Raw genomic sequence first — 60,948 nt, forward strand, 5'->3', positions numbered from 1 at the left:
AAATGTATTTAAAGAAGAAAAAACAAAACACAATAAAAAAAAAACCAATAAAATGCATCCTGCTTTTGTTGAAGTAACTGTCTACTGTCCATGGAAGTCATTCCAATAGATTTTGGAGCATTACTGTGAGGATTTGATTGCACTCGGCGGTAAGAGTTTTTTGAGGTCAGGTGGTCAAGTGATTAGATTATCACCACCCATCTCACCCCCAACTCCATCTATCATTCCACAGAACACAGTCCCACTGCGCCACAACTCAAAGCTGGGGGTCTTTATACACTTTTAGTCTGCACCTGGAATTAGACATGGTGCCACACACAGGCCCATGTTTATTTGCGTCTGAGAACCCTATTCTAATGGCAATATTTCTCTACAGGGACTAGACAAACTGTGTGTGTGAGTGCATTTGCACATCTGGGTCAGAAATGGATGCAACATAAAAGTAGTTGAATGCATTCATTAGGCTGTCCACAAATATTTGGACTTATAATGTAGTTCATTTAAAAGCCCAACATTGAGTATGAATGGTGGAGCAGTTTAGCAGTCAATCAACACTCTGTGGTTCATGTAAGCAGCACCTGCCCATTAACATTACAATGCTGTTAAATCACATGGTGCATTAATAGAGAATTTGGCTGTTGAGTCAGTGATAGGCGTCGAGGTATAGAGTATTTTACAATAGCTTATGTCACTACTCAGCCAATCAGATTTTAAAACTTTTTCCTTTTTATAAATAGCAATTGAACCTCTCCTCATCACTGGTGTCAGTATTAAGGCATCTAAATCTCAGAGTTAATCTTGATAATGACGTTGATGACTAACTGTGGATTGCTACAACTACACAACTCGACAGCACAAGATCAACTGTGGTTGGTGTTCGGATGCTAACATAAGCGTGATACAAAAAAGTGAAAATATTTATGACAATGTTTGACACTCTTAGCTAGAAGTCTAGCTCAATGACCCTTACTGGAGCTTGCCCATCTGGGGAATCGAACCCTAGTCTTTTACTGGTTAAAAAAAGTTAGTTGCAGAAGGGGAAGAATTTTACTTACCAGATTTTCATTCAAATGTATCAAAAAGTACGAAATGCAGAAAAAACTCCACTACAGTTATGCTAAGTAACATCAGACGATGTAGACTACAGTGATTAGGAGACAAATCATCATTTAGCAGAATCATCTTTACAGCCAACTGCAATCTTTTTAACAATTCTGGGAGAGCAGCGCAGAGTCATTTTCAGACCAGCTCTGAATTCAGGATTTCACAATGTGGAAAGTAGAGCTAGGCAATATGATGATATTGTAAAATATTGTGCTACACAATATGCTTTTCGACGCATACTCAGGATATTGTTACTAATAAATATTGTGTACTTTAAAGTATATAAACGTATCATGAAAAATGTATTCAAATATCATGATATGTTTTTTGAAAACCATATCACCCAGCCCTAGTGGAAAGCTGCCTTTGAAAAGCTGCATGTCATGATCAGACCATCCACTGGCCACCCATGCCAACTGATAAGAGAATCATGCCACTTACGCCTTACATTATTGTTTTTGTTTTAAAAACGTTTCCTTCTCTCTTTTTTTTCCGCATTTCGACTTTAGAGATATTCTAACCTTTCCACCTCATGCTTGAATAAAACATTTTCTGCAATATATTGTTTTTAATTTTAGGCTTTCTATTCAAGCTTTTCTTTTGCTCATTTTGAAAATTCCCTAAAACTTGGTGGATGGTAAACCTGCTATTGTACTGTACAAGTAGAAATGACTAAAATGTACATTATTATTATTATTATCATTAATATTATTATTGAACAGAAATGTCACCTTATACTCTCAGATTCTCAGCTATATCATACATGCCTGAATGAAAACATTTTAAAACTCTGGGGAAATACATGATGCAACACACAGCAAACACACAGGCCTCTGAAAGATCAACACCAGCAACATCCTAAATCATACTTAAAGTTCTTTTCAAGAGCACCTTTATCTGGACTTTGGTGTAAAAAATAAATTATAAATAAATAAATAAATAAATAAATAGACAAACAGAGGAACTGCCTTACTTGAATTATTGATTTAAACTCATGTTGTTCCTCTACATTTTCATGCTTGGTTTGTTTAAACTGACACAAACACACACCATGCTCATATGATCACCACAACGGTCAATGCATAGTTTCTTGCTGTAGTTTAACTATGACGCCTTGGTGCCTTCACCTCGTTCACACATTTGTCTCTAAATAATTGCGTTAACAGAATATTCAAATCAAAACCGCTAAACGAACTCCCCTGTTCTCATCTCGCCAAGTGCAATAGGTTGTCTTAGTCACTTCCGCTTTCAGTTTTCAGTGCCCTCATGGTTGTGCATGCAGTCAGCTCATGAGTTGTTGTTTTTTTCCCTCTCTCTTTAGCTTTCTTCCTCATCCTGGGCATATCTGTTAATTACAGCCCTCAGCAGCATGTCTGCACAAACACTGAGTCAATCCAAAGACATCTACAAAATGAACAAATGGAGATTACTGAGCTACCTTGCCACTGATTCACAAATTTTGGCACTGCTTCAAAAGAACCAGCTCCGTCAGGGCCACCCTGGCCTACAGTGTCACAAGAGAGAGAGAGAGAGAGCTTACAGAGTGGTGCACAAGTGACCAAGCTAGGCTGCCTGTGGCCAACATGCCTGCCAGAGCTGCTCTCTGACCACATGGTTCTGTGCAGCATAACTGTGACTACAGGGTTTCGAGAACTCTCAACAGCGTAGGGAGACACAGCTACACAACGTCTCAGCCAATAACGATAACACCATCAGTAACACCAAGCACCTTGGTGTTACTGATACTGACCTTGATCCCAGATAAAACCGATCAAATTTAATAAATTCCAGTCTGACGGTACGAGCAACTGACATTAGCATTATTAATGCTAACGAGTCTGCGCTTCTACGCTGTGCTAACAGAACACCTTCCACACCTAACAAAATCCTCACAGTCAGAGGCTAAGGTTTAGACATTGCTGGTATAAGTAAAAACACATCTGCACATTTAAAGGCACAGTTTCTGCACAGCTGCTTAATAAAACCTCAACAGTCCTATTAAAAAAGTTCAACTCATTCTGTACATTCGATTCAACACATTATATATTACAAATAGCAAAAACTAAAATATTTAAGCTCATTTTCAGTAGAAAATCTACTTGCCAACAACAGCTTTCTAAGTCTTTGCATAGAACTGCACTGTTGTGCAACATAATATCTTTACAAATGCTACTGAATTTTGCATTAATAGCAATAAGGAGCCTGTAGTACTCTATTTGCAGTTCTACCATAATACTTTTGAAATGTTTGTCCATTCCTGGTCCTACAACATGTTTTAATGACCATCAAAAGCCAAAACAAATAGGGACACATTTCTACACATTTAAGCCACAATTGCAGTTCATTTCTGCTCATTTAATGCAGCACATAAAAAGGTCATCATGTTCTCTGGCCGATACGTTACAATTAAGCAAATCTATTAAAAATGTGCATTGAAACGAGCAAAATATCATATTTAAGTTTGATTCCAGTAGAGATTTGTAGTTAGTTTCATTTAAGAAAATAAACAAAACCTGTTCATTTGAGAACAGACATTCATATCTATACATTTAGCTGCATTGCTATGCGCCAACAACACACTTTTAACTGATACAACAGCCAAAATGGGCAATTTTAGGTGTGCAGTCCAGGAAGTGTGCACTAGACAGGTTAAAACTCTGAAGATGCCTTTTACACCATTAGCTAGAACCCTATAACTGATGAGTTTTCAAATGACTACTTAGATCAGCAGTGCGAAAAGTCCTAAGTGTGTTTCCTCCTCAGCTAAACGCTTCTTCTTGCAAACAGCTGAAACTGTGAAAAACGTCCACATCACACAATCCTTAATGAGCCGGTTGTATTTCCAACATCGGATTGATGATGAGGTGATAACGTTTCCATTTACTGGGCAAAAACATCTCAGCTGCCGATACACTGTGCATCGCTTACAATATGTAAATGGTCCCACTACAACAGCCAGAGGAGCGTGCCCTCTGGATAAGCATGGCAAACACACTCACACACACACCCCTGAAACCCAAGATAGGCGGAGATGGGAAACAGACTTACCTGTCCACAGCCAGGAGCGTTGCACACAAAAGGTTTGTCATCCCCCATTTTTGCAAATAGCTTGCAATGTAACTGTGGAAGAGGAGAAGAGGAGAACATTGTTGAAGATGATGTAGCTCTTTCACAACACCTCAAAAAGCCTCTGGTAGCCCTCCAGTTGTTCCCAATAAAGCAGAGACGCTTCTCTGGTTGTAGGCTTAGTCAGTGCAGGAAGGGTGTTTAAAAATATCACAAGCGGAGAAGAAAACATACACACATGCGCGGGCACACACACATTTCGCACAAACACACACACACACACACACAGACAGCAAGTAGAAGTTTCCCCAGTGATACTTCCTTCACACTGGGGGCATCCGGCTAGCCAATGAGGGAGAGTTTACAAATGAGTTGGTAACCAGGATTTGCAAAGCATACCATCCCTCTTTCCCTTTTCTCTGTCTGTGTGTCTCTCCGCCCCTTTCTGCTTTGGCCCCGCCTCGGATTATGAGTGTGTTTTACTCTTCTTCCACCAGCACAAACATCCCACGTGTTACGAACCACAAGCCAGTCCCACATCAATCTAGAACTGATAATACAAGATCACAGAAATCATGGAAGGGACTTTTGGAAGGCCTTTCTTTATCCAGATGTGTAATAACACACTTAGGCAAGCAAATCAAGAGTATACGGTCCAAACACAGCAGATCAGACTACAGAGAGTGCAAGAGTGGCCAGCTTCTATTATCTAAGGACTTTCTTTAAAAGCTATGTTGGACAGAAAGCTGACAAATGAGTCAAAATATTAATTTCATGCTTAGACTAAACTACCAAGCTGGACTACTCGGTTGCAGATAAGAGCGTTTTCACACCTGCACGTTTTAGTCTGGTTAAATCAGACTAGGGTTCATTTTCACTCGTGGTGCGATTCGTTTGGGCAGGTGTGAATACAGTATTTGCAATCCGATGCAGACCAAAACAACCACATAAAGACCCTTGAAATGAGGTGGTCTCGGACCGGTCCCAAACTTAACTATGGGGAGAATATGCTCTGACCCCGATCTAACCCAACTCTCAAGTGTACTCCACAAATTTGAGCTAAACAGTAGTTAAACCTGGTATGGCTCCCGGATAAACACTACAGCTATGAACAGATGCCACCTCTGCCGTTGCTCCACACTAAACTGCACAGAAATCTGCACTAGTCCAGAACACAGGACCTTCATCGGGTGTTTACTTCCTTGCTCTCGCCCCAGACTGGTCTGACCAAGAAGCGGAGAGATCGTTCTCACGTGGTTTGCTGTGATGTGCTTGGATTTTTCCCTGTGTGAAAACGAACCAAACCAAACCAAGGGGAGAACGCTCCCAAGTGTACAAACTCCTTAAATGATTCACACCAGAGCAAACCACTTATAACGCCCCGAGGGCCCCAAGAAAAAACCACAATAGGAGAAAATATCAATAAAAACAAATAAATCAATGGGGACAAAAACATGCTAATAATCGTATATTAAACTGGTTATATTTGAGCTATATTATCAGCAATACTGCATGAAAACTGCAGTCTAATCTCCCTTTCTCTTTATAGGCTTCCTCTCATCCACATGCAAATGAATAAGTGGATGATACTGATTCTCCTTACTAGATAAAACCACCTAAAGTTTAAAGTCTACTTTTTGTTGTGTTGCAGTATTGCCAAATAGCCTAACTACCTTTTGGTAACAGTAAACAAAAATAATTTAAGAGCATTTCCAACCAAAACCACTTGAACATTAAGGCTGTTGTTCTCGAAGGCTATGACTACAGTTACCTAGATTATATCCAACTCATTTTTTACTGCATAATCTTAAACACACACACAAAAGAAGTATCATTTTTAAACTAAAAACCCATTAAATGTAGGTATTTGACCATTGCTGGAGCTTCTCATCCTGCTGAATGGAAACCCAGCCAACATTCTGTGAAGCCTGTATTTGTGGGTTTGGATAGGTCCACTTCAAGGTAATAAGACCCTCATATTTGTTTTAAGCTTGCTCACGTTCAGATTGTCTTTTTCAAATATAAGTTAAAGTAAGTAAAACTAAGGCTAAACTGAGCCCACAAATAAATCCATCATCGATAAGTGAACTCAACAAGCAATGAGCACAACGTAATGAGAGTATGTGATACAGTGTAAGCTGGGCGGCATAATAACGCTAATCTTGGAGAGACATTTCTGCAATGAGCCGCTCTGATCCAGAAGAATGACTTGCATGTGCATCGGCTGCCCGTTCCCAAAACCCCTCCTTCTCCTTTTAGTCTAACGAGGAACATGAGCTACTCGCCCACAATTTCCACTCAGACAAAACAAGTTTCCAGGCGCTCTTACGGAGCTGTCAGACTGCAGACCAATACAGGAACAAATCTTGTGCAATGCTGTAGCTATCAATTCTATTAGTAATTGAGTAATCTAGAGCAAACTATAACAAAAGCCTGAACAATAACAAACTATGCAAAGCCTTCCACAGATCCCAAAAACAGTTTACTGGGAAAATATAAACAAGGAAATACTGAAATGTGGCATAAAAGGAATGGAAATGGAAATGTCCACCAGGCCCTGTTTGTACTGTAAGGGAGAGCAGTATGGCAATAAGCATGCTCACCATACAACTGACCCACTAATTATCAAGAAGGTCAATTTGAGTTTTCTTTGACAGCCACACATTCCTAAAAATAGGGGTTCTTTAAGCAATGCCAAAAAATGTCCACTTTTTAACCTTTCAATATATGTAAAAGAGATGTGCGAGTGTGAATCTCACTTACAAACATGCTACTTTCTGGAACCAAAAGTGGTTCTTCTATTATATCGCGCCAAGTATCTTTATTTACAGTACAGCATGTAAAGCAGAGCTGCTAATCAACGCCATTACATGTTGGACGTTCACGTTTAGGTGCATTTGCCTCTCTGTCAGTTACCCTCCTCCTCAGTTTACCTCAGTCTACCTCACACTCTCTAAACATGCATGGAGAAGTTGGGAATTCCAGAAAAATAACATGTTCATTAAATTTAAATAGAGGCAAGGTGGGGAAGAGAACATCAATGTTTCATGATGCCCCACAAAGCTCGGAATGACGTCTGGAGTGTGTTACACAACAGCCACTACGAGCAAAGTACAGTCCCCAAACTACGCTATAATGGCTACAGCAACCACCAGTGTACTGTATAATAAGAAGCTCAATTTGCAGTTATTACATCTTATTAATTGCTTAGTTTTTGCCCGTTCTCTTCTCAAGCAACTTGTTTTTTTTTTGTTCTTTTTTTTACAAATGCTGATTAGAACGATAACTGTACTGACCGTTGTCTACATTTGACACTCTGTAACACTTACATTTCTGTTTCTAAAAGATCTAGATCAGATCTAGAGACTCAGCACACAGCAAGAGGCAGAAACTAGTAGCTGCTTGGATCTCAGAGCACTTTACCATGATCTCGCTTTATGAATTAGTTCTCCTAATCGTGTGATTTTTCCTTCAGTTCCTTCTGAAATACTTTATTTTTGCACCACTGGTGATCATCCTCATCAACAATGGCATCTGTCGAGGGGTGGATGTATTAGGCAGCAAGTGAACAGTCAGTTCTTGAAGGTGACGGTGTTAAAAGCAGGACAAATGGGCCAGCATTAGAATCTAAGACACTTTTTGATGGCTAGAAAATTTTGGTTTGGAGCATCTTTAAAACATCAGGCAGGTCAGTACCTAGCAAAAGTGGTCCAAGATAAAACAGCTGGTGTACAAGTGACCATGGTGGTCATGAGCATCTAAGGCTCCCTGATGCGATCCATGAAGGGCCCAACGTACAGGACTTAAAGGATCTGCTGCTAACGTCTTGGTGCCAGATACCACAGGACCTTCAGAGCGTCTTGTGGAGTCCATGCCTCAAATGGTCAGACCTGCTGTGGCGGATGGGGCAGAACTCAATACTGTGCAGGTGGTACTAATGTTATGGCTGACTGATGTATTTGGAGGATTATTAGTCCGACAGGTAAATGTTTTTTTCCCCTCCACCTCTAAGCCATAGGCCACTGCATGCACCATAGGGGTGTAAGCATCACAAGGGCTAAAGAACAGTCATTGTCCAAGTGTCCAAACTTTCACAACTTTCTCTAAACACTTTCCCCCACCATAATGACCATAGCTCACAATTCCCTATGGCAAGTGACAGCTTCTGCTGTGGAGTGGTGAGCAGTCCAAGTCAAAATTAGCCGCCACGGCACAGATGCCAGGTTCTGTTTTCCATAAAGAAAATAACAGCATCTTGTTTGCCCCTGAAAGGCCCTTTCCTTCCAGCTGAGATCAAAGTGACAACACAAGCCAAGCAGCTTGATTCCTAGCAGACCTCACAAGCTCAGCAAGCAAGCCAACAGCCGGGTGCCAAGGCTTTTCAAGATGGACGCTATCCACACAACCAATTTGGACAGAGACGTGCAAGAAGTTCATTTACAAATGAGTGCCACCACCCACTCGTTACGTCCTGGGTGAGGCCTCATCCAAGAAAGCTTCAAGCTGGGAACAAAAAACTGACAGTACTCACCATGCATGTACCAACAAATTACTGTAGTGCAACAGATCTGAGTACAGTCCACAATAACTGTACTACACCATCTATTCATTAAAAACTGCTACAGTCCTGTGCAAAAGCCAACATTCATTTATTCAGTCCAGTCTAAAATGCTCATTAGAATCGGGTTCTTCATTTTTAAGGAGATATTTTCTAAGAAGATCAGATAGAAGATATACACTTGCACAGGGAAGGTAAATGTCAAGGAGGAAGGCAGAAAAGGAGTTGCCAAAACTGAAGTTGGGACACCAAACAAATGTCCAATATCTGGTAAACCAGCAAAACTGTGCCCATAAAAGAAATAGCACTTAGTGTTTAGCTAGGGCTGCATAATTTATTGTTTTAGCATCAACATCACAATGTATGAACGTCCAAAAGTCACATCAAGCTAACTAAATCAAGCATCATCTTCATGGATACTAAAGGAACATGACAGATTGACCTGGGGCAGACTATATCCGGCCAAAACCACGTATTTTACTCCAATCTTAAACACAGCATGCCTTTTTTAAATATCAGGACATGCTGGGTCACTGATTTCTGGTGAAAAGTCCTGTATTTTTTTAATATTGCAACATATATCGCAGCTCAAAAAATATTGCACCGTCAGTTCTTTAGCCTAATAATGTGCAGCCCTACTTCTATTAATAAGAGAAATCAAGCTCTAATTTCTTTTCAGATCTGAAATAACTGTGAAGAGTCAACTCAACACCAAATGATGATGATCAAGAAGCTCCTACTTAGAAAAGCAAACAGACATTTGATCAAATTAAACTGCTAAAGCTGCTGGTGCTCTCAAACAACTAACCAACCACACCAGACTCCAACCCTTAATGACACTGAATGTGTTTGGGATGACTTGACTCGACAGACTTCTGAACTCGGTCTTAGAAGGGGATTGAATCTTCTTGAATGAGACAAAAGAACTGAAAGGGAGTGTCCTGAAGAGACTGGAATTATATATATATATATATATATATATATATATATATAGACTCTGTAGAATAGTACAACAGTACTGTACATCAGAGCAATCTGCCATAAGGTTCCACTGTTCGTAGAGGTGGGCAATAAGACAATGTTATTGTTATCATGAAAAATTGTGTTATGCTTGCTATGAAAATTATAGGCATCACCAATACTACAATTCTTAGCACTGCGTCGGAGTCTGTAAACAGCAGAAGTCCACGAGAGTAACAAGTACCTGATTGGTTGTCTGCTTGTCATTTTATAAATTTATTCATGCTGTTAAGTAGATTATTTCTGTAAATACTGAGTAAAACATGTTTATACTTCTTCTGTTATACACTCCAATCACATTTGGCCCATTTAAAGGCATCTTTGAACTATTAGTCTATTCTAACTAGCTTTTTCAAGGTTTTTCTTGGGTAAATAGCAAAGCATTTTTGTAAGTGGCTCTGGATAAGAGCGTCTGCTAAATGCCTTAAATGTAAATGTAAATTTCAACTTGTTGCCAAATCCCAGAAACACTGTACTGCTGTACCACCCTCTCTTAGTTGTCCTTATATAAGAAGGTTTGCTACAGACCAGCCAACAAATCCACATTTACAATCCTCAACAATCAAACAACATCCACTTGCTGATGGAGAGTAGCTTAATAGACTACTAAACAAGTTTGAAATGCAGACATTCAAGTCAAAACTGTTAGGACTGGAACTCAATTTACACCTCAAAAGATGACACGTCCATTTGAGCTGTGCTACTGAAGGAAAATTGAACAGCTGTGTTTGTGTCCGTCATTAACATTTTGACACTGGGCATTAGTAACGACTATTTGGCTTTAAGCTTTGGAAGTCTGGTGTTATACAGCACAACCATTTTAACAGCACAGGCACTGAGTTGCGCTTCTTGATAAATTCCTAATTTGTTTGTGGGGAATTAGCTCACAGCCGCCACGACTGCTTGACAACGTTTCTTTAAAGAATAATATGCAAAAAATAAATAAATAAATAAATCTATTGGAACATCTACTCCATTGGGACACCATTGTTTCTTCTAAAATACTGTCTCTACTGTCCAGGAAAGACTTTCTACTAGACCATGAAGCATTTCTGTTAGGATTTGATTGCATTCTGTGACAAGAGTTTTAGTGAGATCAGGATGTTGAATGATCGTCGCCCCACCTCATCCCCAACTCCACCACTCATCCCAAAAGTATTGGATGGAGCACCAACCATCATTCCAGAGAACACAGTTCCACTGCTCTACAGCTCAATGCTTGGGGGGGGGGTTTATACCCCTCTAGTGCACGGCCCCAATAGGTTCAGGTTTATCTGTTCCAGAAAGTCCTATTCCACTGGCAATAGTTCTCTAGCTGTGTATCTGTGTCAGCAATCTGTGCAACTTAACTAATTAGAAGGGGTGTCCACAAACATCTGGACATAATGTAATGAAATGCACCTACAAACACAGCCAAAGAATAAAAAGGTCCTAAAACCAACCGTTTGGCTTCAATCCTCCCCTAAAAGTATTAAGAGCAGAGGTCTTACGCTTTGGTCCTGGAGGGCTGGTGTCCAGCACCTACTCAAACAGGGAAATCACCAGTGTGAATTGTGGCCCTAGTCCTGGATTTACAGTCTTCCATTTAAAACATACAGAGTGGGCAACGAAACATCTGGAAAATAACTGCGGCACTGAGTCTGTCTTGGGTCAAACTGCTTGGTGCTGCATACAGGTTTGCATAGTCACCGACCTGGTCCACTAGGTTTGGTCTGGTCAACCACAGGCAGGCAGCATCTTGTTGTTAACTAGGATTTCTCCTACTCAGCAGGTGGACAGCAGAGCGGCCCAGCTATAATCAGCCCCGGGCGTGCACTGTTTGATGCCGCCTGCTAGGAAACTGACTAAACAAACTGTATTAATAGCTCCTACTGCAGCCAAGAATGAGGAATCTGGAGCTTGAGTTGCCAGAGGGTAGGGGAGACCCCACAAAAAGTGAGACAGAAAGTGGAGCGGGGAGAGCATGTGGAGCGTGTGCGGGTGGAATGAATGGTTGTGGAAGGCATTTAGTAAGAACAAGGCTGTAATGATTGCTTGACTAAACTCAAGAAGTTAAAAGCATTATTGATTCACGTCGTCAAAAACAGGTATTGATTAGTATACTGTAGCTCCTATGGTATCATATGGTAACACACTTTCATATTGTTGAGCTCATGCAAAAACCTTGTATCTCTCTTGCCAGTTTTCATACTTCTGTCAGTCTTTACATTGAATCATTGGGACAAAAAGAAATGCTCCAAAATAAAATATTTTTTCAATGCTGAAAAAATAACTGAATAACTGATGACGATACCAGAATTACGATCCCAGCAAGTCTGTTCTTTCTGCGACCATCTTTGCAGGTATTTCCAGTCACACAAGACTAGGCTTCCATCTCTATAAATAAGGAGAGACCAACATATTCGAATCTGAAGGTCAAATTACCGTTTCAAACACAGATTTGAAATATAATCTGTGAATAAAATCTGACAAACACCTCATCAGTAGTTTGCCTGGTTCTGGTTACTGCACTTGCACAGATCTACACATCGAGAGGGCTTTCCTACAAGCATGTCAACCTGCCTCTGCTCAAGGCTTTACCACAGTACCATAGTAGTCTGCTGCTTTTTTTTTTTTTTTTGGAGGGCGGGACTTTATTCGTAAACAGGCGCCATGTTGAGCATTACGAGGACTCCTATTCATATTTCAACCAGTGGCCGGTCTCCTCATTTATAACGTCTCTAGTGTACCATCACAGTGTCCAATACCTAATGATACTAAGCGGCTATCATCATTTGTCTAAACACAAAGGGATGATTTTTCTGGACATGTTTTAAGCCTAGTCTTGGACTAAAACTAAAGTGAATCTGGGTTTATTCAACTCATTATTTAATAAAGTAGTAAAGTACATTGAAATAAAGTAGTAAATGTATTGAAAGTTAAAGTACTGAACTGAACTGCCAACAGGACCAACAGATAACAGAGGCTGAGCGCAGTGGACTGAACTTACCAACATCAAGAGCTCTAGTCTGCATGGTCGGTATGGATTTATGTAACCTCAGTGAACCTGAGCTTTGGTATAGGGAACAAATGAAACTTTATATGCATGTCTGCATAGCTGCAGCGTGCCCAACGTTAAACCCATCCCAAAGCAGTAGACAATGCAGCCCGATGCCAGAGTCGCATTCTGCTATGAAATCGGAAACAATCCGGTCCTGAACTATTTATAAAATGGATCACTGGCTTGAGATGTTTTCTAGCCAGTGTAACTACAATGCTATACCAATGCTCTGCCTTACACTGCTATAAGCCAAATCAGACAATCTTCAGTAGGAGCCCCCCAAAGAACATGGCTGTTTCCAGCACATTCACACAATTAAAAAATTCAATGAAGAAAATAAACAATAACGATGAAGTCAGATTCTCGAGCGCTGCACTGAGAAACAACAGTAATACAGTAGAAACACAACACTGTCCATAAACAGAAGGTGTCATAGGCAACACATGAGTCTGTAACATGTGAAAGACCACAAAATGCCCATCGACTTCCTTCCTTCAACACTTCATTTCACATGCTGTAAACCAGCGTAGTCCGCAGGTTTAATGCAAGAGCAGAAAAAAACGACAAGCAGGCCTTCGCAGCTAATCGTGGCACTTTCTGTAACAGCTGCAAAAGTGTTCACAAAGGTGCCTGAGCATGTATTTCCTCTGAGAAGGAAATGTATTGTGCATGGATAATTGATTTTCTTTCTTTTCCTTTTTTTAAATGAGTGCAAGAATTAGACAAATTCCACTGCTGACCTATATTTGCACTTTAGAATCTGTTCCTCAGACATATGGGTTAAAAGGTGGTGACAGGAGAGAAGATACATGGGAGGACTTTCACAGCTCAAATGACAAGATGTGTTTCACTTGCATTTACCCTATTTTATCAGACTCTCTTCTTACACTGAAGTGCAGCGACTTGAAAACTTCTGACCATTACAAGAACCGACCGCAGAGCCAGAAACTCCCAACAGCTGGAGTTACAGAGAACATACCAATGGGAAAGTGTGTTTAAAACATAAATATTGGTCCTCTTGTTATTGTAAACACAAGAACCACCAGGTTAAAAAAAACAAAGATAGTGTGACTGGTGGCCTGTCTTATGGTCACTGCTGCTTAAGCAGTGCATACATAAACATACATTAGTAATTTTTTTTTTATAAAACACTTATATACATGTGTGTGTATGTATATATATATATATATATATATATATATATATATATATATATATATATATATATATATATATATATATATATATATAGATATTGTATGGGTCAATATGGGCCCAAAGGGGTTTTGTAAGAGCTGACGGGACTCAAATAGCACATGGGGAAGCCATTTCTGATCTGTTAGCTGCCATTCAATTGCCTGCAAAACTGGCTATTGTCAAGTGTGCAGGCCACAAGACAGACCATTCCATAGTCACTATTTGTGTGTAAGAACACATTATGTACTCATAAACAATCCATCAATATATATACACACACACACACACACACACATTACAACACATTTATATTAGTGTCCATATGTAAATGTTGTAAACACGTATCTGTGTGTGTACTTGGCTACAATTACAGTATATAAAGTGTATATAAAGAGTGTGTGTATATATCATTCCAGCATCATCAGACAAGACAATATAGAGTAAAGGTTAACCTCAGTTTAACTCAGTTTCAATGACTTATCTTTCAGTGGCAGATTCTATCAGTCCATTAGTATGTATTTTACTCCAACCTGGGATACACAGTATTATTAATTACACAGTATTATTAATATGGTGACTTTTGGTGAAAATTCCTGTATTTTTGTGAAATATTGCAAAATATAAGGTGTTATTTAAAAAAAATAACACCTTATTTTTTTATATAAAAAAATGTTATTTATATATAAAGTTTTTCTACCATATATTTTGCAGACCTGTGTGCAGCTCTCTTACTTTCAAAGTAGTTTTATTTTGATGTCATTTCCCTCAAGCAAACCTGACAGCTGACTTTTTACTTAAGAAAATACCCATTAAAGAGTAAATTATGGTATTTATTTTGTGACTATGGCAACAAAAGTGCAGGAAGTACGCTGGTGTGTTTCACATTTAGATTCAGCAAACACACGGCAAGTTTATGAGTAAAACTCTGAAACCTGGATCCTCTGGCCTATCCTATCAAGACCCATGAACATTGAGTAGTCCTAATACAGTAATTAAGGTCTGAGACCTTGGTTAAAGTTATCCCAGAGGTCAAATATCTTCGGGTGCCCAAACGCACGTGCAAGATGTTCCTTTCTATTTTTCCACACTTGTAAAAATGTCAAATCAAAATAATCGACTGATCCATCTTGCTTTACAACTATGACAGATTTTCATCTTTAACTTTGGAGATCTTTTGGAGATCATGCTTTACTCATTTAACTATTCACAGTACCGCATTTTGACCAGGGGTGCCCATAAATTTGCATGCCACTTCATATCAGGCATCATGACAATATCAAACATATATGAAGTGTTATATGTTATATTAGCAAAGTAAGGACTTTAAGAGGTCGATTACATAAAGCAGGGACTACCTCTGTTAAAACTTAGCTCTGTTTAATTATGTGAAATTGTGTGAGAAACACATGACACTGTCGCTGGTTCACCGGTTGTCCTTCCTTGGCCCACTTTTGGTCGAAAGCTACTAACCATGGCATACCAGGAACACGCCACAAGACCTGCCATTTTGGAGATGCTCTGACCCAGTCGTCTAGCCATCATCATCATCATCATCAGATCCTTACACATGCCCATTTCTCCCATTTCTGGGCTGCACTTAGTCCAGCTAAATTATGTGAAACACTAAATAAAAGTCATTTTACGTTACTTTTTATCAAATAAAATAAAAAAAGGTGTCAGTGCCAACTTATTTAACTGCAGAAAAGTACATAAGAGGAGTATTTTACCCAAACACACACACACACACACACACACACACATATATATATATATAGCAAAAGGGGTAAAGTATGGGACTGGGACTTTGTCCATTACATTCACCAGGGTTGCCTCTGTGTTAGAAGCACTTTCTGTCCCATCACTGCAGCTCAGAGGGGGCTCCCAGACTAAGCAGCAGCACCAACACCAACTTCCAGCAGGACTCCCAACCCCGCTGCCTCTTCCCGCATGTGGCCGCCCCAGACCTGCCCTCTCGGTCGTGTCCGCACTAATCTCAGCCCGGTCGTCTCTCCGCGGCTAGGCTACGATAAACTTACGTTAACTTTAGCTACAATAAAGGGGCCTTAATTCAACTACACCCGTCCCGTTTAGAGACAGAGGCCATACTAGTTGGGTACTTCTGGAGCTCTCACGGGCCGCTGGAGAAAAGTGAAGCGAGGCGAGGAAAAAAACTTGAGATGTTCAGAGAGAGTGTCTCTCTCTCTCTCTCTCCCCCCTCTCTCTCTCTCTCTCTCCCCCCCCTCTCTCTCTCCTCTCTCCTCTCTCAGCAGCTATCTACAAACCCGCCTGTCCCTAAACCTCCACACCGCCGCTCACATTACCGACCACGCTAGCAGGATTAGTACAAACAATGCCAACCATTCCTGAGATGTTTTCTCCGCCAGCCTCGCTTGTCAGTAGCGCTGGTAATTAGGCTAGCTAACTAGCTTAGCATGCTAGATAGGTAGCTAGCTCGCCGTAGGCAGAGACTTCGGTCGAAGCTAACTAGCCAGTTAGCCACAAGTTGACAACACAGCCGACCCCCGGCGAAGTCCACTTTTCCCCGCACAGAGCGGCGTATACCCGCGCTAAAGACAGGCCGGGGCGCGTTTCGTTTAGTTAGGCGCTAACTGAGGGAATCTGACAGTTAGTTGAATGTTTACAAACTCACCTCGGCGCCCCTCTCTCTCTCTCTCTCCCTCGCTCTCTCCCTCGCTCTCTCTCTCACTCTCTCTCAGTTGGAATCCGACACTCCCCTCCCCGCCGAAATATCGCGAGACGAAACCTCAGGCTGCACGAGTCTCACTCCTTCCACCTTGAGGCGACACTTTCCTCAGCTTTTAACAAGCTCGATGATATTAATTATGTAATTTATTTTTTAATATCACATTTATTATATTATATTTCCACATCATATTTATATTTTGATATTTGCCAATTTAAAAAAAAAAGCTTTTTTCTACAGTCATTAATATTAATGGTTCCACTGTGTTGCTTTTATTCTGTAATACAGATTGTAAACATTTTGATGATGCAGTAAAATTGTTAGCACCCATAGGAGGATATATTACATTCATAAATATCATGAAATGTCATGAGTCATGAAATGCAATTTTTGTGTAGCTCTTGTAAAAGGTAAAGGTGCACGTATTTGTCACTGTACAGCGAAATGTGTCCTCCGCATTTAACCCTGATCTGTAGTAGTGAACACACACACACACACACACACACACACAAGTGAACTAGGGGCAGTGAGTACACACGCACCCAGAGCGGTGGGCAGCCAACTCCAGCGCCCGGGGAGCAGAGAGGGTAAAGGGCCTTGCTCAAGGGGCCAACACCGGCAGCTTGCCGAGCCCGGGAATCGAACCCACAACCCTGTTGAAAACAAATAGGCTATATTTAATCCCATAATAATTATCACTCAAGCAGCACTATGTAGCATTTTTACCTTAAAAAAAAAAAAAATACCAGCTTCAACACCCGAGGATATGACCCGAGGATCGCTGGTTTGAATCCCAGATCATGCTGCCTGCCATCAGCAGCCAAAGCTGGAGGGAGCAAAATTGGCCATGCTCTCTCCAGGTGGGTAGATGGCTCTCTCTCTTTTTCCACATCATCTCAGTGTCGATGTCTGCTAGCCGATGCATAGGCACTAGGTACCCGGCGCTTTCCTCCGAGGGCTTTGGCTGCCTGGTGGCGTTGCATCGGGGCAATTCGAAAAAAGAGGTGGTGGCTGGTTAAACATGTACTGAAGGAGGCATGTGTCTGTCCTCATGCTCCCCAGTGGTAGGGGGAGTTGGGTATGGCTAATATCTAGAAAACGATATGGGCAGGACAGCACTTGTGAGAACTGTAAAACGCTGATTAATCCAATTCAGCAATTCATAATGCTAAAATCCTGTAGTATTACTCTACTCAGTCCACATGCTTCATTCACTTCAGATGTTGGCTCTGTAGCTCTTAGCTTGTGTTGAAATCTTACTCAGTTAAAAGTGGAAGTATGGAGCCAAAAATACACTTGGACAGTTTGCCCCCCTTTCGCTGTAGTAACGGCCTCTACTCTTCTGGGAAGGCTTTACGCTGGATGGTGGAACATTGGTTGGCACAGTGATCTTAGGTTCTCGTAGGATACTTTGCTCCTAAAGTGTATTTTTAGATTACTTGTGATGATCGATTCTCAAACAGAACATTAGGATCAAAAGTACTGGCCTGTACCGGATTCTGGGGTGTTAAATTTTTCTCATTTTAACACATAATCAGCATCAACATCTAATGCTGGCACTATATGCAAAAAAAAACATGCAGTTGGATTACTGGACATAGCATGCAGAAATAAGGAGCTACATAAAAAGTCCCCTCATTGAAGGCACCAAGATGATTTGCATGATGTTCATGCCTTTGGCAGGTGCATATATGAAGCAGGGCAGATGGCGGCAAACACTTCTTGTCTATTACCAACTCTGATTTAGGAGCTTGCTCCTGTTGTTTGACAACATTAAGGGCCACATGAAACTGATAAGAACAGGATATACACAGTCTACATTCGACAGACAATGAATGTTGTCAGAAGACAGCTTTACAGAGATCCCAATACAAGCCAAATGAAACAGTGACAAGGAAAAACTCCCTCATGCAGAGAGGAACCAAGATTCAGAAGGAGAACCCATCTTCCTCTGGTCGACACCAGATAGCACAATAAATAGTGAGATAATGAAGAGCTACGGCTAATGTGAGAGCACGCAATGAGTTATGAGAATGTGAGTAAGTGTAGGACACATGCTCAGTGCTAATGGGAAAGTCCATGCTAGTGAAACAGCTATGTAGCGTCTAGAGTGGTGTGAACAGGACAGCATCGCAGTGGGCAGCTCGGACAGGTGGGGGAGAGTTGGGTCGGGCAGTACCTAGAAACAGGGGATCTCAAAGTTTGGGGAGTAGATAGAAAGAAAACAAAAAGGAAGGAGAAATAAAGGGGTTAGGAGGATTGTAGCCCTTATTGGCTGTGATACTATGAGAAACGAAGGCTGGTCGGGGTTTCCCTAATGCATTGCAGCAGCACTGAATGAGACATTAGACTAAAAACTAAAGAAGTATGTAGGATGTTTGTGCACCAACACAAACATCACTATGATTATCTGCTAAATGGAAAGGAACCTAATGTTTTTCCCCTAAATCTAAAGGTAATTGTGTCCTCTGCATTTAACCCATCTGTGGTAGTGAACAAACACACACACACTAGTGAACTAGGGGCAGTGAGTACACACACACCCAGAGCGGTGGGCAGCCAACTCCAGCGCCCGGGGAGCAGAGAGGGTAAAGGGCCTTGCTCAAGGGCCCAACAGTGGCAGCTTGCCAAGCTCGGGAATTGAACCCACTATTATCGATAGCCCGGAGCTCTAACCGCTGAGCCACCACTGCCCTGCTGCCAACAGGTTCATGATTATTTGCTCCAGAGAGTCCTATTCTATTTGCAATACTTCTCTACAGAGACTAGACCAGCTGTGTGTATGTGTGTGTGCATTTGCACATCTGTCTCAACAATACAACAGGTCAACTTAAAGTAGGCGACTGCAGTCATTAGAGGGGGTGTCCACAAACATTTGGACATCTGGATTAGCATTACAAAGAGATTCATAAGAGCAGCGCATTGCAAATGTGATATATAGACTTAGCATTAAAAGACAATAAATATGATGCTGTATTTAATGACGTCACACTTCTTCTCAGACATCCCATCTATCCGTCTCTTTCAAAATGTATAACCACCGCTGACGTCAAGCTTCCAGCTCAGTATCTCTGTTCTCTGAAATGGTTCTCTTTTTTTTTTTTTTTTTTTTTAACTTAAGAAGGAAGCAATGTCATTAAATATTTATCTTTCCCAGACCATAATGTCTTGCATAATTGCTGGATCTGTTCCAAGCTCTTGCATGTGGGCACTGTTTTAGACAGAAAGAGTGTTTACGGCAGGTCAGGTCGGCTATAGCACGTCCTCTAGAAGAGTCAGCATCGATTTTCACATACTGCCGCAGCACCAGAATACATTTGTTCACACCTGCCAGAACAAAGATGTACTCAGGTTCTGACGGCAAAAACGGAGGTGTGGAGACCAGAGGAAGTTAACGGAGAGAGGGCCTTTATTCCATCCTAGTGCTGTTTCCTTCCTGGGCAGTTTATTCGTTCTCTTTAGGAGGACGTCCTGTACTTATTCAACAAGCTAAAATAGAACACAAGCCCTGCTGAACAAAGAGATTTGAAAGGTATATAAAGACATTAGTTGTTTTAGGCACTACAGTTTCATAATATAAAGCCAGTTTGGTTCAGATCATTCCACAAAATTACTGTAACATGCTAGTCCAGGTGTCCAGGCCCAGAGTGATGACAGACCGCTGTATAACATCAGTCAAATCAGCATTCAGATGCCTTACATTTAAAAGTGATGGTCAAGACTTCCAGGCCGTTGCTAAGCTGTTGCTCTGTAGTCACTAGGACGAAGCTGGGTTTGGTAGGTGGTTGCTATGGTCTCAGGTAGAAATTTGCCATGGTTGGGTGTATTTGTTGTATTCTGTTATTCTGACATAAGAAGGGTGCACAAACGTTTGTACCCCATTTATTGCTTAGAGGAAGAATTCAGTTGGAAATCTAGTTGCTACTCGGAAACCAGGAGTCCAAATCACACAACCAGACTGAACAATCTGGAATGATCGATTTAGAAACTTGCAGCACGAGTTAATTCCAAAAAATAAAATAGAAAAATACTAATAATATAATAAAACGGACAATGTTATATAAAAAAAAAAAATAGAGATTAAGGTGCTGTCACTATAATCCAAAGAACGCTGTTTCGAATCCTGGGCCATGCTGCTTGCCGGAGTCAGAGAGAGCACAATTGGCCTTGCTCTCTCAGGGGTGGGTTGATGGCACTTCCTACCCACATCACTCCTAGTGTGATGTTGGTCAGCACAGGCGTCTGTTAGCTGTTGTATTGGAGCGCACTGGCTGCCTACAGTCTTCACCCTCTTAGTACCCTCTTGTATATACATAAAATATTATAAATATTTTGTTTGATAACTTTGATAACTTATTTTAATGATCAAGATTGTTAAATTATTAAATTATTACTGCATCTAAACAAATTATTAATAACGCAAAGAATTTCAAACAATTGAACGACAGTGTTCTTGCACAAGCAGAAGTTAGAAGGGAGAACCCCAACTTGAAAGTTTGGGGACAAAGTAAAATACACAACAGCAGTGTTCCAGTGATCTAATATCATGATCCATTCAGGAGAAGCATCATAGAGTATTGGAGCTGCTGCTAGGTCAGGCCTGCTACTGCGTGGAAATATAATGTTGATTCTCCTTCACAACTAGAGCAATCTCAGCCTCAAAACTCTACAGAAACAGTCCGCATGTTGCATGAATAAGTAAGTGTATACTGAAACCCTGCAGGCCTCTCTACAAGATCTAGCTTATAGTCTAGAGCCCCCTGCTGGAGCAGACTTGAATGTGTCTCAACAGCTATGAACTCAACCTGCGGATAAAGAGAGGAGAACTCCATGTGTGTGACGCAGAAAGGCTTTTACTTGTTGTAGTTTTGGTGTGGAATTAATGTCTGGCTGCACATACTTCAACTCTAAGCATCACAGTTACTAACAATTTCTAATCAGGCTACCACTGTACAAACATAGACTACAGCGATAACATTGGTGGGGAAGTCACTTAGGTTTCACTCAGGATTCAAAGGTTAAGCTGGGTACAAGCTTAGTAAATTCCTTGTTTTAAGATATCCCCGTCAAGGGCAGCCAAAACATGGAATGATCATGCTGTGTTAAACCAGATTAATTATCATTAACATTGTCAGGTTCAAAAATGAAGAATTCGCAGCCTCTGCAAAAAAAATTACAAATAAAAAATGAATTGCATCAGCAATGCCATCTGAAACTGAAATCATCACATACACTTGTACCCCAGCACCAAATGAAAGATACACTATACCAGGGCTGATCAATCCTGGTCCTGGAGATCTAACACCCTGAAGAGTTCAGTTCCAACACAACTGACTCTAATGTTCAGTTGCTCCTGATGGCCTCAGGTGTGTTAAAATTCAGGATGGAGCTAAACTCTGCAGGGTGATCGATCTCCACGACCAGGATTGAGCAGCCCTGCACTATACAATCTCCAGAGCTAAAATGGTCTAATATAAATAAATAAAAATTACCCAAGCATTCGCTTTCATTTAAAAGTCAATGCAAAAAGGAGTCGAGGAGCAAAAAAGGAACAGTCATTTTAAAGTTTCCAATAATCAAACTTCTGTATTGTGTGGAACAAAGGTGTTTATGAAGTTAGAAAGCTCACAACAAATTATGAAATTTTCTTATACTGCAAGAGTACATCATTACTGTCACACAAACAAACCTGGCATCTCCATTTTTGACCTAATGTGAATCTGGAAGTCTGAATTTCGTTTACGTCAGAATTTCATGATGAATGGACCAATAGAAATGCCCTAAAATGGAATTAGATCTTTTTACACTAACTCCGATTAAGAGTTAGGTTTTTTTCCCCCCCTTCTCCTGTAAAGTTGCCATTTTGACGGTTTGGAGAGGTTTTTGCGTGACAGTGACATCATCCATTATAACTTTTTTTCTGCCTTGATAGAATTTAGTGTCAGAATTCTAAAACTATTAAAGTATCAGTGGATTTTAACTGCATTGTAACAGCCGATATCAATATCCCTGTGAATTTAAGTACTGATCCTTATTAGCTTATGACAATAAAAATAAAAAAGTGTGCAATTGAAAAACAAAACAAAACAAGCTCTCTCATTCACACAGACAGATTGTGGCTTGCATTCAGTACAATTAAAAGAAAATCACAACTACTACCTCCTCGCTTGCATTACAGGCAGTCCGTTCTCTTTTTCTCTCTCATGCTCAGTCCTCAGTCTCTGAGGAGTACATACTCTTTGACTGACTCTGGCAGTGGTAGCTGTTTCACAGCGGTTGGGAGATACTGCACTCCGAGGCTGTTTCGCACAGCACAGCGGGCCAGGGCTCGCAACAAAGGCGGCTGGGCCACCATGCCGGTGAGGCGGGCCAGCAGCTGAGGATCTTTGCTGAGCTCGCGGGGCAAAGTGCCATCGGCCCTGCGGATGTCGAACTTCCCTGCAGCCCGGCACAGAAGCTCCAGGCACTCTTCCTCCTGCTCTGTGCCCAGGCCCCGCGCCAGGAGAGCCACCAGCCGGGAGATGGGCGTCTGGCCCTTGAGGTTGGTGACGTGAACCTGGGCACCATACTCCAGTAACACGCGCACGCTCTCCAGGTTGCCCTTCATGGCCGCCCAGCTGAGCGGTGTGTCATTGTTGTAGTCACGTGCATTGGGGCAGGCGCCGCTCTCCAGCAGGGCTCGCACACACTCGGGGTTGTCTTTGAAGGCGGCCCAGTGGAGGGGCGTGTCCTTGTTGCCGTCCAGTGCGTTGGGGTGAGCTCCATATTCCAAGAGAAGCTCCACGCAGCCTTCGTCCTTCTCTGCGGCGTAGTGTAAAGCTGTGCGGTTATATCCGTCCAAGGCGTTGACCTGTGTGTAAAACAGAGCGGAGTACGTTACAGGACTATGCAAAAATAAAATAAATAAATAAATAAATAAATAAATATCAATGAAGGATCTTCAATGCTAATTTTAAGCTTGTAGGATACACTATATGTCTAAACATTTGTGGACACCCCATCTAACAAACACACATTCAGCTACTTTAAGTTGCACCCATTGCTGACACAGATGTGCAAATGCACACACAGCTTGTCTAGCCCTTGCAATAAGGTACTGCTAGTACAACAGGACTCTCTGGAACAAATGAACATGAACCTACTGGCACCGTACCTAATGCCAGGCGTGGGCTAGAGGAGTATAAATCCCCTACTATTGAGCTGTAGAGCAGTGGAACTGTGTTCTCTGGAATGATGGTTGGTGCTCCATCCAGTACTTTTGGGATGAATGCAATCAAATCCTCACTGCAATGTTTCAAAATCTAGTAGAAAACCTTCCCTGGACACTAGAGACAGTTACTCCAATAAAAGCAGGATTAGCCCAGCATAATACCCTTGATTTCAGAAGTGCAATACAGAAAGTGGAGTGTGCGATCATTGTGGACCAATTACACAGTGTGAGGAGTGCTGTTAAGCGCTCACGGCACACGCCACTGTACAAGATGTTGCATTTCTTTGCATTCTGTGTTGAAGTAAACGTTTGGCTTTAGTCAGATATTCTACAGCGTTTTACCTCTGCACCTTTCTCCAACAAAAGCTCCACACAGTCTGCATCAGCCACCATACAGGCACAGTGTAGAGGCTTCAGGGTGCCATGCATCCGGTTCACGTCTGCGCCCTGAAAAGTAAATTACAGTGAACCACTATAACCAGGCAGGCAACATGGTCTGTTAGACAGCATCTCAAAGCTAGGTGTGCAGCGGACGCAGTTTCCCAGCCACTGCACCACTGAAGGCTGTGCAGGTTTGTAGAATCTGTCCAATACAGCCTTAATTTCTGAACATTGATAACGCAGCTGCTGCATCTAATTACTTACCATCCTTTTCATTTTGAGAACTATTTGAAATTGCTGTAATAGCTGAAATTCTGCCTACAGCATCAGTGTAGAGTGGAATTGAAGTTACAGGTATTGTGAATACATCATGTTGACAGCATACAGTGGTACCCATACTGCAGATTTCCGGTCCAGTAGAACAGCTGATTCCACTTATGACGGACCTGAGCATTAGCTAATGATGAAAAATGTTGTACAGTATAAATAAATACATCTTTATTAAGCTTACCCTGCGTATAAGGTCTTCCACATTATCGTGTGGAAATGAGCGAATGGCTGCAATTGTCCGGATGAGCCTTTCCGAAAGGGAGTATTTACTTTGAATACTCTGCATGATGTACCACATAGTCGAGCTCATGTGGAGCAAAAGGACATGGCACCCGGGCCGGGTGGCGCCTAAAAACAGTAAGAGGCTGAAATGAAAGAAAACAACATCATTAAAAGACATACACTGATTATTTAATGACTAAACTTTTAATTTAAAAGCAATAATTATTAATAATAATAATTACAAATGTAAAAACAAATATGACCAAATGTATTAATGCTTTGTATTACCTACTGTAGGCCAGTCTTTTACATACGGTATATGGACAAAGGTTTTGGGACACTTGCTCATTCACTGTTTCGTCCACAATCAAGGGTATTAAAAAAGAGTTTATCCTGCTTTTGTTGGAGTAACCGCCTCTACTGTCTACAAGATTTTTAGATCTTAAAGCACTGCTGTGAGGATCTGATTGCATTCATTGATAAGAGCATTTGTGAGGTTAGGATGTTGGATGACGGACCTGAGCATTAGCTCATCTCATGTCCACCTCATCCCAAAAGTCATGGATGGTGCACCAACTATAGTACTATAAGTAGTACTTCTACAGGGACTAGACAAGCTATGTGTATGTGTGCATCTGCACATCTGTGTCAGCAATAGGTGTAACTTTTTAGAAGGGGTGTCCACAAACATTTGGACAAACATACAGTGTATCTAGCTCCATCCGTGGGTGTGCCCAAGAGTCGCTCTATGTTAAGATAATCTTACCCTATTATATCACAAATGATAACTCACTAGATTGTAAAAATGAGACTGATAATATTGTGCTTGGTAAACTGTGTTTTGAGCAATGCTCGAGACCGGTTTCTCAGTCCTACTCCCACATTATCTCACATTTCATGCTTTTCCTGTTTGTTCACCTCATGAAGGGTATGAAAATGAGCTGAAATAATTAAAATATATTTATAAAAAAACATTTCTAGGCAGGACACCCTTATTGTGTTTATTGTGTGGCTCTGGAACAGGTCTGGGATACACACCAGGCGTTCCGTCCAGTTGTGCTGACCATCGATATGTGCTACTTGGCGGCTCTGCGCATGCGCAAAGAAAATATTTTGTAGTATTTTTTCGTTTTTTTTTTTTTCAATAATCATATTTTCTTTGTGTGCATAATGCAGTATGAGCTTACTGTTATTATTTACGAATGAAAAAAATATTCCTTATTATCTCAATTACTTTAGCTTTACCCTGATATACTGGTTTAGGGTCTAAAAACCCTGTCTGTACTCTTCTGAGAGCATTTTCTGATATGGTGCTTTTAGCCTACGGTTAATACTATTCTTCTTATTATTATTCTTATTATTATAATTATTATATACGGCTTTATTTAGGCAGCTTTAGCTATAAACATACACTGTGGTAGCACGCTAGCTAGCACTAGCTACCGCTCGGCAGAACACCCGGTCTAGAGGGACATTGGCTACAGGGACAAACAGGCTTAAATTAAACAGACTCAATTTAATGATCACTTTCCCTAATTTCTGTGTTTGCAGATCTAGAAATTCCAATAATGGACTAAACACCTGCTGACTAATGTTAGTTTGGTCCAAGCTAGCCAACCTAGTGCCTACCTATAGCTAAGTAGACGCGTCTTAGGAGGTGACAGCTCGGCTAACTGGCTAGCTAGCGAAATCCCTACCGTCAAAATGTCACTGTTTTCATCTATAATTTAGCTCTAGGTTGCTAAATCATCCCTTTAATATATACATAAACACATAAAGAACCGTACTAATACATGTCATGAACGCAGTTTGTCGAACAGGGTCTGTTTTTAGCAGCGGTGGCAAATCCAGGTCCGGACCGTACAAATCCACTCCAGGATTGTGTTCCAACTGCCTGGATGGCTCTGCTGCAGCAGAGCCATCCAGGCAGTTGGAACACAATCCTGGAGTGGATTTGTACGGTCCGGACCTGGATTTGCCTTGGGTTGTTAGCTAGCTGCTTCTGCTTTCTCCTAGAGGCGAGCCGCTGACTTTAAACGAGTTAATATTGCACCAATTAACTCTAACGTGCAGCGCTGAATCTATTTATGCATTTATATAACGACTTATATAATTAGAGAAAATATCATAGCAATAAAAGCATACCTTCGAGGTCTGTCTGCTTACAAGTTTCAGTCTGCGAGTCCAACCCAACCTCCCTCGACTCTGCTCAACAACAACACGGCCATGGAAACGTCACTGATGGGAAGTGACTTAGCTAGCTACCAAATCTGCATCCCCCCGGCTCTTCACACACTTTACTTTACTTTACACACAGCTAGCTGCTGCATTCACACGCTGTTCTAAGGTCTAAGGGCTGAAAGGGCTGAATTCCTACAAACACAGCTATAAATAGGTTCAGATATCCCTCCACGGAGGCGACAACGTTCTCCACATACCAAGTCGTGGGCTCCAAATATAGTCAGCACATGGCCGCCTGCTCCTCTAAACACACAGGACCAGGACTGTACATTGAGTGACTGTACACTGAGGGTGAGGGTGTTAATGAAGCAGAACCCCCCCCAGTCGACACACACACACACACACACACACACACACACACACACACACACACACACACAGCTCTGGAAAAAAACCCTGATCAATATATATATATATATATATATATATATATATATATATATATATATATATTCATATGGGAGGAGTGGGATATTTTTTATCCAGTGAATTTCATAATATAATATATTTCCTTTATAAAATCATCATGAATCCTGCTTCTGAGGGTCTTAGTGATTATCCAAGGTGAAGCAGAACCCCCCCAGTCGACACACACACACAGCTCTGAAAAAAAAACCCTGATCAACATATATATATATATATACTCATATGGGAGGAGTGGGATATTTTTTATCCAGTGAATTTCATAATATAATATATTTCCTTTATAAAATCATCATGAATCCTGCTTCTGAGGGTCTTAGTGATTATCCAAGGTGAAGCAGAACCCCCCCAGTCGACACACACACACAGCTCTGGAAAAAAACCCTGATCAATATATATATATATATATATATATATATATATATATATATATATATATATATATATATATATATACTATATATATATATACCCATATGGGAGGAGTGGGATATTTTTTATCCAGTGAATTTCATAATATATAATTTCCTTTATAAAATCATCATGAGTCCTGCTTCTAAGGGTCTTAATGAAGCAGAACCCCCCAGTCGACACACACACAGCTCTGGAAAATAATCCTAATATATATATATATATACCCATATAGGAGGAGGGGGATATTTATATCCAGTGAATTTCATAATATATTATATTTCCTTTATAAAATCATTATAAAATTACAATATGAGAGAATATTAAACAGATCATATCTTAATGTTAATATTTAACGAACATGCACTTACATTTAGGTAACATGGCAAAAACTAGTTTCACAGGTACAGATACGGAGTAAAATGCAGTCGGATTATCCAAGGTCTTCCTTTTTAAATTTAATAAATGGAGGTTTAATTAAATATATCACATCATTTCATTAAATTTAATATATGCCAGATATATAAAAAAATCAAGTTTTTTTACACAATTCTTAGCTATTGTCATACATAGCAAAAATATACTTGATTAAAACAAATATATATATTATTAATATATATGTCTTTTTTTCCTCCTTTCTTCTCTTTATTTAAAAAACACATATGACTATTTTTTTTGTCAAACAACATTTAAAGGGAAAGTGTATATTATGGACTGCACAATTTCTGGAACAAAATTCCAAGTATGTACTGATGAGGCCAATATTAACCTCTACTAAAGCGATGGAAAGGTCAAAGTGTAGAGCAACATAGACAAAGTATCCTTAAAATGTATTTATCAAATGTTAAATAAATTACAAATACTTTTACTTTTTATAAACATATATTTTGCATATACTATATTAGTCAAAAATAGTATTTGTTTTATTTCTCAGTTTAAAAACAAGATATGAGAAAACAAGAATGATCCAACGGCATCTTTACTGTGTATCCTTACCCATGACATTTGGTTTTGCCATTTGAAACGTATATTTATTAACTTTCAGATATGCTAAATAGCTGCGTTTAATATTTCCCAAAATATTTAAATATGACTGTATAGGAAAACAGATTTGCTTTGACGCACTAAATTCTGAAATATCATTTTACTGTGTGAAATGTACTTTGGAATGAAATACAATGTATCTAAAATGCATTTCAAATGTACAGAAATACATGGTTTTTCTTTTATTCCATATGAGAGGTAAGAAGCTTCTCATGATCCAAAATATAAAAGATCATCAGTCTAACATGGTGGAGGTAGTGTCATGACTTGCAGAACTGACAAAAGGCAGCAAGCCGCCATCAACCCCTTGCATATTGAAAGAAAGCCTCAGCCCCTACATATTTAAAAGCTAACCCCAGAGTGGGTTTCTGGGAACACCAGGCAGCCTATATTAAAGCTATGGTACAATACAGTGGCTGTTGATGATGTAGGAAGGGTTGGATCTCATCTGACTCCAATCTCTGGACCAAGCAAAAAGCCCAGATCAGGTGCAATGCGGCAGGGCAACGAGTCCACAGGACTGAAGGACTGCTGTGTGGTTCGTCTTAGTGGTTGTGAACATGATGTTTTCCCCACCTGGCAGAGAGCGACGCATACATCAGGCATTTCAGAAGAAACACTTGTTACACTTTGATGAAACATGACTGAAAATAAACCTAGTCCTTTATGGAGTATGGAGTATGGGAATGTGTTGCTCCTCGGCTCCCCCTACAGTTGGGAAGTTGAATTTAGATTCATTTTAACACTCAGCTCTTTATCCACCAGCAAACCGCCAGAGAAGAAATATTGGCCCTGAAGCAAAACGTCTTCACTCCAAAATGCATCCAGGTATAAAAACCTAGTAACCACACTTCGTAAGAAAATTTGATTTGATTGAAACAAAAAAAAATAATAAACAACGGTAAATGAATAATACATTTCAGAGCTAAACCTTCGAATACTAGCCTTCAAGCACAGAGTGTCCAGAGTCAGTCAAGGGCAACGCAATCGATTCACACTCAGATTGTTAGTAAAAGTCAAATCAAGACAAAATGTGTCAATAAATGAACTGAAACTCTAAGCCCAAAACAAAATAATTTATTTTCTTTTTGACATTTTTTTATGCAGACAGCTAGAATTTAGTGTCTCCAACACGTTCAATCCATCGTTAAATTCTTCCCTTTACCACACCACCCCTAAAATCAATTAACAGTAATACCCCAAACATTAAGGAGAATGCTATTCCTGTAGATTTCAGCAAGCCTTTCAACATCAATATCATTATCTTATGCTTCTATGATTTCACATTACAGAACAGTAAGATTTTTTTTTTAACAAGTTAGTGCATTTTTGTTTTATTACACTAAACCACTAGCTGCTCAAATTCATTAATAAAAAGAAAACAAAACAAAAAATAATGTATAAACAATAAAAGCCCCAGTGATTCGTTATTTACTGCATTACTAAGCCTCTAGTAAATGCATCAAGTATTTTCTCTCTGCTGAAACCTCAAAAATATACAAATGTTAAATCTGTGATTCTCTCCCAATGTCATTTTTGTACATAGTCAGGAACCTGGCCTACATGGATTGGGATGAGAGGCAGGGGGAGGGGGGCAGCAGGATTAAAATAAATTAAAAGAAATAATTTCATAAAAGCAATACTTACAATGAATTAAACAGCAATACTGCATATTCATCTGATTACATTGTATGAGGGTTTAATTTTTTTTTATATAAACAGCACCAGTTCACCTTCACATCATTTTTTCTTTTTTGGCGGTGACAGAGTTCCTGCTTCCAAAAGCGCACTGCCCAAAGGGTGAAGTCCAAGACAGAACTCTCACCAGGTTGGGGGCCGTATATACGAAGCAGCCCTCTTATCCATGTGCTTTAGTGCAGACTCCAGATTCAGAGAGTAAAAGCTAGTCTAGATCAACGGAGTTCAATGCAGCTTGTAATCTTCCCACCCGCGATCATGAATGCTGACGTCTTCAGGTATCTTGCATGGAAAGGTCTGTGAAGAAATTTCAGATATTGCTCTAGCTATCTGAACAGAGAAGCAAGCAGCAGAGCTTTCCTTTTCCGGATTTGGTGCCACTCAAGTGAACCACTCAAAAGTTTAGAATCTAGGAGGGACACAATAAGCAAAATACTAAAGCATGATTTTTTTTGTCCCCTGCCTCACAGAAACCCGTTTGGTTGGAAATGCAACATTACATGAAAGGACTGATGTAGAATAAATGAACGACACCAACAACGTGCGACAATTCTTCTGGCATGGAAAAGAATGAATGCATTCAGACATGTTCTTCCAGCAAGGGAATCCAGTACAACGTTTCAACAGCCTTCGAGAACCATCTCTTCTTCAAACAGCCTACATCATGTCTCTCAGTTGGGAAAGAAGCACAGTCATGCATAATCGGACCTCCAGACTGCTCATGAAGTCATTTAGATAGATATTTAGATCAGGTAATCAAATTAGCTCAATTTACTGGTGTAGCCCAAGTTTTGTACACACTGCAGCCCGGAGACTTTGTCATACTATCAGGTTCCTGACCTGTACCTGCAGTCATTTGCATCATCTCTGGTCAAAAGCAAAGCAAAGAAACTAAAAGAAATGAAATAAATCGGGTCATTTCTGGACATTTCTATATTCAAAAATTATTATTATTAAAAATGAACTGCCCAGAATTTCATGATGGATTATCAACCAATTTCTGCTCTTTTAGCTACAACTGTGACAATATAAAGGATATTGACATCACTCAATTAAATAGGCTTCAGGTTCTCCTGACCTACATCACTATGACAAATCTACTAAGCACAATAGTTACTCATCATTAATTATTCATACTGAATGTCCTGATTTTGAGAAAAGAGGAAAAATGTCACCCAAAATGAAACTAAAAAGCAGCCATTGGCTTAGTCTGTCTTTCATTAGCCCAAACCAACATAAATGTTGTAAACACGCCATGTGCCTGCCTGATTATCAGGAAATATGAGCTTGCTCAGAAGCCATTCTGGGAGGATAATGCACAAAATAAAGGAAAAAACAAAAACAAAAAACAAAACCAACTCTAAAACATGAGATGACACTATGTACACGACTGTGGTCGTGATCTTTCACAGGCTATTGGTTACTCAAGCTAGCTTAAAAAAAAAAAAGCCTTTCGCAAACCAGCGATCCAACATCACTGCATTATCATTGGCAAACTTTGACCTTGAAGTGATGTATATGAATCATTACCGAGGCTCAACAATCCAACAACTCGTTATACTGCGCTTTACAACTGTCTAAATACCGGCTCTTCGATTCCAGAAGCATACTGTAATCAACAGCTAACGGCATGCAAATTAACGCAGAGAAAATTCCAGACCAACCGGTCCAAACCTCACTGTTGCACCTAGCTAATTCTCCAATCCACTCAAACACACTTTTGCATGTTCTAGATGGGTTCTAAACCCCAAAACTGATTAAAAATCAACACTACTGCAAAAACACCACATCCTTCCACTCAAAAGCTCATAAGTTCATGTACATTTCCCCCCACTCACTCCACACCACTTCGCATTCCCAGTGCCCTGCAAATGCAAACTAAGGAGAAAAGCCACCTTCAAAAAAAGTAAAGAAAAAAAAAAGTAAAAACACAAGATCAGATGAATCATTGCATGTCAACGTGATATCTTTGTATAGGTACATGACATACAGTATGCATGTTCCTTATTCTTCTTAGTGCATATGTTTTTTGCAGATCACCATTATCTCAGCTCATTAGCACTGAGCACTGGGCTGTTACAGTGCCCTGGGTCCCACCTCTCCCCAGCTGGATAAAAGGCCCTCTTCTCAAGAAGAGAAAAAGAAAGAAAGGAAAAAGGGAAAACAAAAAAAACAAACAACTTAGCTTTGATTTACATTCTGAGGGGACATTGTCAAGTCAGAAGCTCACATTTTGTTTCCTATATGATGACCTCCTTCAACTAGCTTATACTAGCTTCCAATGATCTCATGCCCGCATGTCCCAGTCTGTGCATTGTCATGTCATTAAATTTTTTTCCCCCCTCTGGATGTGCTCCAGGCAGGAGAGGTGGCTACTATTAGATCTTAAACTTATTTCATCTCTTTAATATATATATATATATTTATATTTATATATATTTATTTATATATATGCATGTGTATATATTCATACATTTGTAAGGATTCTGCTTAGTCTTTACTTTGGCGATACAGGGGGGATGTTCTGCTCTTTGCCAGTGTGTCTGGATCCTCCTTGGGGAGAAGTGCGGCGGGCGAAAGGTGGGCGTCTCTGCTGCTCTCGAAGTTTGAAGCCGCCTGTGTTGGCTCTGGGCGGGCCATTGTTGCGATAGAAGCCTTGGGAGTCGCGGGCCAGCCGGCCCTCCCGGGCCTTACAGTCCCCTCCTCGCTCCTGAGGACGCTCCTGCCGGTCAGCAGGCCTGGTGGACTGCTCTTCCACCTTGTTGACTCGCAGCTCTCTCAATGGCTGCGAGCTGGCGCTGGCAGGGGCAGAAGTGGTCGCTGGAGGAGGTGGTGGTGGAGGAGGAGGGGGATCCTTGGGTGGTCGCTGACACACCTCGGCATAGCTGAGCTTTCGAGGTTCCTGAAGAAGGTGCAATGGGAAAGAATGCGTGTGAAGAGACAAGACTTTAAAACTGAAAGGTCTGTAATGTAAAAGGCCATCAAACAGGCCCAACCCACCCATCAGTGTTTACAATGCCACATATCACATAGTGATATTAATCCGGAGACAATGACTCAATTAATAGTAAAAAATGTAATGTAATAAAGAATTAATTAAAGTTATGAAATTAAATCACTACCATTGAGTGTACATTATTTTATTTTTAACCTTTAATGTGCACCTATAAGTCTTATTGGACAGCATATTTAAATGTACAGGTACAAAAACATGAGAAATGCTTAATTAGCATTATTTACATAAAAATAAGACATTGTAAATTTGATTCTTTTTGGTAAATGACACCGAAAAGACATTTAACTCTAGCCAGCAAGGGGGAGCTGCTCATGGCTATGGCATTTGCAAATTATATACTATGTATAGGTGTTTGTTTACACACATGCAAACACCAGCCCATTAATCATCTCATCTCTAATTTGGAGGACACACACCACCCATGAAAGAAGCTAAACATCTTTCTGCACATTCAAATGTGTATTTTATGCAACCTTGATGAAGAGGTGCCATTGCGTGGGGACATTTACAGCCCCATTCAGTAAACCTCCTCCTGAAGCGCTACCTACCTGCAAGGGTGCAGCTCAACCCTGCAGGAAGGCAGATCTCAACGACCCCCAGGAGGAGGGTTGGTGTCCACAGGTTCTAAAAACAAAACCAATTCCCAAGTGTGGAGATGGGTCTCACCGGGATGGCGGTGGTGTTGGTGGTGCTGGTAAGGGAAGGGTTGGCTTGTGGTGCTGCAGGACTGGCTGGACTCGTCTGAGTCTTGGGGGCAGGTGCAGGCTGCGTGGGGGTTGGTGAAATGGCGGGGGTGGGGGTTGGGTTCACAGGCATCTCTTTATGGACCAAGGGCTCAGCTTTCTCCAGTTTCTTCTCCTGAGGGTTTGCACTAAAAAAAAAAAGAAAAAAAAAGAAAAAAAAAAAAAAAGGAAACCAATAGAACCAGTGGAAACAGTCAGTATTTGCATCGCCAACAACACAGACAGAGGTAAAAGCTCATTTGAGCATAATCGTCATCACACAAACAGCCTTACCTGCAGGCAGCAGGATCCACAGGATGAACAGTTGGTTTACTCACAGGCTGGACAAGCCTAGGGACAATCTCCTCTGAGGCTGGACCAGCAGGGCTCACAGTAGACTCTTTGTTTGTGTCCGACTGCTGGAAAAAGGTTATCTTATCACCAATAATCAAGGTAGGTCAACAGGCTTTTAGCAATTAAAGAAAGAGAACATGCCTTCACTAATCTTGCAGTTTTGCAAAACTAACCTTGTCTCTGTTCAGACCCCGTACAACGTCAGACATGCGGTTCTCCAGCACAGGTTCCCCCTGTGGGCTAATGGAGCAGCCAGGTAGTGGAGGGAAATTGGAAGCAGCCAGGTCGAACTTCGGTGGCGGAACTTTCACTTCCGCAAGTGGAACAGGCCTCTGAAGATGGAAATGAAAGAAGAGAAAGAAATAAAGCTTAGAGTTTTATAAAGAAAGTTTCCTTGAAAATAAATCTAAATAAAACAAAGCTGCCATATTCAGAACAGGAGAATTACCGCGGTACGTTCATCCTCTCTCCTCCTTCGAGTCCCTCTGTATGTGGTCCTTCTGTAAACACAGATTTATAACCTCAGTATTACAAAGCAGTGATGAGTGCATTTCTGGGGGGCAATTAACTCAATGAGTCACCCCAGCGCCTCTGACCAGGTAATCTTACTTCATGACGGGCTTGACGCAGGGGATTAGGGCTTTTATGGGGGAGGGGGCAAAAAGGTGGAGAGCTGTATGGAAAAGTAGGAGAGCAACACCTCATTACAAGGTGAGGCAGAATTATTTAAAAACTCTAAAGCCATGTTTCCCCACCACAAAAAAAGCCCCCTTTCCACCCCAAAATTACATTTTGAGAGAAATATTTACAGATTTATTCAGGGCAATGACCTGTAAAAGCTTTTAGTAGTTGGTGAGAAGCTATAAACAGGAATTTATTCATATTTAAACTAATCTGACTTGGGTTATGCGCCATTCGCAGCAAGTCCCTTTACTAGAGTTACACAGTGCATTCAGCAGCCTGTGGAGCCCAGAGCTGAGTTGCAACAACAGACGTAACTCTCTTTATAAAAGCTCAATAAAGCACAATGCTCTTGAAGCTGCCAGGTACAAATGCTACCTAAGGTTGCTATAAAAAAAAAAATAAAAAAATAAATAAAAATAATAATCATCAAATCATACCTTCCTCGCCCAGAAACAGTGCCGTCGTCTGTGGCCTCAGTGGAGGCCAGGTGAGGAAAAGAGGAGCTGAGCTCAGTGGAACCCAGCGCTGGGCCACTGGTGGCAGGAGGCTGCGGACTGCGGAGTCCATCCACCAGAGGCACAGGCGGGACAGTAGAGGTCAATCCATCGTTAGTCCTTGTCTGAGGCTTCACGTGGTTCCTGTTTAAACGTAGGCTAGCATTAGATTTCAAGGCAATGATCGACATCATCTGCTATTAAATGGATCAGTTTGGACAGTCTGGCTCATGATCAGTCAACATGGGTAGCATGCAGCATCTGCATAACATCATTGTAACTGCAAGCAAGTACAGAATGGCATTCAATCACTGCAATTCCCTGGCAGTGGACTAAAACTGATTACTTTGGCTTTCACACCAATGACACAAATGGGCCCATTCAATATAAAGGTATATGAAAACTTTCATCTCCAAGTCTCAATGTTTTGCAATACTGTACCGATTCTCAAAGACAGTATGAACAATGAATAGTTTTTATATAAAGATTGATTAATTAAACCCTGACCACTAGATACTGTTGTGCTCTCATCAGATCACACTGCATTAATTGGATAAAACCTCAGATTTTACACATATAGTTGGGATTAACAGCTTTCAGACAATTCGACTAAAAATATGTTTTAAATACATAAATAAATATTGCAATTCATCGCCTTGCTTACAGCATTGCAATATATCACAATATATTAAATCATAATCTCCATGTCATAACATGCACCATATCACCAGGATCTTGGCAATACACAACCCCAATCCAGTGGATAACTATGATGAGTTTCTATTAAAGTTTCTATTAATGAAAAGGTAAGCATTGTTTCAGCTGCACCAGTATCAAATATATACACTACAAGCCAGATCAGACTTGTTGTTTACTGCAGTCAAATGTTAAAACACTAGCCAGGGAATTTCTTTCAAACCTAAAAGCTTTCCCTGTTAGCAGTATTTTTACAAGCTACACTTCACCCAAAGCACAGAAAGATGACCACCACACAATGTTAGTTATTATGATGATGGATAAAAGAAACGTTATTTGGCACAGCAGAGACATTCAAGAAACAAACTGCTCTGGCTTAGCATGACAGTTGCAAAAAAAGGGTCAAGCATTTCACACAACCCAAAATAAACAAATAAAAATAACAAACATAAAATCAGATTTGAATTGGTATGGCAAGGCCATAAAGTGTCTCTCCAAACCAATACAAGCGTTACAACATAAGCATGTAATGAAGTCACTTAAATCAATCAACTGAGATGAAAGGTTAATATACATGGATGGGAGAGGATGTTTAGTTAACCAAAGAGATCTGACATGGTGGAATGGAGTATGTGTTACAACATCTCTGAATGGTTTATATTGGAGGGGGGGTTGAAAGTATGAAAAGGGTGGCGTGATAATTAGGCAGATATGATATTTCAAGCTGCAACAGCTGTACCTGAAGGCATTTATTACATTCTTTCTTGAATAGAGTGGAACACTGTGGGGACAATAAGAACATTCAGATGAAGAATCATAAACCATCAGGATCAACAGTTATTCAAACAACCTACTTGAGCAACCAGCTATAGCTTATTTATACGTACAGCATTTAGCTGATGCTCGTATATGCAAAGCAACTTCCATTTCAATTATGTAACACGGGTAGGTGAATGTAGTGTTCAGAGTCTTGCCCAAGGACTGGTTGGGCAAAGGACACTTTGCCAGCCAGGGAACAGGCAGTATTTTTACCTAATGTGTCACACAGACACCAATCCTAGTTCAAAATAATCCATGGGTGATTGTATTGAACTTTGTAACTAAATCAGTTCTTTAAAAGATTAATTTACTCAGAATTGGGGATACACATAATATATTAGACATACATATCTGTTGATGCTGATTTATAAACTTTTGTAAATGTAGTTGGGATTAGAGTCACAGTGACCTGTAACATTTCTTAACAGACTGGCAGAAATGCAGCAAAATGCATAACATGCAGATCACACATTCTCTAATAAATATGTAAAACATTGGTTTGCAATTTTAGTAAAATCCAAATCCATCGGATTTGTTAAAAGCAAATCTATAAATACCAATATAATTATGAATAAAGTAATTCACAGTAATAAAAAGGTACAATTGCTACTGACGTGCTAAAAAACGTCACATCAAGACAATTCAGAAGTACAAACCGATTTCTGTTGAAGGGGCGTCCGATGTTGAGAGAATTTGAGCCAGTTTTGTAGTGTCCAGGTGAGTTAAACCCATTAACAAACCCACTGTTGGGAAAAGGTGCCTGTGGGTACAGGAGAACAGAATTCATATGGTTCATATAAACATAAAAAAAGAAAAAGTACAATTAGACACAAGGCCTGGGGAATTGTACACATCACGCTTCATTTCAAACTCAATATGTGAGTAAAAGGCCTCACCAGAGGAGTCTCAAAGTATGGAGTTGGAGATGGAGTCCAGGTGGGGGGTACAATGCCGTAGAGTGGATACTGCTGCTGGGGGCTGTAGACAGGCTGCATAAAAAGTGGCGAGCTGTACTGAGACTGTGTGTGTGACTGCTGTTGGTACACACTGCAGTCCAGGCTGCGGTAGCCGTTCTTTGCAAAGAAGGTGTTGATGGCCTTGATCCTAGCCTGTGGAGACGAGGGACGACCCATTACATTAGTAAATAGCAATATTTCGCTAAAAAGGAGAAAATACTTTTGTTTTTATTTTATTTTTTTTTAATACACACACACACACACACACACACACACACACACACACACACACACACACACACACACACACACACACACACACACACACACACACACACTCACCATGATGGGCTTTCCCTGAAATGTTTTGACTTCTTCCCTTAAGTATTTGTATGCCTGTGGGGGGACATAAATGAATAAAACTTTAAATGTGAAACTTGGCATGCACAGTGAAAGTCCCTAAAAAGCCCTGAAAGTCCCTAATACGACGAAACGAACGTATTTACCTGTTGAGCATCTGTATCTGATTGGAATGTAATGTACCAGTTATTGTTATGCGCAAACTCCACACTTATGACCTTAGGACAGTTGTCATTCTTGAACAAGGCTTCCACCTCCTAGAAAACAGAACAGTATGAGAATAAATTAAAGAGAAATCCATAAAGATTCAGACAAAATACGACTTTCATAACGGAGAAGAAAAGCTCAGACAGATTTTCGTGTTTTTCAGGGTTATGGGTACATGGACAAAGGTAAGCAGGAATTAAGGTTAGGACCAGCTACACCAAAGGCCCAGTCACCAACAGTATAGAGCAAGAAGGGAGGAAGAGTGTAAGTGGGTGTCAGAAGAGTGGAGGATGAAAAGTAATAGAGCATGTACTGCAATGGCCTAATCTAGAAGTGATGATTATGTAAGAATTATGAATGTGAGAAGGCTGTATCTGTATCCAGGCTCATTGTTTCTTTAACCCCCTCCACCACTAGGTGGCAGTATTGTAAGAAAACATTTCACACGCAAACATATGAGTTTTCCTAAAAGCTGAATTAAAATAGAAAAATAAATTAAAATCACAATATCGCCTTACTTCCAGTACTGCATTGCATAGATTTTACCCTCTTTACTGTAATATGTACTGATCACCAGGTTCTTGCCAATACACAGCAGTAATAAGAATCTCTACTATCTACAAAATGATTATGTGGAATCCAAGGTGACACCCAAATTACAAACCCAGGCTGAGGGAGGAGAACATGGCATAATCAGGGATGTAATGCTGTTACCTCCACAGGGGTCGTTTCAGGAACCTCTCGCAAGATGATGATACAGCGTTTGTGATTCGGCCGCACTTTCTCCCCCTTCTCATCCACTTGAACCATAGGAGATGCTGCAGAGAAGAAACAAACAAAATGACCAGATGGTAGAACGTAAAAATATTACATTAGAACTAATCATTACTTACTCATTCAAATAATTATAAAATAGAACCTACTTTTTATTTTAAACTTAGGGGGAGGAACAACACCACACACACACACACACACACACACACACACACACACACACACACACACACACACACACACACACACACACACACACACACACACACACACACACACACCACTTACATCTCAACACATCCAAGATAAGGTCCATGTCAGTAGTGAGGACCTTAATTCCCTCCATGCTGGCAATAGTCCAAATTGGGACAAACTGGTCACTGTCCATTTGAGATATTAGGTAAAGATCCTTTGATAGATTTTCCCTGTTGATAATAAACACAGCAAGTGAGACAAGAGACCCAGAACAGAGGTGAGACTTAACTGCAGAGGCTTCACAGACCCGGCCTACCTGGAGAAGCAGAATTCCAGCTCTTTCTTGAGAGACTCGCGCAGACTCTCTGCTGAGAGGGGCTGCTCCTCAGACAGTTTAGATTCCACTGTGTCCAAGAAACACACAACAGCATTCAGAGCTTGTAATAGACAGCAGCGGCACAGACAAACGAGGGGCTACATGACCCTGAGCATTTCAACAGATCAATCTGAGCTGAGCTAATGTGTAAATGCTACTTACCATTAGTTCCACTGGTGGGCTCACAGACAGAGAAGTTTGGGTGAGGGGGATCCATGCCGTTGACCACACCTTCTGCAGTGGCAGAGCTACCGTTGTCCAGGAGCGCAGAGAACCCAGGCGTGTATGGTTTACATCCATTGGGCTCTGAATGAAGCACAGGCGATGCAGAACAGATGTCAGGCATCTCTCTTTCAGAATTAGCCCATTAATGTTCAGCACAGACAGCGACAGAACGTTGCTTTCACTGTAGTAAACCATTTCACTGAACTTGGAGAAGTATATTGTGAATATCAACATTTCCAACATGGTTAATATGTCAGTCACGCAAAAACCTTGTATCTCCATTTTAACAGGTTTTGTAACAATCTTAATTTGGCTTTTTTTTTTTATTGCGTCAAAACTTCACAATGAATTGACCAATCTGAAACCTGAAATAGGGGTTTTCCTACATCATCCCCTACTGAAAAGTTAAGAAGTTGCCATTTTGGAGATAGGACATAGGCCTAAGTGTCACAGCAAATCAACTGCATGTAAAGATTTATACCGATTTCAGAGAGTATATAAACATGAATATCATCAAATACACAAATGCTGATTTTTTACCCTTTATGCTAGCCTTATTTTATTAAATAATTTTTCTGCTGTCTTGACTTTCTCCACTTTAACATTGTATATTCCAATTCAAATGTCTGCATATTCCTAATTATCTCAGATTTCTTGCTCTTTAAGGGGAAGAATTGTATTATGCCATTTTCACAATAGTGGCATAAAATGGTCTTCAAGAGTCACTAATATAACTTTTAATTATTTTTGGGACAATATACTGTCCAAAAACATGCGTTTTAAATGCCAATGCTATTTTACTGGTGCATTTTAAAATGATTTTCATTAAATATTAGAGCTTGGCAATATGACATTATTTCATCGTATCGTGATAAATGTTATCCTGATACACAATATGCTTTTCTAAGCATATTGAGGATATTGTAAGTGCTTAAAAGAACACTACAATTCAATACAAACAGTGTAATTAGACTGGATTAATTATATAAGATGCAGATGATGTTGAATAAATCACTGTATTTAGAAAGGGAGAATATGAATAGTTTTTAAGAACCTGTTGCTGCTGATGTTTTTAGTCTGTAATTACATGCATTGTGAAAAATGTCTTTTAATATTGTGATATAGTATATGACATTTAATAAGCCACCCCTCCCTATTTTGTCCACCTTTATACAGCAAGCTATTTTCCAGGAAGTCTGCTAGTTTACCTTCAGTCATACTGGGCTGGGACCAGGCCTCAGTGCCATCCACAGGAGCCTCAGTTGGTGCAGCTGGAATCTCCTGCCACACTTTGGCGTTGGGGTTCAGACCGGCACCTTTTGAGGTCACCTGGCGAACAGGACATCAGATTCATGTTACCACTTTTAAATTTGAGGACAGCTCACCAATATATGCAAAACTAGACATACAACAAAATCTTAGTCAAACAACACAAACAAAACATGTTAAACTGCTTAGAAACAAGAGTGGAAACATTTTACCACAACCAGTGAGCATCTCCACCATTTTTGCTATTTAAAGGTCAAGATAAGAGTATTAAGAGTACTAACTCAACATTTACATTTGATGCAAATTCAGATTTTTTTAAATGCATTTTCTCCCCAAATTAGACTGCCAATTACTCAACCCGTACATGGAACACACTAAAATAAAAAATAAAAGCAAGGGATCCATTTAACTGGTGCAGAGCTCACAATGCAGAAATATCTGAAATATCTATGAAAAAAAATATATGGCAGAAATGCTTTGTTTACCTTGCTGGAGAAACATGCAGCTTTCTTTGCTTTTAAACCAGCACTAAAGAACACGTTCATAACAGGGAGAAGCAGGCTAACGGAAAATGCGCACACGCTACGGGGGGAGAATCACCACAGTATTTTTACCACACTATAAAAGTGTGATCACTGTAGTGTTTTAAAAAAAAAAAAAAACCCACAACAACAACAACAAAAAAAAGAAAAGAAAACTGTGAGCAGATTTAAAATATTAAACCCACTATAAAATGGCCAGAATGTCTCATGAAATCTGGTAATATAATGAGTAATTTTATTGATGTATTATTTAAAGAAATACGCAAGATCAAATCAGAATTGGCTGTATCTCAGGATTAAGAGACTTTGATCAGATATCCCAATAATATTTTATTTAATTTCGGTTGTAATGTGTACCTTCAGCTTCTGTTTATATATTTGTTTACTTAACTAAAAAATAGTTTGTATTCTGATGCAGAAACAAACCCAAAAAACATCTTTGCCTTGCAACAAGTGTGTTGCAAGCATTGCAGAGACGTTGCAGGTAGTCATGCATCATGTGACCTCGTGAACTGCTGTAGATCCGCCATGTCGGATTCTGGTGCACGTTTTAAAAGACAGTATGTTGCCAGCCTGTAATTTTGTTTATTTCTGACTCACCCAGGCAAACTACAAAACCTAGTCTACTCACACTCAGCAAATGTGACTCTAAATATAGTCTACAGATGTGCAAATGCGCCAGACTACACTTATTTCCCCAATACTACGCTTATATTAAGGTCATGACTTTGCTCGTTCATCCATCTCCAAAGGTAGAAAGCTGAGACACACCCCTCAGATGCTTTACTATTATGCAGCAGCAGACAGTTTGGTCTAGTTTACTGTTTACAACACAATACTAAATAAGAGATTTAATCCTAAACTGTCATATGTAAACCGGTACATTCCTATTGTAGGACATTTCAGAGACACAAAAAACACAATTCTACCAAGACAGCTGACTGGTGATGAGGGGGCTTGATCAGCTGAACAGTTGTTAAGGCCTCCCTACCAAACTAACGATGACCAAACACATTCTTCAGCTTACTGAAAGTTCTGACTTCAAATCTGAGCGAAGTTTTAATAAGGATAAGAACTAGACACCGATTCAGAAGGCCAGCGGCTGACCATTCGATCAGCCTGCTTATTCATACACACATTCTTACTGAGCCATAACTCACATACGTGAGTTAGGGTGTAGATGATGACCAGCTTCGAAGGACAGCAACACTAATTTAACCCACAGATTTAGAAACAAATAAACATTCATTTATTGATCCATTTAATGCAAACCACAGGAAGCCACTAGAATTCCAACACATGATGATACCTGGGCTCCGAAGTTGTATGCTATATCCTACAATCACATTTACTGTACCTCAAACATTAAGTTACACAACCACAGCCGAAACGTACGTGTACACAGCTGCAGATTTCACATCAAATTCAACTGTGCTGCATCTCATCTCCCGACCAAGTGAGACTACAAGTGGCTAAAGGGCTACAGCACCTGACGGAAAACTTTGTGCGACATTAGCATTAGACGTTAGCAACTCCGAGCTCTATTGCTGATTTATTACACTTTCAGAAGCAAATAAGAGGCGATCGCAAACTACAATTTACACTACTTTTACACAAACAATTCTTATGTGGATCACAACCACCAATCCAGCTTATCCCAAAGGCATTAGATGAAGCCACATTGCACCAGAGAACAGGGTTCCATAGGTTCTACAATCTATAAAACCCGTTAGTCACCGTTTGACATTTGGCATGAGAAATGAGGTCATGACTGCTTTGACCATAGTGTCAATACTTTTGCTGCTGTCTATGACATCAACGCTGAAAATGTGTTGACCTCAATATTTTAAGTCGACTAATAAGGTTTCTTTTTTCCATTATTTTTGTGACGGCTAGACTTTTGTCATTACCACTAAAAAACAAGTCCATTAGGTCGTTTCTAGCTCCAGTTCGGACTGCTTGATTTTAGGCTACAATTTAAATAAATAATAATTAATAATAATAATAATAATAATAATCTTGTCAGGGCTGCAGGGAGTCCGTTTGCAAAATAGTGTATCCAAAGACCCAAGGTATCAAAAATATGAGATCACCTGAAATTAGTGCAAAATAAAAAGGTGGTCTGTACAACAAGCAAAGTTTTGAAGGCATGCTACAGCAGCACACGAGCAAAGCACGAGCATCTGAAGAGAACACACAGGTGCTTTTCTACATGACCGAACGCATTAAGTGGTAAAACCACCGTAACTTCTCTATTAATGTTTAATGCATGGTTTATACTCGGCGCAACACGAAAGTCACAAGGGTCCACACTGTTAAAATGCCACCACACACCCAGAGGTGCAAACGCCTAGATACATTTGATACAGTTTTGACTACATGCTGCAAGTGAGCATAAACACGTCTCTGCTGTGAGGAACGTGCACCCCTTCCGCCATCACTCCATACCTATGACTCTATTCGACCATTATTTTAAGCACATTTATTTGTATGCTGTATGGCATAAACACACTACATCACATACACTTTGATAAGGGGTATAACAACACACACTGCACTGGTGACCATTATACTGTCTGGTTTAAACGTATAGTTTTGCGCTTTACCTTCATTTAATGTTTTTATATTTATATTTATATTAACAGTCAAAATAATCAGAATCCTAAATGCTCAATGTAACTTTTTGGAGGAAAATGAACTGTTTAGATTATTCGACTAATCGTCAAAATAATTGATAGATTAGTCAATAGAACAATAGTTGTTAGTGGAAGCTCTACTTAAGTGCAGACCCATTTAAGCCCATTTATACTCAAAAATGTATGTCCTGGACGTTTTACTGCAAACTACAAACACACCATTCACCCATACACACGTCAAACTAGGGCTGCGTATTGGCAAGAACCTGGTGATACAATACCCATGGTGATACAGGGGGTTATGATTCAATATGCACTATTTGGACAAAAGTATTAGGACACTTGCTCACTCAATATTTCTTCTAAAAACAAGGGTATTTAAAATAGTTTATCCTGCTTTTGCTGGTGCAAGTGTTTCTACTGCTCAGGGAAAGTTTGTAGAATCACCAACTTACCTCATCCTCAACTCCCCAACCCATCCCAAAAGTACTGGATAGAGCACCAACTATCATTACAGAGAACACAGTTCCACTGCACCACAGCTTTAAACCCCCTCGAGCTCACGCCTGGCATTAGGCATGGTGCAATACTTTACTACAGAGACTAGCTAAGCTGCGTGTGCACACATTTGCACTTTTTTTGCAACTTTAAGTAGCTGAAAGGATTTGTTAGATGGGGTGTCCATCAAATTTGGACCCTTAGTATATTGCTATATACACACACACGATACGGCAAGCAAGATGATTTTTTTGTGGTGGTGGTGGGTGGGGGAGTTAACACACCATCGCTATTTATCAGTTAGGGTTTAAACAAAACCCAAAATTCATCACTATCTGCCACCAATCCTTACATGTAAACAATTAATTAAAATTATGTACTGTGAATTTAAGTGAAATTGAGTGCATCTTGTGCAAGCAAGCCAGCAATGTCCAGATCAGCTCGTTTATAGGCTATCTTACCAGTGAAGGGCATTGTCCTGTGTGTAATTCATACGAAGCAGCAGTGGCGGTAGCGAAGGAAGCAGAAAACTTTCTAACCGCCCCCTTTCTACCGCACTCGTTCCTCACTACATTCCACCTCTGAGCATTTGTTATCGACCCCTTACGTGCATTTTCTGAAAGTGCTGAGAGGGCTGCAGACCAGCAGACACTGGGATGGATATACTCTTCAAGTCCGCCACAACACCACAATGTGTCTGCTGTATTTCACACTCACTCTGGCCCTGGCAGCACCACCTTTCATTTAAAAAGGAAGAAGGTCCAGTAGACCACTGTTCTACAAGAGTTTGACCAGATAAATCAGGTGATAGAATTAAAAGCACAGCTCACTTCAGGCAAGCAGCAGGACGGCATGAAATATTTAGCTTATTAGCCTGTTTACACAACAGCATAAATAATAAATCACAACTGCACATGCATGACTGAAATATGCCAAGAACCAGGAATGCAGCGATATCCATATCGGTATCAGCAGATAATTGCTTATGCAGCTCCAGATAAGCAGCATGTGTAGGTGTGTAGGGGCATCTATACTCACATTTGTGCATTTTATTTATTTTACTGCAATTTCTACATAAAGAAAGAAGATCAGATTTTCTTGTAATGCTGATCTATATGGATTGAGTCCCAAGCTGAACATTTTATGGATGATTACGTTACATTTTCTTAGTGTACGCAAGACTTAAGCTTTGTTGAGTGATATTTATAAAATTCATTATATTGTACACATATCAAATTTCACTAATGTAGACTTTGGATTTCCTAGGGAGGCGAAACCAGCGGGTGTCAGTGGCTCTGCACAGCACAAATTAAAGAAAGAAGCACTAAATCCCAAACTGTCTGGGGATTCCTCAGCGTGCTAGAAGAAAATGAATGTCACTGGTTCATTAAGGATTCAGGAAATATAGTCACCTGGAAATCAAGACTGCTGACAGTATTTCTTGGCTGTTCTCCTGGAATGCAGAAGTGCGTTCCAGCCTTTAAGCCTAATGCAGAAACGGTGCTGCACAGGCCACTGCACTGTCACCAAATGTGCAGAAACTCACTGGGTTTGCCATTATTATGGTGATAAAATACATCACAATGATTTTCTAAGCATATCATGGGTACTGATTGTGCTCAAGCCCTGCAATAGGAGTGAGAAATTATTGTACTAACAGCTTGGAGTGTTTAATAACTGTATAATATGCATCAGAGCTACTGAAATTAGCTCAGTTTGACTACTTTTATACATCAGCATGCTTTTTCTAGCCCGGCTTCCAACTTCTGATGCTTAAATATTTATCACTGGGACACGTTACATGTGAATGGGGGCACAATTGTGAGCAACCACCTGCTCCAAATGGATTGCAGTGCTCCTCCTCAGTAACAACCAGTTTCAGAAACAGCTGTTGCACAATTATCAAGCTTTAGCACCCAAGTAGTTCCATTAAATAAACCCCGTTGATCCTCAAATGCAGCCCAGTGACAGCTGCTTCAGAAGGACGTGTGCAGAATGGATAGATTAGGCTGTAAAGAGACGATGCATTTGGTCAAAACAGTGGCCATGAGGCCTCTCTGCATCTCCTTTAGGCATAAAAACTCTGCTTTTGAGATGGTTAACTGTTTTAATAAGTAAATCAATGATGCATCGCATCATTTAGAGTCAGAATGACTGTGAAAACACGGACCTAAGAGGAGCTGACTCTGTATAAAGGCTGGAGCTCGTTGTCATATGACTGACATGGTAAGCTTACCAGCTAGCAACGGTAGCTAGCTATCAAACAGGCCGCTACCATTAGCCTTTAGCAGACGCTGCAAACAAAACGATTAACCGTGATATCTTCAGCTACCTGCTGTATATGAAGAACCGTGCAATTTAGTCCTTAATTCATAAATAAATTAGCAGCGAATCCAGTGACAATAACGCCTGTCACAGCTAAAATCAATAAAAACAATAGAGCAGGGGCCCGAGTCGCTAGCAGCCACCCAGCTAGCCAGCATGTAGCTAGATAGCTAGCTAGCTAGTTAGCTAAAGTTAACCTAGTTCGCTAAACATAGCAAACAATAGAGGCTTGGAGCTACAAAGTGAGGGATTAACAACGTGCAAAACGTTCACAAAGGCCAGCAGACTGCAGCAGACCTGGTTATCGGGGTGGTCGAGTCATAAATAGTATATAAATATATATTTAAAAATGTCGACTGACAGGCCAGCTACGCCAGCTAGCTATCAAGCTAGCTACGTTGCTAAGTGTGGTTAGATATCTATAGCTAATAGCTAGATACTCTCTGAAGCTTTATGAAGAAGCTTCACGTCATGAACAACTTGCCATTTAGGTGTGTGTGTGTGTGTGTGTGTGTGTGTGTGTGTGTCAATGCTAGACCAAATTAACACCACCCGTCGTTGGCCTTATTTAGCAGGGCAGCTAGATACCACCGCTAACTACACCTCTCTCGCCCCCCCTCCCCTCTTCACCTCCTCCTCCTCCTCCTCCTCCTTCAGAAAAGGCCGGTGGTGGTCGCTGGCTATCGCGACGGCTTGTTGTTGTGTGCTTTTTAGGAAGGGAGAGGGAGAGAGGGAGGGAGGACAGAAACGCAAGGCCCCGACTCACCATCTCGCACGAATCACCGCCGGTCCCGGGTGCGGTCCCGGTCCCAATCCCAGTGCCGGTCCCGGTCCCGTCCTCTCCGCGGGTTTTCGGTCCCGGCTGCTCAGCCTCCTCCTGCAGCGGCTCTCCGCCCTGCTCTGAACTCATCGGCCGCTCCCTGGCTCTTACTCTCGCTGCGTCGCCTCCGTCTTCCTCTCCCCGGCCGGGCCCCCACGTGTGTGTCACCCACCCCCTTTTCTTGATCACTATTCCCAGCTAGCTAAGGAGTTACTCGGACTAATATAACCGTCACTGCGACCGCGACCGGCGTCCTAACAGCCCGGGACGTCCACTTTTAACTTCCCCAGCTGGTTGTGATCGCTAAGCTAGCGCGCTATGTCGCTACGTCGCTACGTCGCACACTACGAGCTGGCTGGCTAGCTAGCTAGCTCCTCTGCTAACAGGCTAAGCGGGCTGCTCAGTGCATCGATGATGATGATGATGGTGGTGGTGGTGGTGGTGGTGGTGGTGGCGGCAGCAGCAGCGATGATGATGATGATAATAATACGAAGCAACCAGGCGCGGACGCGTGCGAACAGCCACGACAACTAGGACAGCGGACGAAAGCACGACAGAGTAGCAGATCCGTCTCTAGCGCGTCTTCCTCTCCAGTAACTCAGGCGCCAGAGCCATGCGGCGCATTCCTGAAGGGGCAGCCCGAGCGGACACAGCGGACACGCACCTTCTCTCCGAGCGGGCGGACATTAATGCGCTCCGCCACCGTCCCAGCTTCCCCAGCGACCTCCTCTTGCCCTCTGATGTCTTTCTTTAACATCCGGTTAGCGAAAAAACAAATGGCTAACTGAACCATTTTCTACAGTAAAAGTGCTGTTTGATGGACGAGGCGTTGTTTTAGGAAAGGATGTTTTGGCCAAGAAATATAAAATATATATTAAAAAAAAAAAATGAGTAAGAGACAGGTGCATACAGGGTATTTCAGGGCAAAAAAATAAATAAATAAATAATTGTGTTGTTTCCTGGATTTAATAAGTCATTCTCCTAATTTAATACAACGTTCCCTCGATATAATCTATAGTCTATTCCCTCCGTTTAATTAATACAAGCTTTTATTAAATAAAAGCTTAATTAACAGCAATCCCTTTGAACCATGTTCAACTGTCCCTTTTACCACATTCACACCACATACATCAACTTAAGAGAATCACATTAAGTGTAGGTGAAATATAATGGCCAAAAACATAAATGCCTGTACGCAGAACAAGATACAACCACGTTAATATCTGACTTTAGGCATGATTTAGTCTTGATTTAGTCTCAATTATTTCTTTTAAGAATTGTCTGCACTTGGGTACCGATCCGCAATCCCTAAATTGCACGTCACTGCCGGTCCAGAGTGTGTTTAAACAGTGAAATCTGGAGCGGCAGCAGTAGGAAACTTTATCAGTAGTCAAATAATTCATGTGGAAGTTGTTTTGGAGGGCAGGTCATTTAAAATGTGTGAGAAATGGCAAGATTAGAGCTAAGTGCAAGAGTCCGACAGCCAGGGTGTGAAAGTTGGCAGCTCTAACAAATGTCAGAACATGTGTGTAGATTCACAGGTGATTTCAGATAGTTACTAACATGGCTATATTACCTTCCTGAACATGGCAAACTCCAGTTCCTATCAACATCACTGTAAAGAAATCATCATAGCAAAGTCTGTAAGAGTTTCTACAATGAACCATGTTTACCTTTATCAATTGATTCTGCAGATATTTTGAGGAGGCAGAAATCCCCATTGAGATTATTTTATTAGTCATGTATTACAGCAATCACAGAAATGCCAGATACATTCAGGCAATAGCATGTCTGGGTCTAAAAAATAAATTAATCAAATTAAAAAAAGGTAGACAGCAAATATAATTACACTACATACTAATACCCCGGAAATTCTACAGAAATGCAGCTTAGTTATGTTTTTGGAGAGGGCAATGAAATTCACATTCTTTCTAGTATAATTGAGAAAACTGGGACAGGGCTATAGGCCAGTGTATTGCATGTAGAAAGCTGATATTTAGTTCAGTGATTTTCTTGCACAACACAATAGGGTTAACCTATCTGTCAATTACCAGGTTTAGTTGCTGTTTGTTTGACAAGGGAAATCGCATAAATCAGCTGGACATATAAGACCCAGAACTGGAACTGAATTGTGTTCCACTTTGAAACCAGAGTTGTACTACAAAACGTGACGTAATGTGAAACACGCCTCAGGTTTTTACCCCCACTTGTTTTAGTTTAGCTTTTTGAAATATTGTTATCAAAATGGTGAATGTTTTTTTAGAAATGTTAGCCTAGCATCCTTCGTTCCTTTAAGGCACAATTTGGTAGTAGATGTTCAGCAGTAATAAGTATGTTAAGATCATAGTGGTTCCCAAAATGACAACTCCTCCTACTCCACTACAGACGATCACTAAGGTCCCAAACATGGCAGACTGGAAAAGATCTGAAAAGAGAGATCACACATCAGTCAAGGTGTTATGTCGATTATGCTCTTTGTTCAAATCTCATTGGTTCCAGTATTCGCAAGATGTCGCACAAGATGTTTGTGTTGTGGCTCACTGTGGTTTTCCCGGTAGAAGATCCGGACGGTCTCACTATTTGATTCCACGTTAAAGAATACCATTTCCTCATGACATGAAAAGGTTCTTGCATCAGGGGAATGAATGAGCTCAGTAGAGGTACAGGCTTTATCGCAGGTTCTGTTCTCTAATACATTTGACAGTCTACACCGAACACAAGCACTGGAGGGGAGAAACAACCAACAGGAAGAAAAAAGATCATTGCTGTTTTAATGGGACAAGGTACCAGTCTGATCTTCCTGATCAAGATACAGAATTGGTTTACTCTGTTTATACATGCTCTACCACAAAATCTCATGCAGGCCATGAGGCTTTTTCTTCTATGTCTAGACAACCCGAACACAAGGCTCTTGGTGTTCTTTCAGGCTTACCCATATTGAAGGCATGGATATAGGGACACGGTGCAGTGCTTGCCTTTGAAACCTGGATGGCAAACGCATTGATTACATTCACAGTGCCCATGGTTGCTGCATATGCTACCGTTCCCTGTCTGGCACTCATCTGTGGTGGTAGGACATTCACAGGCAGACCCCTCATAGTTTGGGTGGCATTCACAAGTGCCACAGTTACATCGCCCATTTCCTGCCAAGGCAAACAGAAGACAATCAGAGTCAATAGATAAGGTACTCACAGTCCTGAATACATAAACTGTGTGTCCAAAAATCACCTGCTTATCCACTAGTTCTTCTGTAAGCAGTATTATTAAAGGACCCTTGCTTTATTGAAATGAAGGAGTTTAAAATCTGGATTAAGACCTTGCTTACCACCGCAGATGAGGTTTTTGTGGTGATTGCAGCTGGTGTCATCACACTGGCAGTACTGGCCTCTGTACTGACCGTGGCAAATGCAGCGTCCACACAGGCAGCTCCCATGACCGCTGCACATGTTTGTGCTGTTAATGGGTGAACATAAAGCATCCATGGACAATATGGAGTCTGCATTCTGCTGCTTCTCACATTCACACATCTGTCCAACGTAGCCTTCATCACAGCTGTGGATCGAGACACACAAACACCACTTTAACTATTCTAGTAGTACTACTCAAACTATTTAAAGTGTTCAGAGATGAAGCCTTATAGTCTCAAAGAATAACCAGCTTGTGTGAAACTATTGTATGGAGCACCATCTTTCCAGAGAACACAGTTCCACTGCTCCAATGCTGGGGGGGCTGGCATTAGGCATGGTGCCAATAGGTCCATGTGTATCTGCTCCACAGAGTCCTATTCAATTGGCAATGCTTCTCTACAGGGACTAAACAACCTGTGTTTGTGCATTTGCACATCTGTGTCAGCAATAGATAGAACTTAAAGAATCTGAATGCATCCGTTAGAAGAGGCATCCACAAAAAAATGGAAAAACATTTTTCACAAGACATATAATTCAACAAATCCCACCGTCTCAGACCTTTTAGATATTGTTGCATAGAATTACCTTGGATGACGTGTTTAACTTAGACGCCATTCTAAAAAATCAGGAGCTGAGCTTTAAAGATGGTTGAAGGTTTAAAGGAAGACCTGCCTGCAGATGCCACACGTGTACGTTCCATTGCCATGACAGTCAGGTGACTTCTGTTCAGTGTCGCTGCAATCACAATCACAGATTGTCTCCACCGTCATAGAAAGCTCCTCATTGAGGCCTTGAGGTTTGATGATGAAGGATTTGGTGTGGGAGAAACACACTGAACTGCTTACGGTGACTGTGAAATTAATCTGGAAGGGAACAGCAAACTCACAGTTACTGTAGACCCATGGCAACTCGAACAGTGTTACTGTTAAAAGTATAAGAACCTTGAGGAACTTTTGGAGGTTCTGTGGAGGAACATTTTGAGATGCTTTGAGGAACTTTCAAGGAACCTTTTGTCATTTTGTGAACCACTTCAAATAACCTTCAAAGAACCTTCAAAAGTTTCTTATTGATCTTATGTAGTTCATTTACTGTTACATCAGAACCTACAAGAAAGCAGATATCCTATCCTGAAAAACTGATTTCAGGAAGGTAGCATCAAGCATCAGGGATTCAGATTGCTTATTTGGAGTAGCCTCATCCATGCCTTGAGAACTTTGAGAAGGTTTTCTAGCATTATGTTAAAGCTGAGAGCTAAGCAGAGGAACAGCACAAATAGCTGGATCATCCCCCAGCCTCAGAAAACAGAAGAGCTGAGTGGATAAAGATTCTTTTTGATGCCAACATCTCAGCTACAGATGACCAACAACAAAAAAAGCTGATGGTCAGGGTGGTTGAAAAGCTGATTGTCCAGACATGCTGGTAAGCTAGCTGGTTAATCAACTCCTAACCAGTGTTGTTACGCTTGTTATGCTGGTCATCCAGTGTGGTCACACTCGTCATGCTTGTCAACCACCGTGGTCGTGCTGGTCAACCGGGTGGGTAATGCTGGTCATGCTGATCAACCAGCATGGTCAAGCTTGGTCAGACTTTTGAACATTTCTTAAGCTTATTCAGGTTGGTTATGCTTGTAGATCTGCTTAACCATCACCCTCAAACAAAAACATACCCTGTGCTGATCAACAGCTCAGCTGGGCAGGAAGATGATAAGACAGCACCCTACTGACCCCAGGAAACAGATAACTTGTGGGTATTATATGTCAGCTTTAAGATTTATCTGAATAAATCATGAAATGTTGCTCTCAGTTGTGTTTGTTTATATTTATACAGTAAAATGTGGGGTCAGTTTTGGACAAAATAAAATTCTGAACATATGTTTTTATAATTTTTATGTGTGTAAATGTATGGCTTCAGATTTGTTTTTATGTAATTCCTAAAGTTCCTAAAAATTCCTCAGATTATGTAGACGTTTCCTGAAGAACTGTAACTGAACTGAATTGTAAGATTTTATTGAATTGATTTTTTACCTGCTGATCAAAGCCAACATTTCTGCACTCTCCTCGTCTCTGGTTGTGACTGTAGGTGCCATCGCTGCACGTTGAGCTGTAGGTTATGTCCAGCCCTGCTGGAGCTTTGTGATGCTCCAGTATCAACTTGGAAACCAAATCCTACAAGCAGCACAACATGTTTGAGCAATTTTTTCAAGCTAGCCCATCAAAAACTTATCAACTCAAGACTTGATGATCCCAAGTCCTTTCTAATTAGGTGATTATGAACAGCAGGTCATAAGCCTACTCTGACACAGCCTGATTTGATTGTTGCTTACATTGTAGGCATCGGAGATGAGCTGCACGACATTACTGGAGTCACTTTCCAAGATGCCCACCACCGACTGGGGAATGACTTCACTGAGCGCCTGCAAAGACCAGACAATTGACACATCTCTATAAGGCAGGATGTAGATGGAGCTTCTTACTGATGAATAAGGAGTAAATTAGTAATAAACGTAATAACCTGGTAGCTCTCCAGAACCTTCTTAGTAATCGCAAATATAATTTTTATATGGTTCTTAGTAAGGGTCTCAGATAGATGGGCTATTGAAGGGTAGTCCTAAAACACAGCAGAATAAGGTAAGCATTTGCATAATGTGTTTAGTATAACTTAATAAATGTTTAGAAATACAGCTCAGCCCATAAGTATTTGGACAGTGACACACGTTTTGTAATGTTGCCTCTCTACCCCACCTCAATGGATTTGAAATGAAACAATCAAGATATAGTGAGTTTTTCTTTCCATTGTCACAGGCTCAAAAGCAATTGGACAAACTGATATAACCTGGAATCACCTCCAGATCTAGACCATTTACATTTGAGCCTGTAATGAATGTTGTCATTCCTAAACTGTTATTGCGATATTTTTCTCTATCCCCTTTAAACTGCAGCTGAAAGTCTGCACTTACATCACATCTTAATTGCTTAAAAATGGTGCCACTGTCCAAATACTTATGGACTCATTTGTATGCATTTATACACATCTATACAATCAAAAAAAGGGTATTTGCTGTCTCTCACATGGAGTTCACCCTTTTCATAGAACCCCATTCTGTTTAGGTGGCACTTCCCATCGTTTGGTGTGACAATACCAGCAAGCCTGCCATCTCCGGCCATGTGGAAGAGATCATCGGAGAGGTACACCAAGATACGGGTCACATTGCCCCAGCCGATCTCTTTCTGAAGAAAGCAGAAAACTGATGAAGTCACTATGATTTGCATCTAGAAAGCACCATCCCAAAGCTCACTTACTTAACATTGCCTTTAAATAGCCTTAATAATGATTGTATAGCTTATTATTTTATTGTATTATAACATTGATTGCAATTTATTATTTTGTATTTTTAGAGCTTTGTAATACACCACTCAGACATAACATTAACACCACTGGGTGGGATCTACATATCAGGCAGCAAGTGAACAGTTAGGTCTTAAAGGTGAAACATTTTCAGGGGCCAAATTGTGATTTGTAGATAACTGGGTCAGGACATCTCCAAAAAATCAGGCAGGTCTTGTGTGGTGTTGATGGTATGCAGTGGATAGTACCTATCAAAAGTGGTTCAAGAAAGGGACCAACTGTGACCTGGCGACAGGGTCCCACCTTACAGTCTACAGTACTGCTAATGTCTTGGTGCCAGATACCACAGGACACCTTCAGAGCCCTTGTGGAGTAGAGCCCATGCCTTGAATGCTCTGATCTATTGTGGTGGCCCAAGGGGGACCTACTCAATATTAGTCAGGTGGTGTTAATGTTATGGCTGATCTGTGTATTTTATGTTATATATAAACTTACTGAGCAATTTATGAGAAAGACTGACTTGTGCATGCAATTATTAAATCAGCCAATCGTGTAGCAGCAGACAGAGGTCAACAGACAATGACCAGACTGTTTGGAGCTCGGCACAGGTTGAGCCCTGAATACAATCAAACGAATCAAAGGAGACCCTACGCAGCATTAGCACAGTCTTCTTAATACATTGTTTTTGAACTTTCCTTTTTACCTCACATACAGCAACCTGCATTACACCATCAAAGCCAGACTCAGGCAAATCTTCGTTCGTTGAGATGTATTGCTTGCTGACCTCTGTCTCAAAGTCCTCCATGTTGTCAGTGAGCTTCAGAACGTGCTGGAAGCTGAACGATGGCTGACATTTGTGCTGGTGGCAGGGTTCTGCCAGTTTGTCTGCTTTTGTATTGACATAAGGCATTTTACGTTTTTCCACAAAAGCCCCAAAACCTGCAAGTAGGCAAAGGAAGTGAGTTATTTTGCTTAGTGATTTTTTAACAATAACGTTTCTCAGCATTTCATGATGGAAATGTGCCTGATTTATCCAAATGGCTCGTTTTCACCCGCTGTTCCATAATACCAGTGATAATAACCAGTGATAATACAGTTAAAACATAGATATTGAGCGTCTGAGGATTAAAAAAAAAAACAACACTTCCTCCTCCTATGACCCGTCACACCGTGACCCAGAATGCTCTCAATTTAAAACGCACCAATCCTGGCAGCATGAGTGACGTTCCTTAAAGCAGACATGACTTTATAGCCCAGTTTCTTCACATTCTCCAAGTCGTCTCTCATGGAAAATGAAAGATCCATAAGGAAGTACAGGTCGATGGGGTAACCCTCTGCTCTTTTGAAGGCCACCTCAAATGTTTGGGGAACACCTTAAAAACAGAAGAAACACAAGAGTAAATGAGGTATGATGTAACCTAGGCCTTTAGTGATTAAGCAGAACACCCTCCCCCCGCCCTTTAACAGTGCAAATACAAAACAAGCGGCCATATTGAACAGGACTGGGTGACGGGGGCCGGAGTCCAGCACACTTTACTGCTTTCGGTCAAACACACCTACTAAACCCGACAATTAAGAGGTGAGTTGAATCAGGTGAACTTCAGCAGCAAAATCACAAAACTATGAGGGGATTCCAGCCCTCCAGGACCAGATTTGCCACCCTGATGTTGTCTGCACTTTTTTAAAAGAGTTTACTGTAGTATGTACTGTAAAGCTACACAGTACTGTAAAAAGCCCAATTCACACACTCATCCACTGTCCATCAAGACTATTCTATGTATAATACTGATTGTTTTTGTGATTGCACACATTTACAGTACATACACTACATGGACAAAAGTATTGGGACACCTGCTAATTTTTTTTCCCCTTCCAAAAACTAGGGATTTGTTTTGAATTGTTGGAGTAATGTCTCTACTGTCCAGAGAAGACTTTCTACTACATTTTGGTACATTGCTGTAAAGATTTGATTGAATGCAGTGACAAGAGTGTTAGTGAGGTCAGGATTTTGAATGTTTACCACCCCACCAACTCACCCTAAGTATTGGATGTATCATCATTATTCAAGAGAAACACAATTTCACTGATCCACAGCTTAATGCTGCGGTTCTTTATACCCCTCTAGCCTAGCATTAGGCAATAGGTGACAAGAGGTTTATGTTTATCTGCTCCAAAGAGTCCTATTCTATTGGCAATATATCTCTACAGAGACTAGGCAAGCGGTGTGTGGACATTTACACATCTGTGTCAGCAATAGGTGAAACTTAAAGTAGCTGAATGCATTCATTAGAAGGGGTGTCCACAAACATTTGGATTTATAGTGTATATTTGTCTATTCCACTCACAGAATTTCAGCTCTGTCCATTTCCCCTAAGCTTATTACGAGTATTTTAGCCAAGACTGCACAACATGCCCTGGTAGCCAATCACGAAGAGCTTATTTACATAGATCATTCTCAAAGATGCAGAAACAAAAACCTCCTGCTTAATTCTAAGAGGTAAAGAGGAAGGTAATGGTTATGTAAGTTATGGCTGTATCTGGTACATAAAACCACACGAGCATCACAAGTGCAATGCAATAAAATACAGCACCTTTAGGTTTAAGTGACTACTTACAAATGACACTCTTAAAAGATTGAGCACTTGGACCATGATAATGAACTGGCTGCAGGGAAAGTGAAGGTGAAGCACGTACCCACTCTGAGCTTGAGATGGATCTTCTGTGGTCGAAGCTGGACCACATTCTCCAAACTGCTGCCGAGCCCTTTGTCCATAATTCTCTGGGCATTAGGTGTAGGATCAGTGATCGCTGAACAGTTCCTTCTCCTTAGACCCTCTGCAGTATCACAACGCCTGTGATCAGGCTGTCCAGGACTCAGAAAGCCCTTTTATCAAAGCGCACACAAACGCACACTCATTAGGATAGTCTACTAATTTTATGTTGCATCCACCCTAAACTAGCTAAACGTTTTAGTCCCCTGTGAAAAAAATAGTATTAAAAATCCCCTTGTCATGCAGCTTTGCCATCAGCGGCCAGAGTCTGAGAGAGCACAACTGGCCGTGCTCTCTACAGGTGGGTAGATGGCGCTCTATCCCCTCATCACTCTCATAGTGATGCATAGTGCAGTGGCTGAGATGGGGAACCACCACTTTCGTCCGAGCAGTTTGGCTGCCTGGCAATGTTCGAAAAAGATGTGTGGCTGCCTTTGCATGTATCAGAGAAGACATATTAGAAGCATTGCAAGTGCTAGGGGGAACTACGAACAGGTGGGTTAATTGACAGTACTAAATTGGGGGAAAAAATAAAAATTCTGACAAACAAAGAAAGAAAAAAAGTAAAAAAGTAAAAATATTAATATTATAATAAACATTGCTACATAAAGGTGTGGTTCTACATCACTGTGTATATTAAAACCTTTCCAAAGCTCTTCTCATGGGAGTCTAGTATTATTTGTTGTGATTATCCAACACCTGGTTTGGTAAATCAGGGCTTAATGATGGTAAATTAGGTGAGCTGCTGCTGCTGCTGCTGCTGATGATGATGATGGAGTTGAACACATCCTCCACGCTGTGCTGGCTGGACTGGGGGGCAGCCAGTAGAAACCTGGAGGAACCAAGCTCTGTTCTTCAGACTAGCTCACCGACAAGATCTCACCTACTTTCTTCAGAATTGTTCCTTTTTTTACTGGATTTACTTTTACCTGCCTCTGTTTTAATATGATGTGAAGATTTTGCTGTAAAACTCTCTTAATGCTAAGAGAAATAGTGGTGTATAGAAATGGTACAAAATTGTTAAACTCTTGTTAAAGTTAAGAACATTTGAGGCTCTATCATGGTACCAGAAAAGCTCCATAACCAAACATGGGACATTCAGCCGCTCACCCTCTGTTTACACCAAGCACAGCCAGTGTGCTGCACACACTCCGAGCAGGTGGATTTGGATGAGCACTGGCCTTCAGTGCCTAGAAAATGTTCTTAGTTCAAACACACACACACACACACACACACACACACACACACACACACACACACACACACACACATACAAAAGAATGTAGATCATTTATTTCACACACCAGTGAGATATGCTTTGTCACCACTTTTTCTGCCATAAATCTTGATAAAAAAGTATTTATAGAATATTTGAATATATTAAAATACAACTGGCTGACATTTAAAATCATGTTAATCCAAAGCACCTTATTAACAGATATATAATGTCTATAATGTACTGAAATGAGGACATGAGGATTAAGACACATTCTGACATTTAGAGCTACTCACCATGAAGAATAATGCAAAGCATGAATACAGTTGTGGAGATCTCTCGCCTCAACATCGCCCAGAAACAAGAGTCAATTCAGTCAAGTTTAGTTAATTTAGTTTTAGTAAAATAAAAAATAACCATTTATGAAAGTAGTTCCTGACGAAAAATAGAGCGGCACAAAGCACTTGCAACCTAATGTTGAATCAAAACTTTAAGTTCCCTTTTGTGCAGGCAAAGGTATAACAGCTTGATATGGTAGAATAGTCAAGGCACACCCAGCACTGACTGTCCTTCTGTGCTCGGACACGCTCAGTTTTGCATTTCTTTTATAGAGAAAAACAGAGGAACCCAGAGTGAGAGATATAAGTAAAGGAAAGGAAAAAAGAAGTGTGTTTGTATTAAGTCTTAATATTTGATTGTTTATATTTACTACACTATATTGTTTTTATTTTTATAAGCAGTTTAGGTTTCAGTTCCTTTAAACTCAAGAATCAGCACTCTTCCACATGACTGGCATATTCAACTCAGTGGGCATGGTGGGTGTCTGTTTATAATTAACAAACAAAATGTCTTTGTTCAACAATTACTTTCAATTTAAGCATTATATATTAATAAACCTTACATGAACCATAATTGCATTGTAATATGGTGTGGTTGTAAAATGGTGCGGTTGGTGTGGCACAATGGATACCACCACTAGCTGCCAGTAAACTACCACACTATGTGGAAAGCTGTGGGTTTGATTCCTGGTCTGGGTAACTTTGCTGCTCTACACCAATAAGAGTCCTTGGGCAGGACTCCTAACCCTGCACTAGCTCACCTCTGTAATTCAGGCATCCTTCTCCTACTCTAAGTTACTCTAAATAAGAGCTTCAGCTAAATGCCATGGATGTAAATGTAACTTTGATAGCTAGTGCTATCTTTAGGTGGCACCACATGTCCTAAACCATTGCTAGCTATATTTAAAATACATTATATCAACATATAAAAGTTTATTTGTGCTTTTCTTTTCCAATTTTAAATTGCCAATTACCCAGCTCTCTTGTTAATGCTCTCCCCGTATCACATGTAATGTTCCAGACACAGGGAGCCTGAGGACTGAAACATGCCTCCTCTGACACATCCGTAACCAGCCACCGCCTGCTTTTGAACCGCACCGATCATCGGGCAACCAAAGAGCCCAGAGGAAAGCACCGGTACCCAGCTCTGATGCATTGACTAGCAGATGCCCATATCAGCCAGCATCACACTTGAAGTGATGTGGGGAGAGAGAGAGAGAGAGAGAGAGAGAGAGAGAGAGAGAGAGAGAGAGA

The 60,948-nt window shown here is 40.7% G+C and overlaps 4 protein-coding genes across 6 annotated transcripts in view; all 4 read right to left on the reverse strand.

The window, feature by feature from the left end:
* Positions 1-16,674, reverse strand: part of atf7a (activating transcription factor 7a) — a 30,809-nt gene extending 14,135 nt beyond the window's left edge. Inside the window, exons 1-2 of the mRNA XM_072697148.1 lie at positions 16,636-16,674; positions 4,153-4,224 (exon numbers count right to left, since the gene is read on the reverse strand). Of these exons, the coding sequence (XP_072553249.1) occupies positions 4,153-4,200 (48 nt within the window). The 5' untranslated portion in view covers positions 4,201-4,224; positions 16,636-16,674. The remainder of the gene's footprint in view (positions 1-4,152; positions 4,225-16,635) is intronic.
* A 4,848-nt stretch (positions 16,675-21,522) lies between these two features.
* asb8 (ankyrin repeat and SOCS box containing 8) lies at positions 21,523-27,248 on the reverse strand. The gene is made up of 4 exons (XM_072696748.1): positions 26,978-27,248; positions 24,792-24,975; positions 24,242-24,346; positions 21,523-23,539 (listed from the first exon to the last, which is right to left on the reverse strand). Exons 2-4 carry the CDS (start codon positions 24,918-24,920, stop codon positions 22,904-22,906), a joined length of 870 nt encoding a protein of 289 aa, XP_072552849.1. The 5' UTR covers positions 24,921-24,975; positions 26,978-27,248; the 3' UTR covers positions 21,523-22,903.
* Positions 27,249-30,013: 2,765 nt separating this feature from the next.
* larp4aa (La ribonucleoprotein 4Aa) lies at positions 30,014-49,326 on the reverse strand. 3 transcript variants are annotated; one of them, XM_072696456.1, is made up of 17 exons: positions 48,564-49,326; positions 41,736-41,856; positions 40,465-40,608; positions 40,243-40,330; positions 40,020-40,156; positions 39,672-39,775; positions 38,897-39,007; positions 38,733-38,786; positions 38,331-38,543; positions 38,091-38,194; positions 37,355-37,396; positions 35,863-36,063; positions 35,190-35,241; positions 34,915-35,073; positions 34,682-34,803; positions 34,332-34,536; positions 30,014-33,551 (listed from the first exon to the last, which is right to left on the reverse strand). In XM_072696456.1, exons 1-17 carry the CDS (start codon positions 48,705-48,707, stop codon positions 33,147-33,149), a joined length of 2,406 nt encoding a protein of 801 aa, XP_072552557.1. In that variant the 5' UTR covers positions 48,708-49,326; the 3' UTR covers positions 30,014-33,146. The 3 variants fall into 3 exon arrangements, with proteins under 3 accessions (XP_072552557.1, XP_072552556.1, XP_072552558.1); XM_072696455.1 differs by having other exon boundaries at positions 34,682-34,806; XM_072696457.1 differs by lacking the exon at positions 37,355-37,396 and having other exon boundaries at positions 34,682-34,806.
* A 1,018-nt stretch (positions 49,327-50,344) lies between these two features.
* LOC140577089 (integrin beta-2-like) lies at positions 50,345-59,707 on the reverse strand. Its single transcript, XM_072696893.1, has 14 exons — positions 59,653-59,707; positions 59,251-59,330; positions 58,064-58,253; positions 56,572-56,742; positions 56,073-56,308; positions 55,093-55,251; positions 54,536-54,631; positions 54,348-54,437; positions 54,049-54,189; positions 52,697-52,887; positions 51,943-52,169; positions 51,550-51,760; positions 51,159-51,340; positions 50,345-51,042 (listed from the first exon to the last, which is right to left on the reverse strand). Exons 1-14 carry the CDS (start codon positions 59,705-59,707, stop codon positions 50,909-50,911), a joined length of 2,163 nt encoding a protein of 720 aa, XP_072552994.1. The 3' UTR covers positions 50,345-50,908.
* Positions 59,708-60,948: the final 1,241 nt, after the last annotated feature.

The sequence above is a fragment of the Salminus brasiliensis genome, chromosome 14 (assembly GCF_030463535.1).
Source record: "Salminus brasiliensis chromosome 14, fSalBra1.hap2, whole genome shotgun sequence".
Lineage (NCBI taxonomy): Eukaryota > Metazoa > Chordata > Actinopteri > Characiformes > Bryconidae > Salminus > Salminus brasiliensis.

Bases quoted from the DNA above. Each gene is read 5' to 3' on its own strand.
- asb8 (XM_072696748.1), bottom strand. From the start codon at position 24,920: ATGAGCTCGACTATGTGGTACATCATGCAGAGTATTCAAAGTAAATAC. The intron at 24,347-24,791 runs GTAAGCTTAATA...TTTACTTTTCAG, and splicing joins TGGAAGACCTTATACGCAGG to GGCGCAGACGTGAACCGGAT. The intron at 23,540-24,241 runs GTAAAACGCTGT...TTTTACACACAG, and splicing joins TGTTGGAGAAAGGTGCAGAG to GTCAACGCCTTGGACGGATA.
- larp4aa (XM_072696455.1), bottom strand. From the start codon at position 48,707: ATGAGTTCAGAGCAGGGCGGAGAGCCGCTGCAGGAGGAGGCTGAGCAG. The intron at 38,544-38,732 runs GTGAGTGTGTGT...TCGTCTCCACAG, and splicing joins TTCAGGGAAAGCCCATCATG to GCTAGGATCAAGGCCATCAA. The intron at 36,064-37,354 runs GTACAGCTGTTG...ACGTTTAAACAG, and splicing joins AATGTAATAAATGCCTTCAG to GAACCACGTGAAGCCTCAGA.
- LOC140577089 (XM_072696893.1), bottom strand. From the start codon at position 59,707: ATGTTGAGGCGAGAGATCTCCACAACTGTATTCATGCTTTGCATTATT. The intron at 54,438-54,535 runs GTTATTACGTTT...TGGTCTTTGCAG, and splicing joins AGGTTCTGGAGAGCTACCAG to GCGCTCAGTGAAGTCATTCC. The intron at 54,190-54,347 runs GTAAGCAACAAT...TGCTGCTTGTAG, and splicing joins TCATCTCCGATGCCTACAAT to GATTTGGTTTCCAAGTTGAT.